The sequence below is a fragment of the Pelophylax lessonae genome (assembly GCF_965119305.1).
Source record: "Pelophylax lessonae genome assembly, chromosome: 8".
NCBI classification, from domain to species: Eukaryota; Metazoa; Chordata; class Amphibia; order Anura; family Ranidae; genus Pelophylax; species Pelophylax lessonae.
Genome location: NC_138775.1, coordinates 140,728,741 through 140,800,829, shown reverse-complemented (window position 1 = coordinate 140,800,829; position 72,089 = coordinate 140,728,741). Strand labels below are relative to the sequence as shown.

Below are 72,089 nucleotides of genomic sequence, written 5' to 3'. Positions count from 1 at the left end.
GGATGGGGGAAGGGTTTTAAAGTCCTGTTAGCTTGTGCCTGTACAAGGTGAGACCAGTCAGACCAGTTATCTGTCAGTTGTCACTGTTCAGTAGATTTATTTGAAATACTGTTACATGTTAACTCATTTCCAATTTCCTCCTTCTGTGAGTCTACCCCACAATTTCCCAGCCCCTCCCCCCTTCTTTTTAGACTTTTCTATTTTTCATATTCTCTCATTTGTGTTTTTTTTTTTTCCTTTTAACATACTTCATTGTAAACATGCTTTTAAAGTATAATTAAAGGCAAAACTTGTTTTTATTTAGTTTTTGATTGAGTGGAGAGGGATTAGAACACTTGTCAGTTTTTATTGTTGTCTGTGCCACTGTTAGTGAGATTTAGAGTCGGTTCACACTAAGGCGACACGACTCTGTACTACTTCGGGGGCGACTTGTGCATTCCCATGCACCACGACTTGCAGGGACTTCACATAGTGGAAGTCTATGCAAGTCGCTCCAAGGTCGCCCCGAAGTAGTACAGGACAGTCTTGTGTCGCTCCTATTAGAACGGGTCCTGTAGCGGTCAATGGACCACGAGGGAGCGCGACTTGTCAGGCTGACAAGTCGCCTGACAAGTTGCGCTAGTGTGAACCGGCTCTTAACCTCTCTATTTGTCCTGTTTACCATTATAGTTGAAAGTGAAAGTAAAAGAAAATCCCAAATTTTGAGTTGTCCCCAGAAAAGTAATAGAGAGGAAATCTTCCAATGGGGACACTAGTTCTGGTAAAGGAAGGAAGGAATTCCCCTAATTTATGGGGATTTCCTCTGAATTTCTGTTTGGCTGTGGGACAGGAAGTGAGGGGAAATCTCTGCAATGGGACACAGCTGGCGAAAAAAAAAAAAATCTGATAGGGGTTATAACCCTCCCTTACTCTATTCAAAATTAAAAAAAGTTTTGCCTAGCTGAGGCTCCGTGTGTGAATGGACACACAGAGCCACAAGTCGGGAGCGCGCCTGCTTGGGTGCCCCCAGAGCTAGTGGCTTGCTGTGGGGGCACCCAGCAGGGGGGTGGAGCCAGGAGCGCCGGCATGGGACCCGAGAAGAGGAGGATCCGGGCTACTCTGTGCAAAACCATTGCACAAAGCAGGTAAGTATAACATGTTTTGTTATTAGAAGAAAAAAAAATGAGACTTAAAGCGGAGTTCCACCCTGGGATTTTTTTTTTTTAATAAAAATACCCCCGGGACAGTCAGGGCTAGTACATTCCACAATGGCTAGCCTCTGATCTGTCCCGGGTTGCACTTACCTGCAAGAAGAAATACTTACCTTGAAAATGTATTGTCCAGCGCTGCCATCTCAGGTGCGGGCAGCTTGAAGCCAGCGCGATCCTCTTCTGTGTCCTCTTCCGTCTTCTTCGGTCCCACGATGCACTGCACCGGCCCCGCCATCACTTCCGGGGCTGCAGCGTCATCCCTGCACAGCTTCTGGGCATGCCCAGAAGCTGTTTAGCAAGGTATGACAGCGCCCGCACCGGAACTGACGTCGGGGCCGGTGCAGGCGCAATGATTCCTGGGAGCGATGACGTTCAGCTCCCAGGAATCATTGCAAAGCCAGGAAGTGACAAATCGCCTTGGCCGCCGAGGGGAGGAAGAGGAAGTAAGGTAAGTATATTTTCTTCTAAACCAGGTAAGTAAAAAAAAAAAATGCGATTATCCATTTGTTTTTCAGGTGACCCGGAGCGAGAAGATGGAGGTAAGTATAATTTTAGGGTGGAACTCGGCTTTAAATATCAGCCTCAGCCATCCCTTGCACACTCATATTATCAATGTGGTGCTGTTCCTTTGCTGTCCAATCACCAGGCTGCAGGTGGTGGTGGTGGGTGGGACGAAGGACGGGTGTCCATTAACTCAATAAAGTGTCACATTCCTGGCTGTGCTGTCTGTCTTACAAATCAAAGGTTTATTAATCCACAAAAGTAGGTAGACAGAAATATAAATCTATAGATCAATCGACCATATGTTCATTTTAACTGTGCACATTGTTTGCCTCCAAGGTTATGTTCACAGATCCGCAGGTGGGGAACTTTAGCAGACGGCACTGGGGCATCATTAAGTCTTAATGGCACCCCGTGCATTGGCAAAGGCAGCGTGTTTTTGCACACTTCAAATCGCATGGTGCTGCAGCACCATGCCGCTCACTGCAGGGCGATTCAGAGTAAGAAGGGCTGCAGACTTTTTTTCTGCGTTTCTGTGGGTTAGGAAGCCTATTGAAATAAATCCGCTGCTCTGCACACAGTTGCATAGGTCTGAAAAGAGATTAAAGCTGGGTATATATGAACAGAAAATCAAAACGCTGTTGGAATACAATAGCGCAGAAGGAGAGATCCCTGCATCCACATTGCTCGTATGTATGCGGGGATCTGTGAGGTTTATTCAAGCCACTTAAAGTGTTACTAAACCCACAACATAAAATCAGTCTACGTATGCAGTAGAGCTGCACGATTCTGGATTCTCGGCGTAACATCATCTTTTACATTATACAAAAAAAATTGGTCAACTTTACTATTTTAGTTTTTTCAAAATTTATCAAAGTGTATTTTTTACCCAAAAAAACTGCGTTTGAAAGACTTCTGTGCAAATACAGTGTAACATAAAAGATTGCAACCATCGCCATTTTATTCTCTAGGGTCTCTGCTAAAAAAATATCTAATGTTTGGGGGTTCTAAGTAATTTTCTAGCAAAAAATACTGATTTTAACTTGTAAGCAACAAGTGTCAGAAATGGGTTTAGTCATTAGGAGGTTAAACTGCCCTCACTTAGGCTCGGTTCACACTTCTGCGATGCGGGAAGGCTGCGAATATGCAGCGTGATCCCTCATCGCATCCGCACATCTGGCAGTTCACACTGCCATATGCGATATGCAGGGGGTGTCAATTAAATGTTAACGACACCCCCAGTTTGATTGCATATCGCAGTGCGATCTGCAAGTACTCACAGAATCGGATCGCACAAGTGTGAACCACTGTGCGATCAGATTCTGAGGTGGCTCAAAAAATGCCTCCTGTGTGTGTTTGCTGCGAATGCGCTGCAAATTCAGCCATACAAAGTGTATGGCTGAACTCGCATCCGCACATGAGATCGCATGTAATGAAGGAGCAGTGCGCTCCGAATTACATGCGATCAGCGCAATCAGCAATAATGTGAACCGGCACTTAGCCCTGGTTCACACTTATGCGAGTGCGGGGTTCGCATGTAATGTCGGAGCGCACTGCTCCTTCATTACATGCGATCAGCTGTGCGGTGCGAGTTTAGCCATACACTTTGTATGGCTAAATTCGCACCGCACCCGCAGAAAACTCGCACAGGACCCTTTTTTGCAGCCGCATCAGGATCGGATCGCACAGCGGTTCACACTTGTGCGATCCGATCCTGTGCGAACTGCAAGATCGCACTGCGATATGCGATCAAACTGGGGGTGTCGTTAAGATTACATTGACACCCCCAGCGTATCGCATATGGCAGTGTGAACTGCCTGGGGTGCGTGTGCGATGCGGGAACAGGCTGCGAATTCGCAGCCTTCCCGCATCGCATAAGTGTGAACCGCACCTGACAGACGAAAGTTCATTCCTCTGATCTAAACAAAAAGATACATTGTGTTTATAGTTATCTAGCTTGTTGATAAACATTGATTTTTTATTTATTTATTTTTTTTGACACCTGTGGGTGAGCAGAGAACCGCTTCATAAGAATAGAGGACCTGCCATTTTAAGATTGTGAGGGGGGGGGGGGGGGGGTGTATAGAGATCGTGATTTTCTTTTAACGATTAATCGTGCAGCTCTAGTATGCAGTAAAGCATGATTGTGATGCTCACTGTAGAGCCTAAGGGAATAATCCTTCGCATTGCGTAAAAAGGCTGTTTGATCCTCGCCTTCTTTTACTGTCCCCAATCCATCTGCTGATAGAACAGAGCCTTGGAGGCACTCTGCACATGCTCAATTTCTTGTGTATCGCTAGAGAGTTTTTTTTTTTTTTGGGTGGAGGGTGCATGTGATCAGCACAGGGCCAATTAGCACTGTCCAGACAGAGGGTCACGGGTCCTGCAGTCTGATAAGACAGTTGGAGGAGAATGAAAACTCCTCCTACAAGCTTTAACCAGTGCTTGGCCGGACACTGATAGAAGTCACAAGACTGCTGTATACCGATGAGAAAAGGTGTTTAGCAGTTTATATTGACTAAAATAATTGCATTTCAATGATTTGTGTAGGCATAGGCCGATTATCGGCAAGGCCGATATATCAAGGGCCAATATACACTTTCCCTGATATATTGGTATCGGCCCCGGAACTGGCCGATGTTGCCAATATTTTTGTGACGTCATTGTGCTTCTTAGGCCGCCTCCCTTGCCTTGGACAGCCTCATCTGTAGTCAAGACTAGTCTCGCAGGAGTTTATCACAGCCATACACCCACTCACAGCAGCCTGGTGCCAGCCAGCCACCCACATCCACAGGCCCTGTGCCAGCCAGCCACAGGCACTGTACCAGCGAGCGAGCCAGCCACCCACAGGCCCTGTACCAGCCAGTCACCCACCCACAGGCCCTGTACCTGCCAGCCACAGGCACTGTACCAGCCAGCCGCCCACATGCACTGTACCAGCCAGCCACAGTCCCTGTACCAGCCAACCATCCACAGCCCCTGTGCCAGCCAGCCGCCCACCACAGGGTGCCAGACAGCCAGCCACCCACAGACAGGGTGCCAGACAGCCAGCCAGCCACAGGCCCTGTACCAGCCAGCCTCAGGCCCCGTACCAGCCAGCCTCAGGCCCCGTACCAGCCAGCCTCAGGCCCCGTACCAGCCAGCCTCAGGCCCCGTACCAGCCAGCCACAGGCCCCGTACCAGCCAGCCACAGGCACTGTATCAGCCAGCCGCCCACAGGCCTTGTACCAGCCAGCCACCCACAGCCCCTGTGCCAGCCAGCCACCCAGCACAGGGTGCCAGCCAGCCACCCAGCACAGGGTGCCAGCCATCCAGCACAGGGTGCCAGCCAGCCACCCACCACAGGGTGCCAGCCAGCCACCCACCCACCACAGGATGCCAGACAGCCAGCCACCCACCCACCACAGGGTGCCAGCAAGCCAGCCATTATCATTAAACAAAAATGAACATGTTCAGTACCAGATTTGTGTCAAAAATTTTCTTTATTTTTCAAAACTTTCAACGTACAAAATATCGGCCGATAACGATACGTTGGGACCAAAATATCGGTATCGGCCCTGAAAAACCCATATCTGCCTATCCCTTGTTCTGTGTATACTGTCGGAGACCAGATATAGTGAATGCAGGGCCCTGGGTTTATTAACACGTTACACTCCACTAGAAAAGTTTCTTAGTCGTTGCTAAACACCAACTAGGTATAGTCACAGGTCATATATTCTTCACATGATTACATCCAACCAAAATTATTTGAAAGTGCTTTCCAAGTACCTTATTCTGTTATATTTGAGAATTAAAGTAGAACCATAATTCTAGTCGCATATGTGAGGTAGCCTGTCAGAAACAGCAATACCGGCCTTTCTGTTTTTCCCTGTTTTACCAGTGGAAAAATGTTGTAAATACCATTTGATCCTGCCAGTAGAACCACTGGAGAGCCACTACCTTTTTTTCTGTTCAAACTTTTTATTCAAGTTTTCAAAGTTTACATACAACAACCAGGAAGAATGGGACACGCATTTGGGAATATTGACTGTAATTGAAAAGACTAAGGGTAAGGTCTATGTGTCTAAGCCAAATGAGCATACAAGACACCTATAAACCCGTAGATCATGGGCCGATGAAAACTAGAGGATAGCGTATGCAGAAAATAAGGCGCTGAGAGCCGCTAACTCCGATGGGGTGACAACGCAGTGAAATTTCTGCAGCTTTGTCACTGCTGCTTAGATTTTGGCACAGCCGATAGCCCCTATCTGTGAATAGCTGCCCATAGTGCTGCCAACTGCCCTGTAGATTGACATTACATTGCTCAACCTGTATATACAGAATGAGAGAAATAATGGTAAAAACCCTGCTCAATCCTTTCCTCCCCCTCCTGTCTTATGTAACAAGGAGAAATCAAGCTTCCTAGCTGCATTTACTATTAAGAGGTACAATTTTAGGACATTTAACATACTAACTTGCCTTGAAAAGGAACTTTAATATAAAAACATACTGGGGAAAATCGTGTGACCTATAAATACTGTGGAAGTCATGAACATGGCATGGAAGCCATGAACATTATAGCTATACAGGTACAGATGAGAAGTATTTGCCTTGTAATTACTGAAGCAGGTGTCTCAACAAAGATTTTTTCCCATAACACCTGTTATTGTAAACAGCTAAATTTGGTCTTAAGGGAATTTATTTTTGTATATCAACTAAAATGGAATGGCTGTATCCTAGCACTATACATGTTCGAATGAAAAACTTGGATTTATGGATTTACTTTCTAGTTTGGACGTTAAAAAAGAAAAAAAAAATCCAAACTGCTGAAACTAAAGAATGGTTAAAAAAAATCTAAAGTGTACTGCAGCTTTACAATATGCAGATTGAAGCTGTGAAAGCAAAGGGAAAAAAAAAAAAAAGATATATATATATATATATACAGTGCATTGCGAAAGTATTCGGCCCCCTTGAACTTTACGACCTTTTGCCACATTTCAGGCTTCAAACATAAAGATATAAAACTGTAATTTTTTGTGAAGAATCAACAACAAGTGGGACACAATCATGAATTGGAATGAAATTTATTCGATATTTCAAACTTTTTTAACAAATAAAAACCTGAAAAATTGGGCGTGCAAAATTATTCAGCCCCCTTAAGTTAATACTTTGTAGCGCCACCTTTTACTGCGACTACAGCTGTAAGTCGCTTGGGGTATGTCTCTATCAGTTTTTCACATCGAGAGACTGAAATTTTTGCCCATTCCTCCTTTCAAAACAGCTCAAGCTCAGTGAGGTGTGATGGAGAGCGTTTGTGAACAGCAGTTTTCAGTTCTTTCCATAGATTCTCGATTGGATTCAGGTCTGGACTTTGACTTGGCCATTCTAACACCTGGATATGTTTATTTGTGAACCATTCCATTGTAGATTTTGCTTTATGTTTTGGATCATTGTCTTGTTGGAAGACAAATCTCCGTCCCAGTCTCAGGTCTTTTGCAGACTCCATCAGGTTTTCTTCCAGAATAGTCCTGTATTTGGCTCCATCCATCTTCCCATCAATTTTAACCATCTTCCCTGTCCCTGCTGAAGAAAAGCAGGTCCAAACCATGATGCTGCCACCACCATGTTTGACAGTGGGGATGGTGTGTTCAGGGTGATGACCTGTGTTGCTTTTACGCCAAACATAACGTTTTGCATTGTTGCCAAAAAGTTTGATTTTTGGTTTCATCTGACCAGAGCACCTTCTTCCACATGTTTGGTGTCTCCCAGGTGGCTTGTGGCAAACTTTAAACAACACTTCTTCTTATGGATATCTTTAAGAAATGGCTTTCTTCTTACCACTTTTCCACAAAGGCCAGATTTGTGCAGTATACGACTGATTGTTGTCCTATGGACAGAGTCTCCCACCTCAGCTGTAGATCTCTGCAGTTCATCCAGAGTGATCATGGGCCTCTTGGCTGCATCACTGATCAGTCTTCTCCTTGTATGAGCTGAAAGTTTAGAGGGACGGCCAGGTCTTCGTAGATTTGCAGTGGTCTGATACTCCTTCCATTTCAATATTATCGCTTGCACAGTGCTCCTTGGGATGTTTAAAGCTTGGGAAATCTTTTTGTATCCAAATCCGGCTTTAAAATTCTCCACAACAGTATCTCGGACCTGCCTGATGTGTTCCTTGTTCTTCATGATGCTCTCTGCGCTTTAAACGGACCTCTGAGACTATCATTTATACAGAGACTTGATTACACACAGGTGGATTCTATTTATCATCATTAGTCATTAAGGTCAACATTGGATCATTCAGAGATCCTCACTGAACTTCTGGAGAGAGTTTGCTGCACTGAAAGTAAAGGGGCTGAATAATTTTGCACGCCCAATTTTTCAGTTTTTTTATTTGTTAACAAAGTTTGAAATATCCAATAAATTTCATTCCACTTTATGATTGTGTCCCACTTGTTGTTGATTCTTCACAAAAAATTACAGTTTTATATCTATGTTTGAAGCCTGAAATGTGGCAAAAGGTTGCAAAGTTCAAGGGGACAGAATACTTTCGCAGGGCACTGTATATTTATACATTTCACGTTTTAAAAAGCGCTAAATTGAAAAAAAAAAAAACTGTCATTTGTAAATAAATTTGTAAAGCTCTATACCAGAATCATAATTTTAGTGTCATTTTAAACAGGACAAATTATAGAATAAAATGCACCTTTTTTCTGCAGTAACAGGATTTATTTTTTAACACTTCGCAACGAAAAGAAAAAGTGCGTTTTGTTTAGTTTTTTTTTTTTTGCATTTTATTGACAACTGCAAAATAAATAAATAAAATTATTTATTAATCAATAAATAAATTTGGCCCTTTTAAGGCTGTTGGGCAGAAGTGACGTTTGACGTCGCTCCGGTCCTTCAAGGGCATAGAGTCGAGTGGGGGCCATCTTGCCCTCACTCGACTTCCTGCCCATCCGGATTGGATTATTTTCCCGGCTACCGATGACTCCGGTAAGATGGGAAAGAGTGGGAGGGGGGTGGGCACCTCTCCCGCAGCCCATAAAAGGGATTATGTGGCGACTCCTCGGCTGGGACCACTTTTATGTTAAAACAGACTTCCCGCCATCTGCTGTCATAACACAGGTATTTAACGTCAAAGTAGCGGCGTAATTACACGGTGGGTGGTTCAGAAGTGGTTAAAGGTGTAAAAATATTAAAACACTTAAAAAAAAAAAAAGTTTAAATAGGTTTAAAAAAAAGTTTAAATACTGCTTTTCTTGACAGCTGAAGCTGCCGACCTTCTCTGTGTACAAAACCATGATGGCTTTGGTTAATCAAACCCAACATACCGTAGTTGTTTTACTGGAGGAAGGGTCACATGACCTCCGGCTGCTCTTCTCTCCCAATCTAAAGGCTACAGACCGCCTTGGCTGAAGTCTGAGGTGGATCCCAGGGGAAGAGAGTGGCCAGAGGTCATGTGACTGGCTAGAAAAGATCTGAGATAAGCTATTTAGAGCCATCATTTTTTACAAAAATTTACAGATAGATACAGCTAGATAGAACAGAGGGGCAGGCAGTGATTTTTTTTTTTTACTTTACAACCACTTTATTTAAAAGGCTGGCCATGCATCACACATTGATGGGATTCCCATTTTAGCGGAATTGAGTTCAGTTGTGTAGGTGGAGTTTTTATGTGAAGGACCTGGACCGACTTCCAGCACCAGAACCTGGGAGACTCAGAACCTAATGCAGTGATCATGGAGATTGGAGTGTGATCCAGTACAGAAATGTAATCTGTCTCAGCCAATTGGGCAATATACATGCCCTATTGGTGGACAAAAAAGTAATCAGTAATCAAGATGAATGTAGGTCTGATGTGGAGTAGAGTAGAATGTATAATCTCTATGATAGTTATGTAATAAGTGCCTGTCATCTGTCAGTTTTAGTATAGAGAGCCTTCTTAAAACGGTTAAGAAAGGGAAAGGCTAAGGCCCCTACACATCGGCAAGGCTCCATTGGAGTCCGCCTGTTCAGCAGGGAATCTGGCCGCTTATCCCTGCTGAACAGGTGGGTGGCTGGTCCGCTTATGCAGAGTGGATACAGACACAGACCGCTCTCTTCTAGGGCAGTCAGATGTAAACGCCATCCATCTGTTTTTAGCAGACAGGATTGGATGTCGGCGGGTGTCAAGGAACACATGTCCATTGACACTTGCCGCTCCATAGAGGAGACTCGAGGGTCCGATCAGGTCCTCCTGGAAAACAATGTAAAAGGGCCCTGAGTGTGAGGAGGGAAGTTCAACTTTAACAATGACAGCATGGAAACTTGGCTACGGAGGATATCCCATCATCGTACATTGTGAAGTTACTTCAATAAAACTACTTGAGCATAAAGTCGTTTTTGCACATGTTTTATTTTCAGGGCTGAAAAAATATATAAATGTATTTTTATATTTTTTTTTGGTCTGGTAAATATGACATGTTACATGAATATGAAATCCTTTATGGTGCGCTGGGCTTCCTTTTGTTTTTTTTGTTTTTTTATTGAGGTACACGACAGGACAAAATACTACTACATATCAATACAATCTGTGAACATCCAATAACAGTTACATGCAAAATGCATACAAACAAGACTGCAAAGCACACTAGCAATAAAATATATGAGGAAACGCCACAGGGACATGATTTGGCTAAAGTTCAAAGATCGAAATACCCACAGAAAAATTACTTTGGAGAACAATACTAACCTGTTCATACTGGAAGGTTTGTAAAACCTATGGGTATAATACCACTATAAGGCAGGGTTAGTACAATGACCCTCCTACAGTAAAGGCCACCAATCCCCAGCCCCAGAGCAGTTGTACCTTTAAAGTCCTAATTTTTAAAGACAGTTTACCGATTGGAATGGTACCAGCTGATTGAATAAAGCAATATTTAAAAAAGGGGCCAGATATATACCTGGAAACTACAAACAAGTCAGCCTAGCATCAATGGTATGTAAACTATTTGAAGTAATGATAAGGGAACATATCCAAGAATTTTCTGATGAAAATGGTATCAGTAGTAACCAACATTGTTTTATGAACATCTGTTCTTTAGGGTTTGTACGGTCATTAAATTCCTGAAAAAGTCATGGGATTTTGAAATGGCACTTTCCAGGCCTGGGAAAGTTTTTTGGAAAATGACTGAAGCTCACAAAGTTTTGGAAAAGTCATGGAATTGAGAAAGGCGCCACTGTGGAGCAGATGCTTAATAATTTTATTGACACATTTTACATGGTGTAAGCGTCTATCTGCATAAACTGAAATCTGAATAATCTGAAAAACCGCGGACCCGGAGGGACACCTACCTCCTATGCAGATAGACGCTTACACCATGTAAAATGTGTCAATAAAATTATTAAGCATCTGCTCCACAGTGGCGCCTTTCTGTCTTTTCTGCCTGTTCGTGGGACTGTGGCTTCGGCCTACAAAGGATAAGCGCTACATATTTGTGCAATCTGTGCCATCCACCAGTCCGGCTGCACCTTCATGACTGCCTGAACTGAAGCTTTATCCCCAAGAACGCCCATTAATCTTCTTTCTCTAGTAGACTAATATAAGAGTAAGCGCCGCATTTGTGCACCTGTGCCATCCATTCCAGTCCGGCTTCACCTCCATCATGACTGCCTGAACTGAAGCTTTATCCCCAAGCAGGAGCACCAATTAATCTTCTTTCTGCAGTATATTGGTCAAATTACAATAGTTAAACGTTATGGGGGTAACGCAGTTTCAGCTAATGTTAGTGTGTAGCAATGCCAGGGAAATGCAGCTTTAGGCCCCTTTCACACATTCAGGTCCGTCGGCGGACTCCGTTTATCTCAGCGGGGGATCGATCTGCCGATCCCCCCACTGAGCAGGCAGATGGCAGCTGTGTCTCCGCGCTGTGTGCGGAGACAGAGCTGTCAGGTCCCGCTGTTTTCTATGGGGGAATCGGATGGGAACGGATTGTCTGTCCGTTCTCATCCGATCCGATCCGCTGGGCGGATGGAAAATAGGGTTTCCATTCGTCCAGATTTGACGGATCGGATGTCAGTGGACACGTCTCTGCTGACTTCCGATGCCCCATAGAGATGCATGGGGCATCCGTTCAGATTCGCCAAAAAAACGGACAGGCGGATCTGAACGGTCTGCCTGTGTGAAAGGGGCCTAAAAAATGTATGGCTTCATGATGAAAAGTATGAGAGGTGGCTGGGGAAAGATCAGGACCCGGGACTTGCTAAATGTACACTGTGTCGTAAAACGTTTGACATTTCAAATATGGGAGAGGCAGCGCTGTCTAGCCACTCTGAAGGTGCAAAGCACTAGTCTGCAGCTGCATGCTCGACAGCTCCCAATCCGATCGCTGGCTTTTTCACCCATGCACCTGAAGTGACACCGGCTCCCAGCTTGCTTACTTGAAGTCATGGAATTTTATTGGTAAAAATGTGTATGAACCCTGGTTCTTGCCAGATCAACCTTTTAACATTCTATGAGAAGATGAGCTGTAATTTGGATAGAGGAAGGCCTGTGGATTTAGTGTACCTTTTGATTTTGCTAAGGGATTTGATACAGTAGTATATAAACGATTAATTTACAAATTAAGGTTTTTTGGTTTTGGTGATATTGTATGTACCTGGATAGAAAACTGGTTGCAGGAGCACATCCAGAGGGTGGTGATTAATGGCTTGTATGTGAATGGTCTGAAGTTTTGAATTGGGTACCCCAGGGCTCTGTCCCAGGACTGATTCTGTTTATCTTGTTCATAAACAATATGGAGGTTGGAATAAATAGTTAAATCTCAGTGTTTGATGATACAAAGCTAAGCAGGGCAATAACTTCCCAACAGGATACAGCAACTTTACAAGAAGGCCTAGTTAAAATAGAGGGTGGAAATCTATATGGCAGATGAGGCTTAATATTAAAAAATGTAAAGTATTGCACTTGAATGCAAAAAAAAGGGCATGCAAGTTACTGGAGGAGAACATCTGGGGGATAACTAGAAATGCATTCCTAGTTCTGTGCTGCTGAATATAAAAAGGTGTATTACAAAGGGTTTAAGAGACAATGTTTCTAATTGAAAGTATGTCTAGGACTGTCATTTTATATATTGCACTTCTATATAGGTGACTGAACAGAAAATATTTTTCAGTATTGGAATAAGGTGAAGAAATGTAGCTATATGTGACATTTATGAGGTGCTTCTGGTCTGAAATGGAAAAGATAAATGTAGAACTTGTTCTTTGAAGAATTCTGTGTAATAAGAAAATGCAGTGCATAATAACTACTGAAATTCCAATGAAAAGAGTCAGCAGCTACGAATACTGTAGATGCTGACTTTTAATATTAGGACACTTACCTGTCCTGGAATCCAATGTTTCCATCGGCTCTCGGGTGCTGCCGCTGGCATTGCCTTCACAGTCGATTCCCTACTGCGCATGCGCTGCGCTTTGTGAATGGCCCCGATGACAGGGGAAGAAGGAGAGAGGCCGAACGTCTGGGTAATCTCGCCACGACGAGATCGCCCGGAAGTGGGAGCGGGTACCTGTCAAATCCAGATGTGGCAGCGGAGGGGGAGAGGAGGCAGATAAGCAGGGCTTCCCCTTTTGGGTGGAGCTCTGCTTCAAGGACCGCCCTATAACTGATAAACGCTACAGGGCAGCCCTCCTGCAAAGATCCACGTGTATATACATTATTCTGCCTTTCCAAAAAGGGGGCATGGCGCTTCTGCTGTGATTACTCAGTGCCAGGCACTGGAAGTCCAAAGGGCACTCACCGATCATCTGATGGAGAGACAGAATAGAGCACTGCCTATGTAAACAAGGCAGAATGGAGCACTGCATATGTGCAGAGCTCTGTTCTGATGGGGGGAAGGGAATAAAGGAAATGATAAACCATCACTTCCCTTAGTAAAAGCAGCGCACACACGGAAACACTGGCTAGGCACACAGTTAAAGTGATTGTAAACGATCACCTTGTAAAACAACCCATTCAGTTTTTAAAATCGAAATGAAAGGCAAAACATTTTTGTATAAATATAAAAAAAACCTTATAAATACCTTTTTTTTTTTTTTCCCCCCTTTTTTTATAAGTGATCACATTCCCTCTTTTCTCAGCTGCATAAGAGCTGGGGGAGAAGATGTAGCAGCCCACTGAGCTTCCCAGTGAATGGCTGTGCAGTGGAGGCATGTTAGGACAAGTCTGATTATTGGAGGAGAGTAAACAGTCCCCAGCATAGCTAGAGAACTGACGACGCTGTGCTCTCCTGCTTAGTGTGGTCAGTTTTTAATAGGACAGCAAGGGGATTAGCAGGAACACCAGGGATTTCACATAAAGGAAGCAATACAAAGAGAACAAGATACTTTCTCATACAAGTACATGGTATAGCAGGCACATATCTGGAATATGAAGTGTTGGATTAACAATCGCTTTAACCCTTTGATAGCCCTAGATATTTAACCTCTTCCCAGCCAGTGTCATTAGTACAGTAACCGTGCATATTTTTAGCACTAATCACTGTATGATTGTCACTGGTTCCCACAGAGAGTTAGTTGGCGTCCGATTGTCCGCCTCAAGATCACAGTTCTGCTATAAGTTGCTGATCGCTGCCATTACTAGTAGTAAAAATAAATAAATAAAAATGCCAGTATATACAGTATCTCACAAAAGTGAGTACACCCCTCACATTTTTGTAAATATTTTATTATATCTTTTCAAGTGACAACACTGAAGAAATTACACTTTGCTACAATGTAAAGTAGTGAGTGCACAGCTTGTATAACAGTGTAAATTTGCTGTCCCCTAAAAATAACTCAATACACAGCCATTAATGTCTAAACCACTGGCAACCAAAGTGAGTACTTCCAGTGACCAGTATGAGAGAGTGAGAGCGATTACACCAAATTTAACACACCTGCTCCCCATTCACACCTGAGACCTTGTAACACTAACGAGTCACATGACACCGGGGAGGAAAAATGGCTAATTGGGACCAATTTGGACATTTCCACTTAGGGGTGTACTCACTTTTGTTGGCAGCGGTTTAGACATTAATGGCTGTGTGTGGAGTTATTTTTAGGGGACAGCAAATTTACACAATTTCCCTGGAAGCTCAGGTCCTGAATCTAGGGAAGCAGCTGGCAACACTGAGACGAATGTCCATACCGGAGGAGAGCCAGGATCGTACCAGTCAGGTGCAGACAGGGGTCTGCACAGAGGTGGGCGGAGTATTGGAGGTGCAGGCATCAGAGCAGAGTAGAGGGGTGACAGTTAGGAGGGGTAGAAGGGGACAAGGCAAGGAGGCTGATCCTGGGCTGGAGCACCCCAATAGATACGCCCCGTTGTGTGATGTTGGGGAAACCAGTCAGGGACCAGCATTGCTGGAGCAGAGTGACGCCCCTAGCTGCCAGGGGAAGAACTCCTCCAGTGAGGCCGGGAGAAAGGGAAAGGAAAGACAGGTGCTGGTGGTAGGGGACTCAATTATTAGAAGGACAGATAGTGTAATCTGTGACAAAGACCGTGTGCGCCGAACAGTCTGTTGTTTGCCGGGCGCTCGGGTTCGTCACATCGCGGATCGGGTGAACAGATTATTGGGTGGGGCTGGGGAAGACCCAGCTGTCATGGTACACGTGGGTACCAATGACATAGGCAGAGGAAGATGGAGAGTCCTAAACAATTTCAGGGACTTAGGCGCTAAGTTGAGGACTAGGACCTCCAAGGTAGTACTTTCCGAAATACTACCTGTACCTCGAGCCACACCAGAGAGGCAGCGGGAGATTAGGGAAGTTAACGAGTGGCTGAGGAGCTGGTGTAGTAAGAAGGGTTTCGGGTTCCTGGAGAACTGGGCCGACTTCTCAGTCGGTCACCGGCTCTTTGGTAGGGATGGATTGCACCTAAATGGGGAGGGGGCAGCCGTACTGGGTGAGAGGATGGCCAAAAAGTTAGAGGGGCTTTTAAACTAGGGAATGGGGGGGAGGGTACAGATGTAGAATTAGCCAGTGGAAAGCAAGATTCAGAGGGCAGAAATGGGGGCATTAGCGGTAGGATGTTCGGAGCTCCTAAACCCAGGGTGGGTACGGGGAAAAATCAAGAGAGCAGCCTAAAACATCAAATGAGGATAAATGTAACCGATCAAAATTACGAGGCTTGTATACCAATGCCAGAAGCCTGGCCAACAAGATGGGAGAGCTGGAGCTGCTGATGTTTGAGGAGGACTTAGATTTTGTGGGGATAACTGAGACTTGGTTTGACAGCTCTCATGACTGGATGGCGACCATTCAGGGGTATTCCCTTTATCGCAGAGATAGAGAAGATAAAAAAGGGGGAGGGGTATGTTTGTATATTAAGAACAGTATACAGGTAAATATGAGGGATGATATTAATAATGGAGCTATGGACAAGGCAGAATCCCTATGGGTAGAGCTTCAAAGGAAAGGCACGGTGGGGAAGGTAATATTGGGCGTATGCTATAGGCCCCCCAACCAGAGGGAGGAGGGTGAGGCGGACCTCATGTTACAGATAGGATTGGCAGCAAGGATGGGAAATGTCATTATAATGGGGGACTTTAATTATCCAGATATAGACTGGGCAGAAGGAACCGCGCATTCAGCCAAGGCTCGGCAGTTCCTAAATGTTTTGCAGGACAATTTCATGGGTCAGATGGCGAATGCACCGACAAGAAACAATGCGGTACTTGACCTACTGATTACCAACAATACAGACCTGCTCACGGATATAGAAATACGGGACAACTTAGGGAACAGTGACCATAGGTCAATTGGTTTCAGTATTAATTACAGTAATAGGAAACACAAGGGTAATATAAGGACACTGAATTTCAAAAGAGCCAATTTCCCTAAACTGCGCTCGCTGCTAGAAAATATCAAATGGGATAGAACCCTGGGAACAAAGAACACGGAGGAAAAATGGGAGTGCTTCAAGAGCATACTTAACAAGGGGGTGGGCCAGTGCATTCCACAGGGAAATAAATTTAAAAGAGCAAAACTAAACCCTGGGTGGCTAAACTCCAACATAAAAATGTATATTAGTGCTAAAGAAAAGGCCTTCAAAAAATACAAGACTGAGGGGTCATTGGCAGCATTTAAGCACTACAAAGAGTGTAATAAGAAATGTAAAGACGAAATCAGGGCAGCTAAAATAGAACACGAGAGACATATAGCGGAGGAGAGTAAAAAGAACCCCAAGAAGTTCTTTAACCACTTGTCTTCTGTGCACTTAAACACCCTTCCCATCCAGGCCAATTTTCAGCTTTCAGCGCTGTCACACTTTGACTGACAATTGCGCGGTCATGCTACACTGTACCCATATGAAATTTTTATCATTTTTTTCACACAAATAGAGCTTTCTTTTGGTGGTATTTAATCATCTCTGGGTTTTTTATTTTTTACAAAAAAAAAGAAAAAAGACAGAAAATTTTGAAAAAAAAAAAAGTTTTTCTTATTTTCTGCGAGTAAATTTTGAAAATAAAATTTTCTCCCTCACTGATGTGCGCTGATGAGGCGGCACTGATGGGCACTGATAGGCTGCACTTATGGGCACTGATAGGCTGCACTTATGGGCACTGATGAGGTGGCACTTATGGGCACTGATGAGGTGGCACTTATGGGCACTGATGAGGAGGTACTAATATGCCGCACTGATGAGCACTGATAGGCGGCACTGATAGGTGGCACTGATAGGCGGCACTGAGAGGTGGCACTGCTGGTCACTGAGACGTGGCACTGCTGGGTACTGAGAGGTGGCACTGCTGGGCACTGAGAGGTGGCACTGACGGGTGGCACTGATGGGCACTGATAGGTGGCACTGATGGACACTGACGGGTGGCACTGATGAGCACTGATGGGCGGCACTGATGAGCACTGATGGGCAGCACCATCAGTGCCCACACTCAGTGCCCATAGTGCTGCCAGTCAGTGCTCATCAGTGCCTAGATGAGCAGGCACTGATGGGCACTGACTGGCAGCACTATGGGCACTGATTGTGGGCATTGATGGGGGCACTGATGGCGGGCACTGTGGGCACTGATGGGGGGGCAATGTGTGTGTTTTTTTTACCTTCAGTAATCAGGGCACTGGTGATCAGTGCCCTGATTACATGTCTCTGTGTCCCCAGCGGCTGTCGGCTCCCCCTCCTTCCTCACACTGCAGTGTCTGTGTGAGGAAGGAGCGCCGGCGATGAGAGATGATCTCATATGTTTACATATGAGATCATCTCTCATTGGACGGCTTGATCACGTGGTGAATGGCCGCTGTGATTGGCCATTCACCACGATCTGTGATCGGCCGTGTCCAAGGGACACGGCTGACACAGATTCTCCCCGCTGCGCGCTCGCAGGAGCGCGCGGGGGGGCGTGTCACTGGAGGCCGTTTAAAAACGGGCTCCCGAAAATTCGAGTCCGCGCTGCAGCCGTATATAGGCTGTAGCGCGGATGTGAGGAGGTTAAGTATATAAACAGTAGGAAAGCGAGGCCAGAGCACATTGGCCCCATAAAATATGATAAAGGAAAAATGGCCACAGAGGACAGAGAAAACGCGGAAGTGTTAAATAATTTATTTTCTTCAGTCTTCACAAAGGAATCGGGGGGCTACACGAACCCAGCTTGTAAGGCCAAACTAAATAATACACCTCAGGAAGTGCCGCCATGGCTAACAGAGGATAGACTTAGAGCTAAACTAGAGAAACTTAACATAAATAAATCCCCGGGACCGGATGGCTTGCACCCAAGGGTTCTTAATGAGCTCAGCCAGGTGATTGCCAGACCATTATTCTTGATCTTTAAGGATAGTTTACAGACGGGTATGGTGCCAGCTGATTGGAAAAAAGCCAACGTGGTACCAATATTTAAAAAGGGGCCGAGATATATCCCGGGTAACTATAGGCCGGTCAGCCTAACATCAGTAGTCTGCAAAATTTTGGAGGGGATGATAAGGGACCACATACAAGACTTTAGTAATGAAAACGGTATTATAAGTAGTAATCAGCATGGATTCATGAAAAATCGTTCGTGCCAAACCAATCTATTAACCTTCTACGATGAAGGGAGCTGCCACCTAGATAAAGGTAAGCCTGTGGATGTGGTGTATCTGGACTTTGCAAAGGCCTTTGACACCGTTCCCCACAAACGCTTACTGTACAAACTAAGGAAGGTAGGTATGGACCATAAGGTGAGTACCTGGATAGAGAACTGGCTCCAGGGGAGAGTACAGAGGGTGGTGATTAATGGGGAGTACTCGGATTGGGCGGGTGTGGAAAGTGGGGTCCCCCAGGGTTCAGTCCTGGGACCAATCCTGTTTAATTTATTCATAAATGATCTAAAGGAGGGGATATCTAGTACAATCTCAGTATTTGCAGATGATACTAAATTAGGCTTGCCAATATCTTCTATGCAGGATGTGGAAACCTTGCAAGCAGACCTGAACAAAATAACAGGGTGGGCAACTACATGGCAGATGAGATTTAACCACTTTACCTCCGCCCACAGTAATATTACTGCGGCAGAGTGGCTCGTTATCGTCTGACGACGTAGTACTACGTCGTCAGACACTCCCCCTTCTGGCCGCCGGAGGCTCGCTCCCGCTGTTTTCGGTCACAGCGGGAGTCGGGCCAGGGGAAGAGCAGCGGCGATCGCCGCCGCTCATCCCCGATCGTCGGGGATCTAGTGTGGAGATCCGCCCGCCTGTGTAAACACAAGCGGGCGGATCTCCCAAGTGACAGGGAGTGACAGATCGGAGTGTTCAGCATAGCTGGACATCCGATCTGTCCCTGTGTCACTCAGTCACCTCCCCCTCCACACGTCAGTAAGCACCAGGCATACATTAACCCCTCCCTCTCCAATAAAATTAACCCCTTCCCTGCCAGTGTCATTTTTACAGTAACAGTGCATATATATAGCACTGATTACTGCAGTAATGTCACTGGTACCCCCAAAAGTGTCAAAAATGTCAGTCAAGGGTCCGATCTGTCCGCCGCAATGTCGCAGTACCGCAAAAAAAATCGCAGATCGCCGCCATTACGCGTTAAAAAAAAAACACCAAAAATGACAGAAATCTTTCCCTTTGTTAGTAAACGCAATAACTTTTGCGCAAACCAATCAAAATACGCTTATTGTGATTTTTTTTACCAAACATGGGTAGCAGAAAACAAATTGGCCAAAAATGTAAAAAAAAAAATAGTTTTTTACATCTTTTTTGGGGGGAATTTCATATAAAAAAATGTTAAAAATATTGTTATTTTTCAAAATAAATGCTCTTTTTTTGTTTATAGCGCAAAAAGTAAAAATCGCACAGGTTATCAAATACCACCAAAAGAAAGCTCTATTTGTGGGAAAAAAAGGACGTAAATTTCGCTTGGGTACGGCGTCGCACGACCGCGCAATTGTCAGTTAAAGTCGCACAGCGCCGAATCGCAAAAAGTGGCCTGGACGTAAGACAGCAAAATCCTCCGGTGGTAAAGTGGTTAATGTTGAAAAATGTAAAGTAATGCACTTGGGGGCCAGAAACCAGAAAGCAAGCTACTCACTAGGGGGGGAACCTCTGGGTGAGTCTAGGATGGAAAGGGACCTGGGGGTACTGGTAGACACCAGGCTTGGCAGTGGCATGCAATGCCAAGCCGCCGCAAGCAAAGCCAACAGAATACTGGGTTGTATAAAAAAGGGGATTCACTCCAGAAATAAAGAGATTATTCTTCCACTCTACAAGACTCTGGTCCGGCCACATCTGGAGTATGCTGTCCAGTTCTGGGCACCGGTCCTCAGGAAGGATGTGCTGGAACTGGAGAAAGTCCAGAGAAGGGCAACAAAAATAATTAGGGGAATGGAGGACATCAGCTATGAGGAAAGACTACAAGCACTGAACTTATTCTCTCTGGAGAAGAGACGATTGAGGGGGGATATGATATCAATGTACAAATACTGTACTGGTGACCCTAGCATAAGGAACAAACTATTCAGAGAAAGGAAATACAATAAGACACGTGGCCACTCACTAAAACTTGAGGAAAGGCGGTTTAACCTTAAAGTGCGTAAGGGGTTCTTCACTGTCAGAGCAGTAAGGATGTGGAATTCTCTTCCACAAGCAGTCGTATCAGCAGGGAGCATTGATAGTTTCAAAAAACTATTAGATGGACACCTTTAAAGACCACAACATACAGGGGTATACAATGTACGGTTAAAAGCAAACACACACACACATCATAGGTTGAACTGGATGGACTGATGTCTTTTTTCAACCTCACTAACTATGTAACACTGTTATACAAGCTGTACACTCACTACTTTACATTGTAGCAAAGTGTCATTTCTTCAGTGTTGTCACTTGAAAAGATATAATAATATATTTACAAAAATGTGAGGGGTGTACTCCCTTTCATAGTTTGTAGATGCTATAACTTTTGTGCAAACCATTAAAAATACGCTTATTGGGATTTTTTTTTTACCAAAAATATATTGCAGAATACATATCTGCCTTTTATGGAGAAATGTAATTTTTTCATTTTATTTATTTATTTTTTAATGTATAGGTTTTGTAGCAGGAAGTAAAAAATGTTTTTTCTTTCAAAATGGTTGGTCTTTTTTGTTTAAAGCACAAAAATAACCGCATTGGTGATCAAAAACAACCAAAAGAGTTCTATTTCCGGGGAAATAAACGGCATCAATTTTATTTAGGTATAGCGTTGCATGTCCACGAAACTGTCAGTTAAAATTATGCAGTGCCGCTTCGCAAAAAATGGCCTGATCATGATGGGAGGTAAATCTTCTGGAGCTTAAGTGGTTAAGAAATTTAACATTTATTATGTGTTCGATTTTTTTTTTTTTTTTTTTTTTTGTACTAAGGTTTTTTAATATTTTTTTTTTTCTCTTTGTTTTACAGCTTATAAGTCAGGTCAACCCTATTGCATTCAACGATAATTTAAAATGAATTTATCCCCAAATTCGATAAGTGAAGGCCTTGGAGATAGCCAACCAGGCAGCCCAGCCTCTCCACAGCTTGTGCCTCTAAACCCAGGAGGAGGTAAATCCACTCCTCCCAGTAAAAACGGCAAGAAAGGAGGGCGGGCAGACCGCAACAGTGAAGAATACCGTCTGCGCAGAGAGCGGAACAATATGGCGGTGAAAAAGAGCCGGTTAAAGAGCAAACAGAAAGCTCAAGACACATTGCAAAGAGTCAACCAGTTGAAAGAAGAAAATGAAAGATTGGAGGCAAAAATCAAGCTACTCACCAAAGAGTTAAGTGTACTAAAGGACTTGTTTCTGGAGCATGCACACAGCCTGGCAGAAAATGTACAGCCTGCCAGCTCCACATCAGAGCAGGATAGTGATTCAAAATAACTCAATACACCTTTGATCCATTTCAGCAGGTGAAGAAGGACAAGACAACACTGTTCGCCATTTAATGTACTTATGAACTTTGTAAAAGAAAATGCTGGCAACAGTAACTGTGTGTTCTGTTAGGTATTTTGCAGTTTTACAGAAATGCAGGTGTCAGTTTATGGTCCATGTATGAAAAGCCTCGGTTCCAGACTCTATTCTGTGGCACTTAAAGAAAACCTTTTACCAGGAAAGCATGGAGGCTAGCCTTCACTTTACCTTTGAAAACACTAGTTTTCTGACATCTTATTCAGTAGATTCAGTATATTCTAGATTAGGCTTTCTCAATGTTTTTACCCCGGAGGAGCCATTTAAATAATTTAGTAATTTCAGGTTTTTGGGGAACCCTTGCTCAAATAGAAGCTACATTAAACATGCGTGCACGTTGCTCACTTGGGGGAGAACTTCTGGGGCATCAAAGATGGAAAAGGATTTGGGAGTCCTAGAAGATCAGACTCAGCAATAGCATGCAATGCCAAGCTGCAGCAAGCAAGGCTAGCAGACTATTATCATGGATTAAAAAGGGTATTTACTCAAGAGATAAAACTAATTCTACTACTTTACAAAAACTTGGTTCGACCACATCTTGAGTATGCCATCCCATTTTGGTCACCAGTCCTCAGAAAGGATGTGCTTGAACTGAGGAGAGTCCAGAAAAAGGCAACCAAGCTAGTGAGAGGGCTAGAGAACCTCAGTTCTGAGAAACGACTATAAAATTAAACTTATTTTTCCAGGAGAATAGTTGTTAAAAAGGGGATATGATCACAATGCACAAATCTTTAAATAGTGACTCTAGCATTTGAAGGAATGTAACCTATTGTTTCTAAAGAAAACACGCAGCTACACAATAAGGTTGGATGAGAGGCGGTTAAGTATTTTGCTGCATAGAGGGTTCTTTGCTGTTAGAGCAGTAGGGGTGTGGAACTCCCCTCCACAGTTGGTGATGTCCGATAAATTTAAAAAATTACTTAGCGAACACAATGTACAGGGATTTGGAAAGTGGTAGTGACATAAAAACGTACGCACTCAAGTTGAATTAGATAGACTGGTGTCTTTATTCTACCTTGCCAATTATGTACCTGCCACTGGTAGTATGTTAACGTGATCAAGAAGTTGAACATTTTGAATAAAAGGAGAAGTAATGTGGTGTACCTACCATATTTGACACTCAGATAATTTTGTTACCAATTGTTTTCAAGAATATACTTAAAAAATAACTGAAGAAAAGAAAGGCAAAGAGTATAAATTGTTCAGTCCTCTAACATTAGCAGTAAGTGTAGAAGTGACTTCCTTACATAAGTGGTTGGTGGAAAATTGCCTCCTTGCATTGGTAGTCAATGTATGTGGAAAATCAATTCACCATTGCCCAAGAAACCCCTAGAAACCTCAGGAGGAACCCTGGTTGAGAAACAGTGCGCTAGATCGTTGACCTGGAACTCGTATGCAATCAGAGAATGCTTTGAATTCATTGAGAAAATAGAAAGCATTCTGTAAATGACACCAATGCCAACCAGGCAACCTCCTGTGTTCACAGGACCCTTAATCTAGTGTAGATCACTGTAGTAGGAAAGACTATCTTGGTGTTTTGTTTTACAGCTTTTAGAGGGATCCCACATGTATGATACATGCATAGTTAGATTGGTCAATGCTGGACCAATGTAACTGTGTAAAAATTTTTCTCACTTAGAATTCTTTAAAGTATTGCCAGAGACAGACAGGAAACTTGTATGTCCAGAATGAAGTCAGCAGTGGCAGCCTATGCACTTCTCTCAGTACAGGTTTTCATGAAAATGTACTAAATATAGCTAGCTTGAATTTCTAACAGAGTCCTGACTTAGACAAGTGTGTTAATAAAGTAGACATCCAGTGATAATCAATTTCTTATAGATCACTATGGTAAATCATGATGCATATGTTGTGGACAATGAAAGGTCATTTTAAAGCTTATACACTTTTTTGTGTTTAGTAGCACAATCTTTCTGAAAAGCAAATGTTTGAAAAAGTAAAAATAAAAAAAAATAAAAATTGGAAAGGGATACCATTTTATTTTCTTACCATAGAAACATAGGCCCTAAAACCCGATTTATTGCTTTGGACAACAGACACTTTTCATTTTTCTGGATTTAAATATCAGCACACAAAATTGTTCTATCATCCCATGTGGTGCTTCGACGCATTTCATTAAAAGCTTAATATTTGGTGGAGACCACTGCTTTCACAATACATAGGAAGTCAACTGAATTATACCCTAAAGCCCAACTTTGCCAAAATTAAAATTAAACAGAATTGATTCTAACCCACCCTCAGCTCATATTGAATCTATTGCTTGCTTGCTTTTGCAAGCAGATTGAATAACACACAGTAATAACTTAAGGTGGTTCTAAAGGCAGAAGGTTTTTTTTTTTTTTAATCTTAATGCATTCTATGCCTTAAGAAAAAAACCTTTGTGCAGCAGGCCCCCTAGAACCTGAACCCAATCTCGATCCAGCAATGTTGCACAAGAGATTTGGCTGTCTGGGACTCTCTGTCTTGATTGTCTAAGCCATTGGCTTCCGCTGCTGTCAATTAAAGTCAGTGAGAGTCAATGAGAGAGGATGGGGCAGAGCCGAGTTGTGGCTCTGTGTCTTTTTTTTTTTTTTTTTTTTAAAGGTTAACTTTATTGTACACATATAAAGAAGTACAAAACATACCATCAAATGTATTACATAGAAAAAGAACAACGAATAGTCCAGTCAGTGCATATAATACATAGTGAAAGTAAGAGATGTGGCTCCATGTCTGAATTAACACACAGAGCAAGGGGTACTCGGCAGGAGGGAAGGGGCCAGGAGTGCTGGCAGGGGACCTAAGAAGAGGAGGATCTGGGCTACTCTGTGCAAAACCACTGCACAGAGTAGGCAAGTATAACATTTGTTATTTTAAACAAACAAAAAACTAGACTTTCGTATCACTTTAAATTTTACACCCATAAACCTCTTTCCAACCACTTCCAGTTGTGATGACGATCTCCAGTTGGTCTTGTTGCCGACCCTCTCACCATTGTCATCACTTCTGCAATCTGATCAATGTAGGACTAGCAGAATCGTCATAAGGATGGGACATGGCCATTAGTGGCTGCTGCTATCATCAGATCCTTGCAGGTTAGCAGCACATGCTTCTAGATTATACACTGCTCAAAAAACTTTGAAAACACAGATCTCAATGGGGAAAAATGTCATACTGGATATCTATACTGATATGGACTGGGTAATGTGTTGGGAATGAAAGGATGCCACATTGTTTAATGGAAATGAAAATAATCAACCTACAGAGGGCTGAATTCAAAGACACCCCAAAAATCAAAGTGCAGCAGGCTAGTTCATTTTGCTGAAGTTTCATTGCAGCAACTCAAAATGGCACTCAGTAGTTTGTATGGCCCCCACGTGCTTCTATGCATGCCAACGTTGGGGCATGCTCATTTTGAGATGACAGATGATGTCCTGGGGTATTTCCTCCCACATTTGGACCAGGGCATCACTGAGCTCCTGAACAGACTGAGGTGCAACCTGGCGGAGTCAGATGGACCAAAACATAATGTCCCAGAGGTGTTCTATTGGATTTAGGTCAGGCAAGCGTGGGGGTGATTCAATGGTATAAATTCCACCATCCGCCAGGAACTGGGTTCATATTCTCGCCACATGAGGCCAGGCATTGTCATGCATCAGGAGGAACCTAGAACCCACTGCACCAGGTCTGACAATGGGTCCAAGTAGTTCATCCCAATACCTAATGGCAGTCAGGGTGCCAGTGTCCAGCCTGTAGAGGTGTGTGTGTGTCCCTCTATGGATACGTCTCCCCAGACCATCACTGACCCACCACCAAACCAGTCATGCTGAACAATGTTACAGGCAGCATAACGTTCCCCATGGCTTATCCAGACCCTTTCACATCTGTCACGTGCTCAGGTTGAACTTGCTCTCATTTGTAAAAAGCACAGAGCGCCAGTGGCAGACCTGCCAATTCTGGTGTTCAATGGCAAATGCCAATCAAGCTCCACGGTGCCAGGCAGTGAGCACAGGGCCCACCAGAGGATGTTGTGCCCTCAGGCCACCATTAAGAAGTCTGTTTCTGATTGTTTGGTTAGAGACATTCACACCAGTGGCCTGCTGGAGGTCATTTTGTACGGCTCTGGCAGTGTACACCAGTCCTGCTGATAGGTTAAGGACCTTTCACGGCCCTGTCTAGCTCTCCTAATGTAACTGCCTGTCTCCTGGAATCTCCTCCATGCTCTTGAGACTGTGGTGGGAGACACAGCCAACCTTCTGGCAATGGCATGTATTGCCATCCTGGAGGATTTGGAATGCCTGTACAACCTCTATAGGGTCCAGGTTTCGCCTCATTCTACCAGTAGTGACACTGACCCTAGCCAAATGCAAAACTAGTGAAAAGCAGTCAGAAAAGATGAGTAGGGGAAAAAAAGTAGGTGGCCTTCACCTGTAAAAGCATTCTGTTTTGGAGGTTGTCTCATTGTTGCCCATCTAGTGCCCCTGTTGTTAATTTCATGAACACCAAAGCAGCTGAAACTGATTAACAACCCCCTCTGCTACTTAACTGATCATATCAATATCCCAGGAGTTTAATTGAGTTGATGCTATACTCTGATAAAAAAAAAAGTGTTCTTTAATTCTTTTGAGCAGTGTATTTAGGCTCCATGCACACTGGGCTTAAAAAAATGCCAGTTCCTCTGGCAGAAAAAAGACGCTCCATATAGAGCATTTTTTTATACAGAGTTTAGGAGAGTTTTGCGTTTTTTTTGCTAGTAAACTCCAATCAGAAATGCAAACCAGAAGGGTTTTTTTTTTTTTTTCTTGCCTATAAATGTTGAGCTTAAAATATGCCTATAATCCTCCTCCTAATGTGCATGGACACATAAGATAACATAAAGCTGCTTCTAGAGGCAAAACTCCTGTAGAAGCAGCGATTTGTAAACCAGTGTGCATGGAGCCTTAAGCACCGCTGACTTGCTAGCCATGGAGTCCTTAACTTTTCATTTAGCATTTGCTGATAATTTAAATATATACTACTTATATTGTCCAAGTAGGGAGTGAGGGATTGTGACTGTTCAGATGCAGTTAGAATACTAATAAAGTTTGTATTTGGCCTTTTTTTTATTATTATTGTAATGACCTCAGGTAATATGAATGTTATGTTATGTAAGTAAATAATCATAAGGTGTGGCATCTGTTTAAATGCAGAATTTCATATTGTACTGAAAATGGATTCTGGACGATATTTCATTGCTGTACTATTTTATTACATTTCTTACTTCTGAATTTATGCCCTAGTTGGATGTTTCCTGAGGAATAAGTAAATGGTATTGAAAGAAAAAACAATTTTCTGTTGTATTTGCAATAAAATTTTGACTTTTATATGAATTAACGATGCTCAGTCCTTGGTGGAATTTGGCCAGATCACTGCAAGCCTCACAGAGTGGATATACCATCCCTACACATAGATACAGTCATAGGCCTTGCTTAGCATTTGTCCTGGCCCCAGCATCTGGATTCAGGTGATTTATAGAAGTGACCATGCTGAGCTTGGCTAACAAACTCCTTCTGTTATGTTTCTAATATAAAATAAAAAATAATAAAATGTAAATGAGAAGCTTAGTTGCAAAATGAAAATAATCAGTTTTTACCATTTTGTAAGTTGATTTTTTTTCCCAAGGATTTCATATAAGAGGCCCAGCGTGAGAAAAAACAAATGTAGACCTTACCAAACATCAAACACTCGCTTATTTTAATAATGTTTTAAGTTATTTTCTAAAAATACATTAAGTTAATAAATTATATTTATCCTTCTTCTTCATTGCCAGCATTTTGGCATACTTTGTAGCTGATATAATAATGGAGGTTGACCATGAAAAATTACAGCAATATTTACTATTTATATTGGTTTATTCTCTATAAATCATAAAGTACAAAACAAGTCTAAGAAGATGGCAGCAATCAACTATGCTTTGATCTCAACACAGGAGAAATTGTATAGACCAGTTTCTGATTACGCAGCAGAAACTTGAAAAATTAGAATAAACTGACTTTGTAAGGTAAGTCTGCTATTACACCAGATGCTGGTTTAAAGCTGATCTCTGAGATCCCAGATAAAAGTGTTTTTATAAGTGTCAATCCCTGCTATCATACTGTATATTTAATATTTATAATTTTACTAAGTCACAGGATGTAGCTTTCATTTTTTTCTTTAAAGAGTAACCGCACTGTTGAGAAAAAAAAAACATTCCCTCTGGGTGATATACAGTATCTCACATAGTCTACTGCAGGGCCAGCCTTTGGGGTGTGCGAGCTGTGCGGCCGCACAGGGCGCCATGGGCAACGGGGGCGCCATGCGGCCATCACAGCTCGCAGTCAGTTACTCACAGAGCGAGTCACAGCAGGCGCTGCCAGGACAAGTCCCCCTGCCTTCGGGCTGGCTGAAGATCAACTCACCGGCACCTGAAAAAAAAAAATGTCCGCGGCCGGCCTGACAAGTACGCATGCACCGCCGCTGCTCGGGAAAGCCCGTACACGCTCGGCTATTCTCGGACAGACGGTGCATGCACAGTGACGTGTTGGCATCGGGCGGCGCCATTTTTAAATTCAAGGCGCCTCACCAAACGGTAAGTGAGACCCCTCTGCATGGTACAGGAGAATCTCCATCCTGTACTATGCCCAAAGCACTGCCTCTTCTGTTCCATGCCCACAGCCCTGCATCATGCCCGCAGCCCTTGCATCTCCTGTACAATGCCCACAGCCCTGCATGTACCATGCCCACAGCCCTGCATCATGCCTGAAGCCCTGCATCTCCTACACCATGCCCGCAGCCCCTGTATCTCCTGCACCTTGCCCTGAGCCCCTGCAACATGCCCGCATTCCCTGCATCTCCTGCACCATGCCCGCAGCCCCTGCATCTCCTGCACCATGCCCACAGCCCTGCATCCCCTACACCATGCCGGGAGGGGCGTCACAAGATTAGCTCGCACAGGGCACCTGAACACCTAAGGCTGGCCCTGATCTACTGTGAACCAACATAGTATAAAATACATTTATATATACGTACAAATACAGTATCTCACAAAAAAAAGTACACCCCTCACATTTTTGTAAATATTTTATTAAATCTTTTCATGTGACAACACTGAAGAAATAACACTTTGCTACAATGTAAAGTAGTGAGTGTACAGCTTTTATAACAGTGTAAATTTCCCCTCTAATTAACTCAATACACAGCTATTAATGTCTAAACCGCTGGCAACAAAGGTGAGTACACCCCCTAAGTGAAAATGTTCAAAGTTAGCCCAATCAGCCATTTTTCCTCTGCCCCTGTCATGTGACTCGTGAAAATGTCCAAATTGGGCTCAAAGTGTCAATATTTTGTGTGGCTACCATTATTTTCCAGCACTGCCTTAACCCTCTTGGGCAGGGAGTTCACCAGAGCTTCACAGGTTGCCACTGCAATCCTCTTCCACTCCTCCATGATGACCTCACAAAGCTGGTGGATTTTAGACTTTGCGCTCCTCCACCTTCCTATTGAGGATGCCCCACATATGCTCAATAGGGTTTAGGTGTGGAGACATGCTTGGCCAGTCCATCATCTTTACCCGCAGCTTTTTTAGCAAGGCAGTGGTCGCCTTGGAGGTGTGTATGGGGTTGTTATCATGTTGGAATGCTGCTGCCAGTCTCCGAAGGGAGGGGATCATGCTCTGCTTCAGTATGTCACAGTACATGTTGGCATTCATGGTTCCCTCAATGAACTGTAGCTCCCCAGTGTCGGCAGCCCTCATGCACCCTCAGACCATGACACTCCCACCACCATGCTTGACTGTAGGCAAGACACACTTGTCTTTGTACTCCTCACCAGGTTGCCGCCACACACGCTTGACACCATCTGAACCAAATACGTTTATCTTGGTCTCATCAGACCACAGGACATGGTTCCAGTAATACATGTCCTTAGTCTGCTTGTCTTCAGCAAACTGCAGGCTTTCTTGTGCATCATTTAGAAGAGGCTTCCTTCTGGGACGGCAGCCATGCAGACCAGTTTGATGCAGGGTGAGGCCTATGGTCTGAGCATTGACAGGCTGACCCCCCCCCCCCCCACCCCTTCAACCACTGCAGCAATGCTGGCAGCACTCATATGTCTATTTCCCAAAGACAACCTATGGATATGACACTGAGCATGTGCACTCAACTTCTTTGGTCGACCATGGTGATGCCTGTTCTGAGTGGCTCCTGTCCTGTTAAACCGTTGTATGGTCTTAGCCAGCGTGCTGCAGCTCAGTTTCAGGCTCTTGGCAATCTTCTTATAGCCTAGGCCAGCGGTCACTAAATGGCGGCCCGCGGTCCATTGGCGGCCCGCGCGATGCTTCCGCCCGGACCGCCACCTGTATTCTGCCCCCTCCTCACTGCGGCTCCCGGCTCACTTGCAGCCGGTGTCCTGTCGGGCAGCAAGCCGCGAGTAGGGGCGTGACGTCACGCGCGCGCCCCGCCCCCTGCTCCTGACTGATAGACATTGCGGTGTCCTGTCGGGCCGCGAGTAGGGGCGTGACGTCACTCGCGCGCCCCGCCCCCTGCTCCTGACTGCGGCTCCCTCTCAGCAGGGCAGCGAGCTAGGGCGTGACACTATGTGCACGCCCCGCCCCCCTGTTCGCGGCTTTTGGACAGCTCCAGGTACGTGGAGCACATTTTTAGAGGGGAATATCTGCATTAAAAAAAAACCTCTCAAGCTTTAATAAGTGTGCAGACAAGTGGCATATTTTGTTGTGCTCATTAGAGTGCCCCATAAAAGAAACAAAATATGCCCATCAGAGTACTCCCTTGACATAAAATGTGCCCCATATTTTATGCTAAGGGACACGCTGATGGGCATATTTTATGTCAAGGGGCACGCTAATGGGCATATTTTATGTTAAGGGGCACGCTAATGGGCATATTTTATGTTAAGGGGCACGCTAATGGGCATATTTTATGTTGAGCGCAACGCTGATTTACACGTTTTGTTTTGCCCATCAGAATGCCCCCTAACATAAAATATGCCCATCAGAGTGCTCCCTAACATAAAATGTGCCCATCAGCTTGCCCCTTATTTTATATTAATGGTCACGCTGATGGGAATATTTTATGTTAAGGGGCACTCTGATGTGCATATTTATGCTGTGGTACACACTGATGGGCATATTTTATGTTAAGGGGCACTCTGATGGACATATTTATGCTATGGGGCACTCTGATGGGCATATTTTATGTTAAGAGCAACGCTGATTTACACGTTTTCTTTTGCCCATCAGCGATCCCACCATCATAAAATATGCCCATCAGGGTGCCCCCTAACATAAAATGTGCCCATCAGCGTGACCCTTAACATAAAATATGCCCATCAGCGTGCCCCTTATTTTATGTTAAGGGTCACGCTGATGGGCAAATGTTATGCTAAGGGGCATGCTGATGGGCATATTTTATGTTAAGGGTCACGCTGGTGGGCACATTTTGTTCTGCCCATCAGAGTTCCCCTAACATAAAATGTGCCCATCAGCGTGACCCTTAACATAAAATGTGCCCATCAGCGTGACCCTTAACATAAAATATGCCCATCAGCGTGCCCCTTATTTTATGTTAAGGGTCACGCTGATGGGCAAATGTTATGCTAAGGGGCACGCTGATGGGCACATTTTGTTCTGCCCATCAGAGTGCCCCTAACATAAAAAGTGCCCATCAGCTTGCCCCTTATTTTATGTTAAGGGTCATGCTGATGGGCATATTTTATGTTAAGGGGCATGCTGATGTGCATATTTATGCTGTAGTACACACTGATGGGCATATTTTATGTTAAGGGGCATGCTGATGTGCATATTTATGCTGTGGTACACTCTAATGGACATATTTATGCTATGGGGCACACTGATGGGCATTTTTTATGTTAAGGGGAACTCTAATGGGCATATTTTATGTTAAGAGCAACGCTTATTTACACGTTTACACCATCATAAAATATGCCCATCAGGGTGCCCCCTAACATAAAATGTGCCCATCAGAGTGCCCCCTAACATAAAATGTGCCCATCAGCGTGCCCCTTATTTTATGTTAAGGGTCACGCTGATGGGCAAATTTTATGCTAAGGGTCACGCTCTCGGACACATTTTATGTTAAGGGGCACTCAAATGGGCATATTTTATGTTAAGAACAACGCTGATGAACACGTTTTATTTTGCCCATCTTTCTGAGTCATAGCACAGACTTCAGATCCGGACCTCGGCCCAAAGAAAATTTTAGCAACCGGACCTCCTTGAATTTTAATTCATTACCCCTGGCCTAGGCCATCTTCATGTAGAGCAACAATTCTTTTTTTTTTTTTCAGATCCTCAGAGAGTTCTTTGCTATGAGGTGCCATGTTGAACTTCCAGTAATCAGTATGAGAGAGTGAGAGCGATAACACCAAATTTAACACACCTGCTGCCCATTCACACCTGAGATCTTGTAACACTAACGAGTCACATGACACCAGGGAGGGAAAATGGCTAATTGGGCCCAATTTGGACATTTTCATTTAAGGGTGTACTTACTTTTGTTACCAGCGGTTTAGACATTAATGACTGTGTTGAGTTATTTTGAGGGGACAGCAAATTTACACTGTTATACAAGCTGTACACTCACTACTTTACATTGTAGCAAATTGTCATTTCTTTAGTGTTGTCACATGAATAGATATAATAAAAAATTTACAAAAATGTGAGGGATGTACTCACTGTTGTGAGATACTGTATGTACATTGCAAGGGTTTTAACAAACTGTAAAAAAAAATCACAAAAATCACAAAAATGTATTTGCTTTTTTTTTTCCCTTAAAGTGAATTTACCTTATAGACAAACATGGGGACTGGAATCGAACCCCTTCTTAAAAAGGTAAGTTGCCTGGCTGCTTTGGTGTCCCACTGGCTTCAGTATTTTGAGTCAATTACCCATAAAAAGTATGCCTATTAGCATAATTGTTTAGGGTTACTGACTTAAACTGGACAAAAAGGAAAGTCAGCCTTGCACCCAAGCTAACTGGAATTTGGAAGAAGTCAACAGAGTTGCAGCCTCCATGTTTCTGTTAAATAATGGGTTCCCATAAAACAAGCTTTCCATTATTCAAATCTGTCTGATGATGTCGATCGGGGGATAGATAGTTACTGCTGAGTCAAAACCCAAATGTAGTGTTTGACTATTGTTGCTGTAAACAACAGCACTACACAACTGGGAGGTCACATGTTTACAGGCATGCAGTGTACATTCTCCTAATTGCTCTTTGGTTTGTTATAGTAAAAGCAATAGCAATATTTATTTGTTTAATAAGTGCAAAAAATACCAGTTGATCTTAACTTCAGTGAGCTCCTAAAGCTGGCCATAGATGGATCGAAATTCTGCCAGTTTTGCAGGGATTGGTCGAATTCTGGACATTCACTTGACAGAAGTTAATTTAACGATCAACTTTTGTCAGTTGGGCTTGTTGAAAAATTTCCTAAATTAGCGGCTGCAGCCATTTGGATAAAGCCTCTGATCAGTGTATTCTGAGAGTGGAGAGTCTCCGCTGTCGGAATACAATGTCTTAGTGGAGACTGGGGAGGATTCCTCTATCCATTTTGATTGCGTGGAGGAATCTGTTTGTTCGTCCTTTCTCTTCTAGTGTGACAACACAATTAAGCTATTGCCGCAAATCATACTTAAAACGCTTGTAAACTGCTGCACTTAAGGTCTTCCTTAAGGTTTGATGTCGCTCCCAAGCATGCACGCGGGAGCTGCCAGTCATGGCACACTACTCTAAAGAAACAGCACGGGTGGCCGTTCCTTCAGGGCGCATGCGCCAGTGACATAACTGGGTGCTAAGTCAGCAAATATTTCCTAATCGGTGCATGTTTAGGAGATATTTACACTACCTATAGGTAAGCCTTAATATAGGCTTACCTAAAGGTAAATCTTAAAGATGGACGTTTACTTCCCCTTTAACCCCCTTCATGCCTAAGCCTTTTTCTGATATTTGTTGTTTACAAGTTGAAAACAGTATTTCTCTTTCGTTCATTGACGGACACAGATTCAGATCTTCATAACCGTTGGATTATACTGCCCCCTACAGGAGTAGGACACTAGGCAGATACAAAAGGCAGGCTACGCCCATGGGCAGTCCCAGGGGTATACTCCATCTCTCTGCTATAGGCACTTTAGTCTAGGCAGTTTAGTTACAAGCAGTGTCAGAAGAATTACAATTCCACAGAGGGGTGGGTGCTGTGTCCGCCAATGAACATCAGAGAAATGGATTTTATGTTTTTTTTTTCTGCCTATTCAGGAGAAGGGACCTAGTTCCTTGCTGGGATCTTTGGTCCTGGCAGTTTTTTCTTTTTAGATAGAAATTTTTATCTCCTGGATTTTTCCTGTGAGATCTACAATCTGGGCGATGGGCTGGATAATCTAGATTTAGTGGTCACCCCAGTCTGGCCAGCGAGAGCGTGCAGACCTCAGTTCCATGCTAAGTCGGCCGCAATATAGCCCCACTAGACAGGGGCTGGCCTGTGAGTTAAACACCTTGCGAGGTCGCATGCGACCGGGTCTCGGCGCAAGTCGCCCACAGCCCCCCATTTAGATTGAGAGGGGTTTTTTTCTGAAGTGGTTCCCGGTGGTTCCTGGTATGGTGAATAGCTGTTCTCCCTCTCCCACTGGAGGGTTTTGGGGTGGGCCCCTCCTTGGGACGGTCAGACCCCCGGGTTCCCTCCTTCCCGTCAGGCACCCCCTCTTGTCATCTGTCCCCCATCCTACCCTCCCTCCCCTCCACATATGTTGGAGTTAATTGTTAATTGGGTGGTCTGATCCACCCCCTGGGGTGGAGGCAGGGCGCTATGCTGGCGAGGGGGGGTTTACCTGGTGGGGGCTCCTGCCAGGGCCCCCTGTCCTGCCTGAGTCTGTCCTTGAGGCCTAGGTTCCTTCCTGGGTCCCTGTAAGCCTCATGGTGCCACGCAGGACCACCATTTTGTTGTAGCCTGTGTGTTTCTATACACGGCGGCCATATGTGTAGTCCGGTGGCCATTTTGCAGTGGTATGCCATTGAAAATAGCGATGGCCATGACAGTGGAGCCCTGTGGGCAGCGATTTTGGTGATGAGAGCCCCTCCTCATCCCCTGGTGCTGACTCCTAGATAATTTTACTTCCTGATCGCTGCACATAAAGTTCAGATTATTCTGGCGGCTGCAGGTGCCTGTTTCTGCTGGGCGGTGAGTCTGGTAGGGTTCTCTCCCTCTCTGCTGGGGATCGCTTGGTGCTTGTGCCTGGCGGCGACTGGGTGGTGCTGCCAGCATGTTGGGGGTTTTCCCTTGCAGTGTTTTACACTTTTTGTGGGGTCCTCCTGGTGACTCATGGGAGCACATCTCCCCACCTGATCCCCTCTCTGAGGCTGCGGGCCCTCTGGGTCCTAACCATCCATCGATGCACTGACGGCGGTCCTGGTGTCCTTTGTGTCCTGAGTGGAGGTGGTCTTCAGGCGATGGGCTACCAAAAAGTGCCACCTGCCTTCCCCTGCCTCATCTGTTTCATAAGATCCTGAATCTGATTGGTCTGGATGGGTCTACAACCACGTGCCTGAATCCTCTGATAGTGAGGATGATTCCTCCATGCCTGCAACTGCGCATGAAAAGGTGCAGGTGGAAGCACTGATTGTATCCATGCGTGAGACCTTTAAGATAGAGGATGCAGCTGTGACAGAGGCTCAGGTTTCCTTTGGCACTCACAAGCCATCCAGAGCGGCAAAGGAGATTTCTTTCCCTGCCTATTTTGATAAAACTGTCGCTAAAAAGTGGGGAAAACCAAAGCGCCCCCATGGGGTCACTAAGCGTTTTTCTAGGCGTTACCCCTATGAGGAGTCCTTTCTTAAGAAGTGGACTGTTCTACCAGTGGTGGACCCTCCGGTTTTCAGATTGAACAAGGCAACCATGATTTCCGGTTGAAGAGTCCCCGGCCTTTAAGGATCCAGCTGACGGGAAGACGGAGGATGTGGCCCACAATATGTACACTCTGGTTGGTTCGGCACTGAGGCCAGTATTCACCATCTGACCAAGTGGGTTAAGCTTTTACGCTGTAACCTGGAGGGAGAACATCTCCCCCCTGCCTTTGCTGAGCCGGCGGACCAGCTGGTCCAGGGGCTGCAGTTTATCTGTGATGCCTCTTTGGATGGGGCTCCCCTAGTGTAATGTTCCGGTACCTTTGGTACCCTAAATTACTCTTTTCACAAGTGTATGCGCCCCACCATTCTCTTTTGGAAAGGTGCGCATACACCTTTAAGACTGAAGCTGTCATCACTCAGCGCCGGACTAGATGGCTATTTAAATCGCCGGTTCTCACTCACATGTGTTCGTTCAAACACCCTTACCTGGATGCTAACTTGGCTTGAAGCTTTCGTGCTTGCAAGCATACCTCGCTGACGGAACCTCGCTGCGCTGATCCCTGCATCCCGCTTCCGGATCATCCGCTCCTCCTGAACCAACCTTCGGCTGTATCGCTATTAGTGCTAAGTACCCCGCAGGGGAACCCTCTATAAACTTATACTAAGCTTACACTATCTAGCTCTGCATAGTAAAGACTATTTATCACATCTGCATATCTAGATTGCTAGCTCTTAAGACTACTGCTACTTATTCCTGCACTGGGTTGATCTCTCTTGTATCTCCACCTGCTACTCTGTCATCTGCTACCATACATGATTGCTAAACCTACCTGCATCCATCTGCTACTGTCTTACCTTCAAGTGTCTGTCACCTACCACCTCCACTCAACCTGTCTCTTAAATCTTCATCACTGTGTTACTACATACATAAAGTCACTCTAGGAACCAGCTTGTTGAGTGTGTGTATTTACTAGCTGAATTAAGACCTTCCACACATGATGAGTCATTGAGGTTGGGAATGGTATCTCAGCATCTCTCTTACATGACTACTGAAGTGGAATATTTCTGCAGCTGAAAATCCACACCATACATGAAACGCAGGAGCGTTACACCTAGTGGCTCGCCTCTCTGTTTTGGCAGTGGTCCTTCGGCGTGTCTTTTGGCTCAAATGATGGCGTGAGGACCAGACTTCTAAAAAGGCCTTGACTGATCTTCCCTTTCAAGGAGATCGCCTGTTTGGAGCTACCCTGGATGACTTTAGAAAAGGTCTCAAAGGAGGGAAGAGTACCTTTCTTCCACAGGCTACAAAGGGCAAGGAACTTCATCATAGATGTGGGCCTTAATTTTCGGTTCAGAAGTTTTTTCATCCCTCAGGGTCGACTTACAAGGGCTCGAAGCCTTTTAGGGCCTCCTCCTGGAGGATCCAAACGAACCTGGTCTGGCAAGCCAAGAGCGGGCTTCTCCAGACCAGCGAAAAGGCTCCTTCAGCATGAAGGTCCGCTCACACTCGTATCGGGGCTGAGGGGACATCTTTGCTGGTTTCCCTGGTGCAAGTGAGTCCACAAAGTCATTCAGTCCAGCTACAAGATCAAGTTTTGCTCTTGTCCCCAGGCAAGGTTCTTTCCTTTCAACTTGCGCCTGTCCCCAGACCGCTTACAGGGTCTGCTTGGGGCCATACAAGATCTGTTACATCAAGGGGTAATTGTCCCAGTTCCAACTTCGGAATGTTTTCAGGGTTTTTACTCAAACCTGTTTCCAGTTTCCAGAAAGGAAGGCAAAGTGCGTCCAATCCTGGACCTCAAGGTGCTGAACTGCTTTGTGTGGGTGCAGAAGTTCACAATGAAGTGCATTCGCACGGTGGTGGCATCCCTGCATTAGGGAGATTTCCTCACCTAGATCGACATCAAGGATGCTTACCTTCACATTCCAATATGTGCCAGTCACCAGCGCTTCCTCTGCTTTGCCGTGGGAGAGGAGCATTATCAGTTTGTGGTATTACCTTTTGGCCTCTGCTCTTCGGGTCTTCACAAAAGTATTAGCCCCCGTGCTAGTTTTGCTAAGCCAACGTGGGATCGCGGTACTGGGCCACTTTGAAGATCTCCTTTTGCGAGTGGAGTCTCCTTCTGCTCTGGTGGAAAACCTGGAGATCCCATATGAACTCTGTGGAAGTTTGGCTGGATTCTTAATTTTCAGAAGTCTGCCCTGGTTCCGTTCACAAAGCTGGACTATCTGGTCCTGACTCTGGACTTGGCCTTAGCCAGAGTGCTCCTTCCTCTGGACAAACTCCAGAAATTGAAGACTGCAATTCATCTCCTGCTGTCCAACAGATGGTCATGCCTCCTGACTTGCATGGGGGTGCTGGGCCTGATGTTGTCTACCTTCAAGGCAGTTCCCTTTGCACAGTTACATACCAGGTCTCTGCAAAGTAAGAGTCTTGTCCCATTCTGACCAAATGGGACAAGACTCTGCAGTCTCTGGACAATCAGATCTGGCTGAGTAGGGGAACGACTGAGTCCCTGATATGGTGTCCTCATTCTTCTGTGATTCTGCTGGGCAAATCCTCCCCTTGTATTGGACAGTGGTCACCACGGATGCCAGCCTGTCCAGTTGAGGAGGCGTCCTCGGCAAGCATTCTGCTCAGGGGATCTGGATGCTGGAAGAGTCCAGACTACCCATCGATGTCTTGGAACTCTGAGCGATCAGACTGTGTCTGCACCATTAGATGGATCATCTTCAGGGTTGTCCAGTGCGCATTCAATCAGACAATGCCATGGCCGTGGCTCATGACAATCACCAAGGGGGCACAAGAAGTGTCTTGGCGGCTCTGGAGGTAGCCGGCATTCCAAGGTGGGCAGAACCGCTCCAGCCCTCTCTGCCGTACATATTCCTATAGTGGAATTCTTCTGACACTGTTTGTAACTAAACTGTCTAGACTAGAGTGCCTATAGCAGAGAGAGGGAGTATAACCCCTGGGACTGCCCATGGGCGTAGCCAGACTTTTTTTTTCTTGCCTAGTGTCCTACTGCTGTAGGGGGCAGTATAACCCAATGGTTATGAAGATTTGAAGCTGTGTCCGTCAATGAACATTAGAGAAATGGATTTTATGGTAAGTCGAAAATCCCAATTCTTTTGCTTGAAAATTACTTAGAACTCCCAAACATTATATATATTTTTTAACAGAGACCCTAGGGAATAAAATGGCGATTGTTGCAATATTTTATGCCACACGGTATTTGAGCAGCAGTCTTTCAAATGCAATTTTTTATAGATGAAATACACTTTCATGAATGAAAAAAAAAACGGTAAAGTTGGCCCAATTTTTTAGTATAATGTGAAAGATGATGTTACGCCGAGTAAAAAGATACCTAACATGTCATGCTTTAAAATTGCGAACACTCGTGGAATAGCGACAAATTATGGTACCTAAAAATCTCCATTGGCAACGCTTTAAAAAAAATGTAACGGTTACTGGTTTAGAGTTAAGGAGGAGGTCTTGTGCTAGAATTATTGTTCTCGCTCTAATGATTGCGGCGTTATCGTACGTGTGGGGTTTGAACACCGCTTACATATGCAGGTGTGACATACATATGCGTTCGCTTCTTCACACGAGCACAGAGGGATGGGGTGCTTTCATTTTTTTTTATTTATTATTATTTATTTATTTTTTTTTAGTTTTACACTGTCCCTTTAAAAAAAAAAAAAATATATATATATATATATATATATATATGTGATCACTTTTATTGCTGTAACAAGGAATGTAAACCTCCCTTGTGACAGTAATAGGCAGTGAAAGGTACTCTTAATTGAGGGATCTGGGGTCTAAAAGACCCCAAATCCCTCCTCTGCACTTAAAAGCTATCAAAACGCCAAGTTTGGCTGTTTTGAATACTGTTATTTTTTTTAAATCTGACGCCTTTGGGGCTCCAGTAGCCGGAAGTGATGTTTAGCTGCAGGCATCACCCCGGTACAACCCCCTGAAGCGAGGCTGCATATTTGCGTTCCGTCGGCGTGAAGGGGTTATGGACTGGTAAGCTGCAATATACAAGCCGATTACAAAAAAGTTGGGACACTGTACAAATTGTGAATAAAAACAATGCAAGGATGTGGATGTTTCAAATTTCAATATTTTATTCAGAATACAACATAGATGACATATCAAATGTTTAAACTGAGAAAATGTATCATTTTAAGGGAAAAATAAGTTGATTTTAAATTTCATGGCATCAACACATCTCAAAAAAGTTGGGACAAGGCCATGTTTACCACTGTGTGGCACCTTCTCTTCTTTTTAGAACAGTCTGCAAATGTCTGGAGACTGAGGAGACAAGTTGCTCAAGTTTAGGAATAGGAATGTTGTCCCATTCTTGTCTAATACAGGCTTCTAGTTGCTCAACTGTCTTAGGTCTTCTTTGTCGCATCTTCCTCATTATGATGAGCCAAATGTTTTCTATGGGTGAAAGATCTGGACTGCAGGCTGGCCATTTCAATATCCGGATCCTTCTTCTACGCAGCTATGATGTTGTAATTTTTGCAATATGTGGTCTGGCATTGTCATGTTGGAAAATGCAAGGTCTTCCCTGAAAGAGACGACGTCTGGATGGGAGCAGATGTTGTTCTAGAACTTGGATATACCTTTCAGCATTGATGGTGCCTTTCCAGATATGTAAGCTGCCCATGCCACACGCACTCATGCAACCCCATACCAACAGAGATGCAGGCTTCTGAACTGAGCGCTGATAACAACTTGGGTTGTCCTTGTCCTCTTTAGTCCAGATGACATGGCGTCGCAGTTTTCCAAAAAGAACCTTAAATTTTGATTCATCTGACCACAGAACAGTTTTCCACTTTGCCTGCGCTTCTGGATGATGTTTAGATATGGCTCCTTTTTTTGCCTATAGAGTTTTAGCTGGCAACGGCGAATAGCACGGTGGATTGTGTTCACCGACAATGTTTTCTGGAAGTATTCCTGAGCCCATGTTGTGATTTCCATTACAGTAGCATTGCTGTATGTGATGCAGTGCCGTCTAAGGGCCCGAAGATGACGGGCATCCAGTATGATTTTCCGGCCTTGACCCTTACGCATAGAGATTGTTCCAGATTTTCTGAATCTTTGGATGATATTATGCACTGTAGATGATGATAACGTCAAACTCTTTGCAATTTTTCTCTGAGAAACTCCTTTCTGATATTGCTCAACTATTTTTCGCCGCAGCATTGGGGGAATTGGTGATCCTCTGCCTATCTTGACTTCCGAGAGACACTGCCCCTCTGAGAGGTTCTTTTTATACCCATTAATGTTGCCAATTGACCTAATAAGTTGCAAATTGGTCCTCCAGCTGTTCCTTATATGTACATTTAACTTTTCCGGCCTCTTATTGCTACCTGTCCCAACTTTTTTGGAATATGTAGCTCTCATGAAATCCAAAATGAGCCAATATTTGGCATGACATTTCAAAATGTCTCACTTTCAACATTTGATATGTTATCTATATTATATTGTGAATAAAATATAAGTTTATGAGATTTGTAAATTAGTCCATTCCTTTTTTACTCACAATTTGTACAGTGTCCCAACTTTTTTGGAATTGGGTTATATTATTTTTGTTCTCAGGTTTAAATGCAGCTTACCATATGTGTCTGATTGGAAAAAAGCTCTCTGAAGGAAGGGAAATCCCCTTTCAGGGCCGGAAATCACACAGTAACGCAATGTGCCTTCCTCTGTTATTCACATGCAGTTTTGTGCGGTGCAATTTTAGCCTATTCATTTTGCATACACTAATTTGGAAACTCACTACAACCAGATCACATGATCCCGTGATGGCCAACACACTGCATTTGCGACCTGCATTTGGGGTGTCATTAACTTAATATTGACACCTGCTGCAGATCGCAACTGCAGTGCGTTTTGAATGCAGTGCAGGAAACGTGCACAGAGTGCAAATTTCCTGCACCACGTTCTGGTGTAAACTGGGTATAAACGTACAGCGAAGTCTGTTAATGCCTGGTCGCCCAGAGAGCAGAGCGAGGTCTGTCCGTGTCTGCTCTGCATAAACTGAGCAGACACTAACCTGTCATCCACCATGCTCTGCTCCAATCAGCTGATCAGAACATAAGGCGCCTGTGTATAAGGGCCATAACTGAATATTAGGAGTGAGTAGAAGAAGATGCAGCATGTATCCGCTAAGCCAATAAAATTAAGTGATGGAAAGGGGTGGGAATATGAGCACTGAGCCATGTGATTGAGCAAAGTCATCATGACATTGTCCAATCAGGGCTCTGACAATGCTCTATGCCCTGTTTGGGCAAAGCCTTGCAACTGGCTAGTGGACAGGTGTAGTGATTCAGTCAATCACGGCCCTAGAATGCACTGTGCAGTGCATTGTGGGGTGCTCAGCGCATGAACATCCCGCTGAGCGCCCTGCAAATTCAGGTGCTCAGTAAACACTTGAATGGGCGCTATTCAGGGCCAAACCAATACTCGGTCCAAACAGCTCTACTGGGGGTAAACATCCAATGGGCCTGTTCACACTGGTCCGACATGCGATCCAACTTCCAGAGCACAAATCGCATGACATGTCAAAATCAATAGTTCTCTATGAGAGCCGTCCTAACTGGTCCAACTTGTGTCCAACTTTGAAAATGCTTCCTGCATTACTTTGGTCCATCACGATTTAAGGCCAATGATTTGAGTTGAAGTCGGGATCATCATCCTAATTTTCCTGACTTGTGGCATGCGACTTGTGCTCTTAGGATGTGCTCTTAGGATCCCCATGCCAAAAAAAAAAAAAAACACGGCGTGGGGTCCCCCCAAATCCACACCAGGCTCTTTGAGTCTGGTATGGAACTTGAGGGAGAACCCACACCAAAATTTAAAAAAACGGCTTGGGGTCCCCCCAAGACCATGACAAACCATTTGGTCTGGTATGGATTGTAAGGGGAACCCCACACCAAAATGGCATGGGGTCCCTTCCAAATTCCATACCAGACCCTTATCCAAGCATGGAGCTCAGCAGGTAAGGAAAGGGGGGGGCGAGCAAGCGCCCCCCCCCTGGATCATACCAGGCCACATGCCCTCAACATGGGGGGTGGGTGCCTTGGGGCAGGGTGGGGGGGCTCTGCCCACCCCAAAGCACCCTGTGGGAACCAGGGCCTCTTCCCAACAACCCTTGCCAGTGGTTGTGGGGGCCAGTGGGCAGGGGGCGTATCAGAATTTGGAAGCTACCTTTTATTCCCCCAGAGATTTTTTTTTTTAAAGGACTTTTCCAAAACTGTCTCTTGTTTTTGTAACACTACACTTTTTTTTTGGGTGAATGGGTAGGGGGAGAATGTACCCCATACTCATTCACATGGGGAGGGGGGGCGGGATCTGGGATTTAAAAATGAAGAATATCCCCCATCGTAGCTCCATGTCTTCTTCCTCTGGTCTTCTCCCTCCGCTTCTTTTCTAGGTTCTTCTCCCACTTCTTCTCCCTCCACTGATGACTTACTTCGCCGACCCGGTCTTCCTCCATTGCTGCCTCCCACTGTTATGTCAGGGTCGGTGTCTGCCATTTCTTATAGAGCCAAGGGGTGTGAGCATGTGGTGAACATTACACGGAGATCACACCCCCTTGTCACGTGAGGGGCGGGGTCTCAGTGTGACGTCCCCTGGATGGCCACGCACCATGGCTATATAAGCGATGGCAGACATAACAGTGGGAGGCAGCATTGGAGGAAGACCGGGTCGGTGGAGGGAGAAGACCGGAGGAAGAAGACATGGAGCTACGACAGGGGATATTGTTCATTTTTAAAAAAGGATTTTTCCAAAACCGTCTCTTGTTTTTTGTAACACTACACTTTTTTTGGGTGAATGGGTAGGGGTACAAGAGTTTAGAACCTGCTGTGGTTAGGGGAGCCTCTCCTGAATGCGAAAGAATCGTGTTCAGAATAGGAACGTTTTGACTGCTGGCCGCAAAACGCTGCAAGGTTTTGCATGTTTTGCGTTTTCCCGCGGCTGGCAGTCAACTCAGTCTGTGTGTACATGAAGCCTAAGTGGGAAGAGGGAGTTGAGAACTGATTTAGTTGTGTTTGATTGAAGATTGAGTTTAAAGGAGAAGTATGGGCAAAGCTCAAAGCATTATAATGCACTATAGCAGACTAACCTTAAAATGTAGCCCTCCAGTGGCATGCTGTCACTGCTGACAGAGCTACCATCTTCATTACCGGCTTCAACAAGCATCAGGTCACACCGATCTTGGCACGATCTGATGCTTTGGAGGCCATAGGAGAGCTAGAGGGGTATCCAAAAAGAGGACATGTCATGCTTTATTATCAAAAGAGATGTTTACATTCCCTGTAATAGCAACAAAAGGAATTTAAAAAAAATCTAATAAAAAAAAATAAAAAATGAAAACATTTTTTATTAACCACTTAAGCCCCGGAAGATTTTACCCCCTTCCTGACCAGGGGGTATTTTGCGATTCGGCACTGCGTGATTTTAACGGACAATTGCGCGGTCGTGCGACGCTGTACCTAAACGAATTTGACGTCCTTTTTTTCCCACAAACAGAGCTTTCTTTTGGTGGTATTTGATCACCTGTGCGATTTTTTGATCACGCGCTATAAACAAAAAAAGAGCGTCAATTTTGCAAAAATAACAATATTTTTCACATTTTTTTATATGAAATTCCCCCAAAAAAAAAAATCAAAATTTTTTAAAATTTTCGGCCAATTTGTTTTATGCTACATATGTTTGGTAAAAAAAATCGCAAAAAGCGTATTTTGATTGGTTTGCGCAAAAGTTATCGCGTTTACTAACAAAGGGAAAGATTTTTGTCATCTATGTTGTTTTTTTTTAACGCGTAATGGCGGCGATCTGCGATTTTTTTGCGGTACTGCGACATTGGGGCGGACAGATCGGACCCTTGACTGACATTTGTGACACTTTTGGGGTTACCAGTGACATTTCTACAGTAATCAGTGCTATACATATGCACTATTACTGTAAAAATACACTGGTTGTGAAGGGGTTAACTTTATTTGGGAGGGAGGGGCTGTGTGTATCCCTAGGGGCGTGCTTTCTACTGTGATTGGCTGTGGCTTGAGCTGTAAGGACACTGATCAACGGATCTACATACTAGATCCGTTTGATCAGTGTCTTTCTACACTGGTCACACGCGCGGGGTGTTCCGTGACCACGCGGGAGCGGGAGCGCGCCTCCGGGGGCGCGCGCTCGCTCCCTAGACCCTCACAAGCTAGTGACGTAGCCCTACGTCACTTTGCCTGTGAGGGGCTGACTGCCGACGTAGATCGGCGTTAGGCAGTCGGCAAGTGGTTAAAGCGGCCTGTTCCATCATGCTCATGCGCAAAGGTTAACTCATACGTATGTCCTGCACGCATATGTAAACGGCAATTGCACCACACACGTAAGGTATCAAAAATCATTTTTTTTTTTTTTTATTTATCTGTATTTTTCTTGTTATCATCATAACTTACCACCAAAGAACAACTCAAAATACATTTTCCTGCTCCTGACGATTGCAACGATACCACATATGTGTATGGTATTTGTTGTTCGTACTCGTAGTACAGCCCAGAAGCAATAGTGCACATTTTGCTATCTTTTTTTTTTTTTTTGTCCTACCTAGAACACACTGACACTAACTCTGATGCTAATTAAAAAAAAAAAATCCTGCTCAAAATATACTGACCCTGACCTTTGACCCAAACACTAACCCTGGCACTGACCTAGATCAAACCTTGATCTGGGCATTTTTCTTTATTTTTAATTTTTATATTTATTTTTAATTTTTTTTTACAGTTTTTTTTTCTTTCTGCATGGAAAGACAAAGATACAATGTATCTATTTCTCAATTCACAGTATGAAAAAAACACAGGGGCGGGCTTTACAGTGACTAATCACTGTGGTAATCAATCAGAGGCTACCACAGCGATCCGGGTCCTGATCATTAGTACGGTGAGTTCTTGGTGAGAATCCGGCCTCTGTGCTGGGGGCGTGCCCTCCCAGCTCAATGGGGAAGGCACATATACAGTATGCAGCACTAAAGAAAAAAGCCCAGTTCCGTGAGGCCGCATATCTGTGTTACGTCGTGAAGGGGTTAAAGCAGTCTGAGCAAAAAAGTAAAAAATTAAAAGTCAGTGGCTACAAATCCTGTAGCTGCTGGCTTTTTATGAAAGTACACTTACTATCCTCACCCTAGTTCTTCATTAGCTTTCGGGTTCCCGAGGCTTCCATTCTAACTTTGGGCAGCAGGCTATGCTGTTTTCAGCTTCACAGCAGGCTGCCCACTGCATATGCGTGAGCCACGCTGCGCTTTGTTAATTGTCCCGCAGTCTTCTGCGACCTGTGATGTGTCCCAGAAGACTGCAGGGAGGGAAGGGGGAGGAGCACTTCCACTCTGGTCATCTAGGCAATTTGATTGGAAGTGGCAGAGGGCGCCTGTCAAAACCAGGTACCTGCTCCCCCCCACATGCACACACATAAAAAATGTGCCAAATGTCAAAGAGGAGCAGGGAAGGAGGCTTTTATTTTAGAATCATATTTACCCAGGTGGATGCAGCATCGGTCCCCCGTCGGCTCCAACACTGAGAACGGAGCGATCTAACACCGCTGATGTCTCAGTTCTCACAGCACCCTGAGCAGAGAGCTGCTGACTGTCAGTGACTGCTGTCTGCTCTGCCCCTTCTCTCTCACTGGAGCGCTGGGCTGTGGAGGGGATGGGAACCCCTGGCTCAGGCTTTCAGGGGCTCGCACATGCAGGCATATGGGTGAATCCCGACTTAATTATCGTGATCTTGCCTGAGCCTGGACCAGCACTGTGACGTCAGCTGACAGTGGGATTTAGCCTGCTGTCAGCTGAAAACAGGTCACAGGAGTGCAGAACAAAATGCAATCCTGTGATCTACAGGAGAAATACAGCCAAACAAGCTTTGGCTGTACTTCTCCTTTAGGCTGGGTTCACACTGATGCGGTCTCTCTCATCGCATGTCATTTGTACAGGACATTAAAATTCAGTGTGGTGCAAATTGAGCCATACATTATGTATGGCTCAATTCACACTGGATCCGCACCAAAAACGTGCAGGACCCTTTTTTGGTTTGCACTGGAATCAGATTGCATGGGTGTTCAGACCCATGTAAACCATATTCACAGTTCGCTCTGCATTCTGCGAACCGATTACGGGTGTCATTAACTTTATATTGACACCCACTGCGGTTCACAGAGCACAGTGTGAACTGCCTGCGATTCTAATGCGGTGCGCAAAGTGAAGAAATGTCATCAGCACACCAAGGATTCCTCAAAAGGGTCCAAAGCTTTATTCCGTGGTCCCATTAGATATGTAGCAACGTTTTAGAGCCACGCAGGGCCCCTTCATCAGGCAAGTGACTCATCAAGCAATGTCACTTGCCTGATAAATGGGTCTGAAACATTGCTACATATCTACTATGTGACCACAGAATAAAGCTTTGGACCCTTTTGAGCAATCCTTGGTGAGCTGATGACATTTCTTATCTTTGAGAATCTGCGGTTTCCAACCTATGATCATTATAGCACCCAGCATCGCTGAACTACCAGTTATCTTGAATGTGTGCATGGGGAATATTGTGTTTCGTTCTGATGCGGTGCGGGAACCGCACAGGAATTGCTGCAGTTCCCTACTGCATCAGTGTGATCCCAGCTTTAATACGGAACTTCTCCTTTTGAGTGGAGCTCCACTTTAAGGTTCAGCAATACACTGAATTGTACATGTGACATTTTTTCCACACTTCCTTTAAAATGCAAGTAAATATAAAACACAAGTCTGTGCTTTATGAATGTGTTTTTGCTTGTTTTGGGACCCTGAAACAATTCACACCCCATTTAAATGGGAAATAAAAAAGCCAGCAGAGCCCAGTCATGTGACCTGTCCAATCTGGATGACTATGCTTCTTGAAAAGCTCATTTCCAGCTATTGGTGCTAAACCTGTGGACAGATACACCGGAACTACAAGTCCCATGAACCATTGCAAGGCAATACAATACAAACAAACATGACTGGCAGAGGCCTGGTGGGACTTGTAGGTCGCAACAACTGGGGGGGTCACAGGGAGTCTGAAGCACCTACTCTGTTCGGGGTTTAGCCGAGGAAATTTCACGTCAAGCAACCAGCCAATTAGCATAACGTTTGGTGCAATAGAGACCGCCGTAACCCACACGCAAAATGTCGGCGACAGGGAGGCCCACGAGAGCGAGCACGTAGGCAGAGAGCACCAGGATGATGCTGTACACGCACTCTTCTGCGCATGCTCTGTAGGGGCGGAACTGACTGTGACACGAGCGCTGTAAAGGCCGGGATTTTGTCGTATTGGTAATGGCTGCTGCTATGGATGTGGATGTTCCCAGCGGAACCAATAGCAGTGCAGGCAAAAAGCGGTTTGAGGTGAAAAAGGTGGGTGAACTTTTATGAAACCTCATCTTCTGGCACCGGTACTGTGACTGGGGAGGACTGGTCACCCCGGTGTGATCACTGCTCCTGTGTGAGAGATCGGCCAGGTGACATTATTGTACGCTCGTTTATACAGAGTTCGGGTTTTTCCCTTTTTCAGTAACCTAGTTGTAAGTCCAGTAGTAGTATTTTAAAACCAGCTGGAGTTGGCTACTTTAGTGCCAAACTTTACATTGTATTCCCCTATTCACATTAACTAATTTGTGCTGTGTACAGAGGGAGCCATAGATAATACCTGGTACTTATGGGTATGGTGGATCATGTGACTTACCCCAGGTGGCTGTGATGGGACAATCTATGCTGTCCCATGGTTGGAGGCCATAGTCCTGTGTACGCCACCTGCTCCGGCAGCTTCCAGTTCAGTCCCGTGTACGCCACCTGCTCCGGCAGCTTCCAGTTCAGTCCCGTGTACGCCACCGGCGGCTTCCAGTTCAGTCCCGTGTACGCCACCTGCTCCGGCAGCTTCCAGTTCAGTCCCGTGTACGCCACCTGCTCCGGCAGCTTCCAGTTCAGTCCCGTGTACGCCACCTGCTCCGGCAGCTTCCAGTTCAGTCCCGTGTACGCCACCTGCTCCGGCAGCTTCCAGTTCAGTCCTGTGTACGCCACCGGCAGCTTCCAGTTCAGTCCTGTGTACGCCACCTGTTCCGGCAGCTTCCAGTTCAGTCCTGTGTACGCCACCTGTTCCGGCAGCTTCCAGTTCAGTCCCGTGTACGCCACCTGCTCCGGCAGCTTCCAGTTCAGTCCCGTGTACGCCACCTGCTCCGGCAGCTTCCAGTTCAGTCCCGTGTACGCCACCTGTTCCGGCAGCTTCCAGTTCAGTCCCGTGTACGCCACCTGTTCCGGCAGCTTCCAGTTCAGTCCCGTGTACGCCACCTGTTCCGGCAGCTTCCAGTTCAGTCCCGTGTACGCCACCTGTTCCGGCAGCTTCCAGTTCAGGCAGGGCTTTTCTCTTCTCTACCCACTGATGCACGTAAGGTTTGTGGAGGACTATGGTAATTCATTTGCCTGAATGACCAAAGCTCAGGATCACTTTTGGAACAGACCCTCTGGGGAAAAAAATGCACTTTGTGTCCTTGCAACTCTTCATAATCTAAAGCAGCCAATGCTATATTTTAAAGTGGTTCTACAGGCAGAGGTTTTTCTTTTACCTTATTGTAGAAGGTAAAAAAACTTTCTGAGTGCAGCTACCCAGCCCCGCCCCCTTTATACTTACCTGAGCCTTGTCTTGATCCAGCAATGTGCATGAGAGCAGTGACTCTCCCAGGTCTTTCTCTCAGCTTACACAGCAGCAGGTGCCATTGGCTATTGCTGCTCTCAGTGAGCAAATGAGTGAGGTGTGAGAGCAGGTAAGTATAACCTCTTTGTATATATATAAAAAAAAAAAAAAACGGGGGGGAAAAAAAAAAACACTAACCTTTAGAATCACTTTAACTTATTTTTATTGTTATTTTAACCTGCCCATGCATCTATTGTCATCAAGGTGAGAATGGCATGTATTCCCCTCCTGAGGCCTCCTGGGATATGCACTTCACATATCCCAGCTTCCACTCTGGAGATGGGCAGACCTGGTGGCTTGCCATCTGGGTGCTGGCTGCAAGAACCAGGAATTGACAATTGGCTCCTAATGATATAAGGAAGGACCTGCTGTGCAGCAGCAGAGCAGTGGATTACAGCAGGAGGACACGTGATTTGCTGGACATTTGCAAGTATGTTTACTGTGGGGACAAAAAGTCAGTGGGGATTTAAAGAAAAAATGTTAATTCTCAAAGGGAACTTCTCGTTCAGCTACTGGAACACAATCTAATCAGGCTGAGTGAGCATTGTGCAGCTATTCACAGAGGGCTTTGTATTTTTTTGAATGAATACAAAGCTTCTTCTGATTGGCAGAGGTATGCGGATGACATCACCTCAGTCGATCAGAGAAAGCCTTGTATCCACAAGCTGATTAAAATTAGGTAAGTAAACCCAGTTTTTTTTTTTTTTTTTATAGGTTAGGCAGGAGGATAGGGAGGGAACATTTTTAAGAATAGTTTGGTTTCCTTTAAAAGTGGAAGGAAAAGCTGAAACCAATCATGAGAAAAACGTATAACTGTCATTGCGGTTGGGATCCTTTCACATGGGCTTTCTGCCTGGCAGACTCTGTTTTGCTCAGTGTTGATTGATCTGCCGATTCCCCGCTGAGCAGGCGGGGTGACAGGTTAGTCTCCACTTACTTTGCGGAGATGGAGCTGTTAGGGCCCTGCTCTCCTCTATAGGAGTTGAATGATGTATGAAAACGGACCGCCTGTCTTTCATCCGATCCTCCAGACGGATAGAAAAAAAGTTTTTGGACTTTAATTTGTGTGTTTATCCAGGGTTTGTGATTGGGGCTACATTCACAGCTAGGTGTTGCTATTTTTAGAGTTGATTTATAGGCATTTTTTTGGGTGTTTTTACAGGCATTTTTGTGCAGACGTTTTTAGGTTAAGTGGAAAAAAAACACCTGTAATCTGCCAAAAAAGAAGCTCGTATACTTTTTTTGAGCAACAGGTGTTATGCTTAAGGTGACAGAACGCTCATATGTGAACAGGGGCCATTGAAATTAATGGGATCTAGCTTGTTGGGTGTTTTTTTTTTTTTTTTTTTTTTTGAGCGGAGGCTTGGGGCTCTTTCACACGGGCGTTCTTATCAGATCCGCCTGTCAGTTTTTTAGGCAGATCTGATCGGATGCCCCATTCAGCCCTATGGAGCAGCGGATGTCAGCGGAGACACCTCTGACACCCGCTGGCATCCGATCCTGTCCGTGAAATCCGGACGGATGGAAACCCTATTTTCCGTCCGTCCTGGGGATCGGATGAGAGCGGACAGGCAGTCCGCTCTCATCCGATTTCCCATAGAGAGCAGCGGGGGCTGTGACACCTCCCTCTCCGCACTGCAAGCAGAGACGGAGCTGTCATCCGCCGGCTCAGCGGGGATCGCGGATCGATCCCCGCTGAGCAGCACGGATCTGCCTACAGAGGCGGACCGTGTGAAAGAGCCCTTAGAGCAGAAAATCGCCCAAAAACGCCTAGATGTGAATGGAGCCTGAATGAAAACCAACTTTGTGTTTCTTCCTTATGGAGTTTCCATAAAAATGACCTACATTGATGCATACAGTACATTGTTACAATGCAGTTTACACACTATCTATGACATTTCTGCCCCTCCTTTTCCAGTTACACACACTAGGGCTGAACGATAGTCGATATGTTATCGACTATCATTCTGCGGGCGTGGGCGATATTCATATCGCCGAAGACACGATATTTAGCATTAGGCAAGGGGCATGGCCGGAAGACGTGTGGGACGGATGCGGCTTGTAAGAGCTCCGATACCGCCGTACAGAATCCTCAGTAATCCTCCTAAATCTCCCCTATTCAGGGAGAAAAAACAGCTAGGGGAGACCCATCGAGGCACCAGAGACCAATACTGCCTGGAATTGCGGAGGAAAGACTCCGTTCTGAGGAGCGCGGAGTTGAGGCCTACACAGGCACAGAAGCCGCGGCCTTGCCTAGATCGGAGCGCGATTGTGGTTCCCGGTAAGGCCTACTTACTCCGCACTCATTCGGGACTTGCCTCCATCCCCCTGGTGCCCCCAAAGCCATACACAGACCTCCTAATCTTCACAAAAAGGACCCCAGTGTACTCCTATCCCTCAGCAAGCTGTGCCGACCTCCATCTTGGCTGCACAGGGGGACACAGATCCACAGCAGACTGCAACTCTCTCACCTTGTTCAGCAATCCCCCCTTGCATAGAACTCTTAGCAGCCGCTCTACAGCATTAGGCAGGGAGAAGTCGGGACTCGGGGGGGGGGGGGGGGGGGGATTCTTCTACCTCCTACCACCACTGTGAGTCCCGACTGTGCCTAATCTACACTGTCAGTGTCTTCTGCATTCCACCCAGTTAACTATCGCTGAAAAACGAATATCGCAATGTACTTTTTTTCCCAATATCGTGCAGCCTTAACACACACTCCTCCACCCCCCCAATTGCAATGCGGACACCTGCACCCGAAGGCGATTGATGAATCAGCTTGGGGTGCCGACATTGCAGGATCCCTGGAGAGCGAAGTGTCCTTTATATTAAAAGTCAGCAGCTATAGTGTTTGTAGCTGCTGATTTTTTTTTTTTTTTTTTTTTTTTTAATTTCTTTTTTTTTTTCCAGACTTTGATATAAGCCATCCTAAAAAATAAGCATGAAATTAAACTGGTTTGTTTAGGAAAGCATATATGGTATATTCCACTTGCTAGGACAATAAATGCAATGACCAAACAGTTTTTAGCCCCGGTCCACACTATATAGCGATGAAAGACATTGCATGTGATTCGGAGCGCACTGCTCTGAAAATCACATGCAATGTCTGTGCAATGCAAATTCAGCCATACAGATTGTATGGCTGAATTTGCATCTGATTCGGACTGAATACGCACAGGACCCTTTTTTGGGTCCGCGGCAGAATCGGACCAGTGCGATCCGATTCATGTCCAAACTGTCAGTTCGCACTACGATATGCGAACTGATCTGGGGGTGTCGTTAACATTGTATTGACACCCCCAGTGATTTGCATATGGCAGTGTGAACTGCCTGCCATTTAAATGTGATGCGGGAACCCGCAGTGGTTTTGCAGGGTTCCCACATCGCATATATGTGAACCGAGCCTAAGGGACATATCTGGAAACTGCTGGTCATTTAATGTGTGTCCTTGCCACAGAGTGTTAGAAAGAACTGTGTGTAGCCATTGGCAGAAGAGGCTAGCCACTTTAATACAGGGCACTTTCCTCCCTTCCTGCCCAGGCCAATTTTCCCCTTTTAGCGCTGTTGCATTTTGAATGACAATTGCGCGGTCATGCAACACTGTACCTACACCGAATTTATGTCATTTTCCCCCCACAAATAGAGCTTTCTTTTGGTGGTATTTGATCACCTCTGTTTTTTCCTTTTTGCTAAACAAATAAAAAAAGACTGAATAGTTTGAAGAAAAAAACATTTTTTTGTTTGTTTATACAATTTTGTAAATACGTTTTTTTTTTTTTCCCTGCACTGATAGGCGGCACTGGTGGGCGACACTGAAAGATGGCAATGATGGGCACTTGTGGGCAGCACTGATAGGGAGGGCACTGGCGGGCAGCACTGATGGGGAGGGCAATGGGGGGCTCCCTGAGCCTGGATTGCCATCCCTGGTGATCATATGTGGGCATCCCTGGGGTCATAGTGGGCATCCCTGGTGGTTCTAGTGGCATCCCCCCCCCCCCCCCCCGAGGGTCTGCACTGGTAATGAATGATCCGATTACCAGTGCCGACCCCCCCCCCCCCCTCTCTCAGGGGAGCCGCCGATCTGCGCTCCTTTACTCGTGCCTTTCAGGCACGAACTAAGGAAAGCCGATTGGACGCGGCTGATCACATGGTAAAGAGCTACGTCGGTAGTCTCTTTACCGAGATCGGAGATGCAGGGTGTCAGGCTGACACCTCGCATCACCGATCGCCACTCTGCGCCGCCATCATATGACGTCCAGTCAGGATAATACAACCACATTCCCACCGTCAGTCTGTTATAGGGCAGGCGGGAAGTGGCTAGCATTCCCTGTGCGGACGCTAGCATGATACTAAACTATTCTATGTTTTTTTTTCTGGTGTATTGTGGCAACCAATAATATTATTATTGTTTATTATTATTATTATTATTATTATTATTATTAATAAATTCTTCTTTTAGATATGTATTTCTTGTCCTTTACTTGTTTCTTGGTACGTAGGACTTGGAAGCGTCTTGCTCACACTAGATGTCTATAGTTATCCCAGTTGACATTTCTGTTTTTACATTATTTCCAGCAATTCCACTTGTGTGTTTTTTTTTTTTTGCTTTGTTTTTGGTTTTCAGTAACATACCAACTAATTTGGACATGTCTGCTTTTTTTCCAGTGGAATGCAGTTGCTCTTTGGGCCTGGGACATTGTAGTTGATAATTGTGCCATCTGCAGAAACCATATTATGGACTTGTGTAAGTAGCATGCTATGCTTATGTTTTCCAACTTAATTCTGAAAAAACGTAACATTAGTTGCTCACATTTACATTTTTTTACCAGTAGTAATTTTGTACACATTAAATGTTGGTCTGTGACCAGAGTTAAGTACATGTACACAAATCTGAACTTTTTTGTTTCATTGGTTTAAGGGGAAATTGTATGTGCTCCGCATTGTCTTTTAAAGCTTCACTCCAGGCTTCTGGCGAGGGGGGGGGGGGGGGGGTGTGACCAAATTGGCCTACAAGTATGACAACTATAACCCCTGACCCCACCCACGCTATAGCCAAAAGACGGGCTGCAGCACGGTTCTCCAGTTCTGGGAGGGCGTCCACAGATTTCCTCTGAAAACCGTGCATCGGGCATGCTCTATGTCTGCTTTGTCCTTTGGACACAGCTGATCACGGATCATGGTAAAGGGCCAATCATAGCATACCTTTACCATGTGATCAGCTGTGTCTAATCACAGCTGGTTACATGTAAACATACTTGCTGGTTATCGGCCTTCCTTTCCTCACATTTTCTCTGTGCGAGGAAAGGAAAGCCTAAACCGGGAAGGCTCACAGGGCACAGTGAGTACATTGTTTACACTGATAGTCAGTGTCCTGATTATCAGTGCAGCCCCATCAGTACACATGGTATGGTTTACAACCGCTTTAAACAAAGAAAAACACAAATTTTTTTGTTTAGCAAAATTAAAAAACCCAGTGGTGATTAAATATTATCTGTCTCAAAAAAAACAACAAAAACTTAATGTGGGTATAGCGTTGCATGACTGCACGATTGTCATTCAAAGTGCGAAAGCACTGAAAGCTGAAAATTGACCTGGGCAGGATGGGGGTGAAAATGCCTGGTATTGAAGTGGTTAATGAACATTTTACAAATCTGCATTTTTTTTTTTTTTTTTTTTAACCACTGGAAAAGCTGATTATGTCAAACTTGTTACAACCACCTATCCTATCTTTGTGCATGAAAGTGTTTGGCCTGATGGCTTAATCTTTTGAAGTGCTTCCCTTTGCTCAATACCATACTTGGGTTCTTCAGCATGAAAGTCTGCAAGCGGACAGTGAGCCACTGTGCAAGAAAATGTCTTGGTTCCTACTCCAGGGTGTCCTCCATGTTGTGATTGGTGCCCTCCTCTCTTCATTCAGTCAAGTTTTTACTTCTTTTCCAATGGCTGATTGTAACAAAGAATGCAAGCCTTTTTAGGTATCTTATTAGTTCAGAGCCACTGGTCCAAGGAAGTAACTTGAGTTTCTGTCAATGACTTGGAACTTCCAAGCCATCAGGCTGTCTTTTTCACTGAACGAATCTTACGGGGAATGTACAGTTGGACAATTCACTGACTATGGCATGTGAAACATCAAGGGGCACGATTACTTTTTCAGCAGTGCAAGAGATTTGCCATATGCTTATCCGAGTGGAAAGGAGGTTCATGCTTTATCCTCAGTCTACATTTTAGGAATTAACAATTGCCAGACAGATTCTCAGCTGCCATAATTTAGATCCAGGTAAATGGTGGCTATTACTTCGTCCAGACTGCATTAATAGCCTTGTCCTGTGAGTCACTCTTCTCTTTTTTCTAATTTTGCACAAGGACAAGATGGTTGAGACCTCCCTTTTCTTATGCCTTATGTGTTTCTGACTTTAATCTTAACAAGAAAATTGTGCTTCCATATTTCTCTCCTCGCCTTCCAGGACGGCCCAACATGAGAGATGATAGGCTCCTCCCTACCTGAAAACACAATCAATCAGTTTCCCTCTGCCCCTCAGTTTAGATTGTTTTTTTGTTTGTTTCTTCCTACAGCGATTGTTGTTTTCACTGACCTGCAGACTTTGGCAGTCAGATGGTCCCCCTGTGAGCCAGGTTTAGCAAATTGCCGTGAGAACTGAGCTCTACCTGCCGCCTCCTCAGGCTTCTCACAGGTCGCCCCCCATGCTTACAAGCCATCGGTCACCTGGGTTGCCCCTCTAGGCTTGTCTCCGGCGCCAGCCGCTCTACTCCACAGGAAAATTTTGAAAAGCCCGCCGGACGGGTGTCTCAAGCCTCGTCCTCAGACCGGAACTTCCAGCGCGACATCAGGACACTACCGCACGGATGCGGAAGAGGAAGAGTGTGGAGGAGACGCCGGAACCGCTGGTGAACGGTAAAGCAGACTCCCAGGCTACAGGAGCCTGGACAGCTGCAAGAAGATGAAGCCCTCCACAACTCACCCTTCGGGAAAGAAGGAGGGGCTGGTCCAGGTGTCGGCAGCCAAACCCAGGTCGGAACCGGGTAAGTGCTGGAACATATCCTTGCATGGTTGTTTTCTAAGACTTCTGGTGCTGACATAGAAAATTCCTGGAAAATCCCTTCTCCCTGACCTTAGTCGGACTTACTCGGTGTCCTTTCTATGGTCTTCATACATTTTAAGTTAGGAAGAGTGATACTTGATTTCATTTTGTATCCTTTCTTCCAGAGTTCCAGAGCGGTTCACAAGAGACCTCTAATACTACCCCAGCCTTATCAGGCTCCATTGCCTCTAAGAAGTGTGGTAATTGTGGTGATAGATTATCTAGCTCCCACACCAATCCTTTCTGCTATAAGTGTATTTACAAATTGGCGGGAAAAGAAAACCTTGGGCTTAATGAAAGACTTCTTAAAGTCTGTACAAGAAGAAATGCTGACTACAATTCAGTCAGTACGCTCTTCATTGGGAACTCCAAGAACCTCAGAGCCCAGGAAACCTTCTTTAGTGGAGGGTACCTCTTCACAGGAAAGCTCTTTATCCAGGGCAGGACCTTCGGGTCTATTACCCTCATCCCAAAACCTCCCTTCAGCCCAACCTAGGGAAAGAAGTAGATTATCAGCAGAGGAAAACCGCTCAGACTCCCAAACCAGCTCAGACCGTGAGGGGGACAGGGACTCAGAAGAACCAGATGAGGTAGAACCAACTGGAAATTTATTTGGTTTGGAAAACATGCAGGGATTCCTTCATGCCATTTATGCCTCTGAAGAGATACCCATCTGCCAAAAGAAACCTCAGCCCAGGAAAGACTCTATAAAAGACTAGGGAAGAGCCCTTCTAGAGGTTTACCTATCCACCAATCCCTAAAGGGATTAATCCTTCAGCAGTGGCAACTGCCAGAAAATAGGTTGAACAGAACAGGCTCTTGGAAAAGGAGATTTCCTTTTTTAAGGAAGAAATAGTAAGATTTCTGAAAAATCCTAAACTCTATGCCCCGCTGGCACAGGTAACAAAAAGGTCAGACCTCTCCTTTGTTGATACAGGCAGCATAAGTCAGAGTCCGTACTGAGGAAAGCCTGGGATGCCAATGCTTCAGCAATGGCCCCAGCTTTAGCTGCTTCCTGTGTGGCAAGGAATGCCTTCTCTTGGGTCGACAGATTGAACAAAAACCTGCCTCAGCCTAAAACCCAAGACTTACAAGATTCCCTTTCAGTAATAGGGAAAGCAGTCGTCTACCTAGCAGATGCGGCAGTGGAATCTGTTATAGCATCCGTCAAGACTGGGGCTCTCCTGAACTCCGCCAGAAGAGCCATTTGGCTCAGAGTGGGAAAGGGAGTTTACCTCTAAGACAAAACTCTGTGGTCTGCTTTTTGAAGGGTCCCTACTATTTGGGTCTGGGTTGGATGAAGTCCTAACCAGGTCCTCAGAGAAAGGAAAAAAATTTCCTGCAAAACCCAAAAAAAGAGGGTGCCAGAAATTTTTTTTCGTGGCCCCCTGGAACAAAGACAGCATAGGAACAAAAGAGAGCCTGCCGAAAGATGGGGTTTTCGGAAAGGAAGACAAACAGTTTGCTCTTCCCTTCCTCTCCTCTTCAGGCTTAAGGGATAACAAGTGACTCCAGGCTTAAGGGATAACGAGTGACTCCAAAGTCAAAGTGGGGGGCAGACTAAGTCAATTTCTGTCCCAATGGGAAGAAATTTCAGTCTTCCCATATATTCCCTCATAAAGGAAGGTTACCAGCTACAATTTGCCTCGATACCTCCTATAACAGTAACTCTTACTCATGTCCCAAAAAAGATTCAGATAAAAGAAGCCCTAATGCAAGGGATTCAGGAACTGGCAGAACAGTTGGTGATAATTCCGGTCCCAGAAGATCAATTCTTCCAGGGGTTTTACTCCCATGTATTTGTGGTCCCAAAACCATCAGGAAAATATCGCCTGATAATAAACTTGAAAAATCTCAACAAGTTTCTACTTTACAAAGTTTTCAATGGAGACCATTTATTCAGTACGAAAGAATCTACTGAAAGACGTTTTCATGACTACGCTAGACCTCAGAGATGCATACCTGCATGTTCCCATTCACCAGGAACATCAGCCTTTCCTGAGGTTTGCGATGGTGACAAAAGAAGGGACAACTCACTGGCAGTTCAGAGCACTACCTTTCGGACTAGCGGCCAGTCCAAGAATCTTAACAAAGATCCTGGCAGAGACGGTGGCCCATCTAGACCTTCAGGGGATAGCCCTGATTCCCTATTTAGACAACCTACTTATTTTTGGCAAATCAGCAAGTCAAGTAAAATTGGATACCCAACAGGTAATAGACTCCCTACAAAAGTTAGGATGGCTTATCAGCCTGGAAAAGTCATCCCTGAAACCTACCCAAATACAGACCTTTCTGGGGTTCCAGGTAGACTCAAGGTCTCAAACTCTTTCTACCCATAGAAAAAAAGGGAGAAAATAGTTTCCTCAGTTTTAACCCTCAAGGAGGCTCCCTCCTGTTCCAGAAGAGAAATTCTAAGAGTCCTGGGACTAATGTTGGCCAGCATCCCAGCGGTTGTGTGGGCAAAACTCCACGCAAGAGAGCTTCTTTTCTTCCATCTGTCCTCCTTGGGACAGGAAGATAGAATCTCTAGACAAATTCGTCAATCTTACTCCGCCGGTGCAGATATCTTTTGGAATGGTGGACAAACCCAAACAACCTGGGAGAAGGCAGACCCTGGGTTCAGTAGAATACCATAAAGATTACCACAGATAACCAGCACGAAGGGTTGGGGAGCTCAGTTGCAAGGGATCTGGGACAAAAGAACAGCACAGGCCTCGTCCAACTTGAGTTGAAGGCAGTGGGGGAAGCTTTAAAAGCTTTCCAAAAGTTCATTTTAAACAGAGAAGTTCTGATTCTGTCGGACAATACCTCAACTGTTGTCTATCTGAATCAACAAGGAGGGACCACTCAAGTTCCCTCTTAGCCCTGACCAAAGAGCTCCTGGGGTGGGCCGAAGGGAGGATAATTTCCCTTGTGGCCATTCACATCAAGGGAAAGAACAACTCACAAGCAGACTTCCTCAGCCGTCACCTTATAAAAGGAGAATGGGAACGAAGTCCCAAAATCTTCCAGTTAGTAGTACAAAGGTTTGGGAACCCAGAGATAGACCTGTTTGCCTCTGCTCAGAACAAGAAGGTAAAGCGGTTCTTCTCCCTCACACGGACCAGAGGCCAGATTGGATGCACTAGCCCAACCGTGGCAGTTCAATCTAGCCTATGCCCCCCCCATGCTAATTCCCAGAGTCCTACAGAAGTTGTCAGTCTCAAGACCTGCAATTGATTCTAATTGCCCCATGGTGGCCAAAAAGGCCTTGGTTTGCCATCTTGAAAGCCATGTCAATAGCTTGCCCATGGCATCTTCGTTTCCCCAGACCTGCTGTCTCAGGGACCAGTGTTGTGTCCAGACCCAGGATTCTTCCAGTTGACAGCCTGGTTACTGAGCGCCAACTCCTAATTTCAAAAGGCTGCTCAGAAAGAGTAGTGGACACTCTTGCTGAGCAGAAAGCCAGTTGCAAAAAATATTTATACGAAAGTTTGGAAAAGGTTTTGTACCTGGCGTAGGCAAAAAGATTTTGCCTCTACCTCTATTCCCACGATCCTAGAATTCTTACAAGATGGAGTAGATAAGGGTGTGGCAACTAACACCCTTAAGGTACAAATAGCGGCTCTTTCGGTATTTTTGGACACTAGTCTGGCAAGAGCTGTTAATCCAAAAGATTTTTGTTGGCTAGACAGAGGGTTACCCCTATTATAAAAGACAGGTTCCCCCCTTGGGACCTGACCAGGGTCCTAGAGGCCCTAGAGGCATTATCTAAGGATCCTTTTGAACCCTTAAAGGAAATCTCCCTTAAATTTTTGTCTTTAAAATGTAACTTCCTGCTAGCCATTACTACAGCAAAAAGAGTAGGGGACCTACAAGCTCTCTATTAAAGAACCATTTTTTGTGTTTTTTCCAGATAGGATTGTCCTAAAACCAGATCCCCTGTACTGTATCTGCCAAAGGTAGCATCTTCTTTCCACAGAACACAGGAAATCTACCATCCTTTTGTGATAACCCCAAAAATAAGGAAAAGGAATTCCATTGCATTGATGTAAGAAGAGCCCTTCTCACTTATTTAGAAAGGACCAAAAAATTCAGATCAAACCACCTTTTAGTCCTTAATTCTGGGCCCAGAAATTGACTGCAGGCCTCCAAGCCTTCAGTGTCTAGGTGGATTAGACAAGCAATTACCACCTCTTATGAGGCATCCGGTGTTCCTGCTCCAACTAAGATTAAAGCGCACTCAACAAGACCCCTAGCTACATCCTGGGCTGAGAAGGCTGGAGCTTCATGGGAACAGATCCGCAGTGCAGCCACCTGGTCCAGTCACGACACCTTCCTGAAGCATTACCGTGTAGAAGTACTGTCTCAACAAGATCTAGCCTTTGGCCGAAAGGTCTTACAGGCAGTGGTCCCACACTAAGGTAGGCCTATGGGTAATCTATTATGCTCTCATGTTGGGCCGTCCTGGAAGGCGAGGAGAGAAAACTTACCGTTGGTTAACCGGTAACGGTCTTTCTGACGAGCCTTCCAGGACGGCCGGCCTATTCCCGCCCTGTTAAAAGGGTAGGGTAACTATGTATATAACATAGGTGGTAAGTACCTATAGAATTATTGAAACCCTTCCCTCGGAAATGGTTGTGGAAGATACTTCTTTTTTTTTTTTACAACTGAGGGGCAGAGGGAAGGGTGGGGCCTTTTAACAAACTGTGATTGATCGTGTTTCCAGTAGAGAGGAGCCTATCATCTCTCAAGTTGGGCTATCCTGGAAGGCTCGTCAGAAAGACCGTTACTAACTGTAATTTTTTTTTTTTTTTTTTTTGTCCAGCTCCTTTGCACTCAAAAAAAACTTTTTTTTTTTTTTTGTGTAGGTATAGAATGTCAAGCCAATCAAGCATCTGCTACCTCTGAAGAGTGCACTGTGGCATGGGGAGTATGCAATGTAAGTACTTTTATCATGATCATTTACAGTATTACAACTAGTCTCTTGAGCTTCCACAATGCAATTTAAAAGTAGAAGTCCAGTCAAAACCTAACTAAGCTTAAATCTGCTTTCACCCTCATACTAGGCCTATATTAACTAGCCCCTAATGAAAAGATGTGTATATTTACCTTATAAGGGTGCTCTAATCTGGTCATGTGACCTCCCCTGCACCCAGATCCAGGGCAGAGGAGTAAGCAGTGACAACGGCTGCAAGGCCTGGGCGGTGACATCACCCATAGAATTACTATGGGTCATCTGTTGTCCGCTCTCCCTTTTCTTCCCTGAAACTGGTGCTGGGAGCCGATCAGGTTTCCGGACTGAAGCTCCCATAGATAGGTAAGTATACACATCTTTCCTTTACATGATAGTATAGTGTTTAAATTGGGGATGGGAGTGGGAGTAGGTTTAAGTGTAGTTGGGTTTTGACCAGTGTTTTGGGGGGGGGGGGTTGCATTCTATATTACGTTGTGGAAATCTTATCTTAGTTTCCTGTCCTTTAGCCAAAACAGGAAGTGAGATAAAATCCCTCCAAAGTGAGGGGATATCTGGGTGTCATGAGAACTAGTGCCCCATTGGAAGATTTCTCCTCTATTTTCTGGGGAAACCCAGATCCCAAAATTCTGGATTTTATTTAATTTCACCTTTTTATAATGGTAAACAGGACCTAATAGAGAGGATGAATCTCCCTAACAAGAGCAAAAACCGCAGTAAAGACTTCAGGTCTTTTAAACCTTCTGTACTCTGTCCAGAACACACAAAAAGTTTTTCCTTTTTAGCTATACTTAAGTCTGAAAAGTCAAAATTCTGTGTGTGTTTTGTAAAAGATGGATATAGATAGAGATGTATATATCTATATCTCTGTGCAAAAGTTTTGGGCAGGGGTGAAAAAATTCTGTAAATTAATAAAGTTTTATCAGTTACCAATATGAAAAGTAAATGAACAAAAGAGAAATCCAAATCAATATTTGACGTGACCTTCCTTTGCCTTCAAAACGGCACTATTTCTCCTAGGTACACTTGCACACCGTTTTTGAAGGAACTCTGCAGGTAGGTTTTGCAAAACATCTTGGAGACCTTAACAACAGTTCTTCTGGAGATGTAGGCTGCCTCAAATTCTTCTTCTGTCTTTTCCAGACAGACTTGATGGTGAGATCAGGGCTCTGTCGGGACCAAACCATCACTTCCAAGACTCCTTGTTCTTCTTTACACTGAAGATAGTTCTAAATGACATTGGCTATATGTTTGGGGTCGTTGTCCTGCTGCAGAATACATTTAGGGCCAATCTCACACCTCACTGATGGTATGGCATAATGGATAAGTATCTGCCTGTATTTCATACCAGTGATGACACCATTGATCCTGATCTTCAACTCCATTTGTAGAAATGCAGCCCCAAACTTGCAAGGATCTCCCAATATGCTTCACTGTTGCCTGCAGACACTCATTGCACCACTCTCTAGCCTTTGGAAAACAAACTGCTGTCTCCTACAGCCAAATATTTCAAATTTTGACTAATCACTCCAGAGCACCTGCTGCCTTTTTTCTGCATCCATGTCCTGTGCATAATAACATATAAACTGGGGGGGGGGGTGGCAGCAGATGCTCTGGACTGATGAGTTAAAGTTTAAAAGGATGGCTGTAGCAGAAGGCATTTTGCTCACTGAAGGACTGGAAAGCGGTACAATGAGTGTCTTCAGGCAACAGTGAAGCCTGTTGGAGGTTCCTTGCAAGTTTGGGGCTGCATTTCTGCAAATAGAGTTGGAGACTTGGTCAGGATCAATGTTGGTCTCAATGCTGGTTGACCCCCAAACATATACAACCAACGTCCTTAAGAACTATCTTCAGTGCAAAGGAGGAGCTCTGGAAGTGATAGTTTGGCCCCCACAGAGCCCTGATCTCAACATCGAGTCTGTCTGGGATTACATCAAGAAACAAAAGAATTTGAGATGGCCTACATGCACTAAAGGTCATTTCTCCAAAATGTTTAGAACAAACTACCTGCCGAGTTTCTTCAAAAACTGTGTGCCCAAGTTTACCTAGAAGTATATGTGCTACTTTGAAGGCAAAAGGTAGTCGCACCAAATATTGATTTGATTTGGATTTCTCTTCTGTTCATTTTGTTAATTGTGTGTGTGTTCTAAAATGTTTTATGCTGCAGGCTAATTCTCTGTTTCATGGTTACCATTCTGCTAGTCACCGACGCTTACAATTTATAGGCGTGTTTCACAGGTTATTAAATTTTTGTCTGTTGCAAAATAAGATGTGGGCTAAATTAGGCTCAATATGAGAAGAGCTGCAATTTTTTATATTTATCAATTCGAATAAAGTAATAACGTATCATTAAAGCGTAACTCCACTTTTGTTGAGAAAAAAAACATTCCCCTCTAAGTGATCTATGTACATTACAAGGATTTTAACAAACTTTGTTGCAGATTCCTACCTTTTGTTGTTCTGAAGAAATCATTGTGCCTCTGTGCTGAGTGGGTCAAATGGGAGTATTTTCATAATTATCAGCTGTGGCAGCTGCAGGGCTCTAATAAGGGAAAACTTCTGGGCCTGCATCCCTTTAGACGTGCTCCTATTGGGAGTATCTCACCAAAAATGACATTTTTATGTTGCGGGGAATGCCAGAAATCTGACTTGTATCTTAAGCAGACTTCTGGGAAAATCAATGAGCCAATCAACAGCTGGAAATATTTCTGGGGTGTGGTCAGTACACATTCTGTGTACTGAACACCTCCAGGTAGACATATTGCATTGCAATTTTAGAAAATTACAACAGCTGCAGATTGTGTTGCAATTGTATACACCATTGCTTTTTTTCTTTACTTGCTATAACCCCCCCCCCCCCCCCCCCCAAAAAAAAAAGTGGAGATACTAGGGGATGCACCAATCTGACTTTTTTGGACCCGATACCGATATCTGGCATTGTGAAATTGCCGATACCGATCTGGAACTACACACAAAGCATGCGGCTGCAGTGCAGAGCAAAACCGCTTCATGTGTACGGCTCCTCCATTCACAGGCGGAGTGCATCTGATATCACTCCGCCTGTGAGCTGGGACTATACAGGAAGTAGCGGCTCCCATCCCATACTACTACTACACCAAGTAAGGGATGGCTGAGCCGTTACTAAGCAAAAACCGGATCGGCCAGTGGATCGGTCAATGTTGCTGATCCCCCGATCCAGCTATAATGGCCATATCGGCGCCGATATCCGATCCGAATATCCGATCGGTGCATCCCTAGGAGATACCCTTTAAGTGTTTTGTTTATCCAATTTGGCTAGAACCTAACCATTCAGCCTAGTGTGTTTTTAACCTATTCCAAATATTTAAATTCCTGGACCCTTAAACTAAAAAAATATAAAAAATGTGCCTGTTTACATTCCATAAACATTATATCATGAATTCTGTGAAGAAAATATGCAAAATAGAAATGAATATAAAGTCCCTCGATGTGCTGAAAACACTCGTGCCAACTGTGAAGAAATCGTGGATATGATCCTCTCAGTAATCAGTGTCCCATGTGCACTATCCAGCTCTGACTCTTCCACAAACCACTCCCAATGGTTGAACTCTTACCAGAGATCATGGGCCCCCCATTTTCATGGTGAGGGTGTATGCCCTTTAAGATAACCGTAGCCGTTTGAAATTTCCTATATGAAGTGCTGGATCTTTTGACAAAACATGAGCCTGCATACATGAAATGTTTTGCCTGACATGTCATAAAGGCCATTTAAGCTGGATACACACTATACAATTTTTTTTTTTCCTTTTTAGATTTACCAAAACCATATAATATGAGGTCAAACCTAAACCCTTTCAATTTGTATGCAATCTGGCAGGCCCTTGCACTACATAGTTGAAGGTAAATCTAAAGGAAATCTAACAACAAAAGTTGTATAGTATGTACCCAGTCTTAATCCTCTTACACACGCACCGATTGTTGGCCGACCGATCTGCCGTCTTTTGTTCAGTGTTGTTGTGTTGGTTGAAATGTGCTCTAGACTGCACACGAATTTTGTCGGCCATTAACAACCAACTGCAGAAGTGATGTCATGTGCTGGTTTACTTTCTGTGTGTTTTTTCTTCTCTGAGCATGCCCAGTCTTGCTCATCTGATTTTTGTCTGACGAAATCTGTACTGACTGACGAACAATCGGCCGTTCTGTTGACGGCCAACAAAAATTTTATAGCATGCACACCAGATTTTGTTCGGCCGAAAAGTCGCAGTCGGTTGTCGGAAGCATCGTACTAACAAGCCGACAGTCGGCCGATCGGACGTTGGCCGAAAATTCACGGCCCACAATCGGTGCGTGTGTACGAGGCATTACTCCTTTAGTAGGCCTCCATCCCTAGTCCCAGCAGTTGTACTTAACCCTGCAGACCACACAGATCTCAGGCTTGGGGTTAAAAGTAAGTAAATGCTATAACATTTATTTAAAGCAATTTAACTTTAAACCTCAGGTGGCCAAGCCATTTTTGCTGTTTGTTACCCATACTATGTGCTGGAGAAGTAGATCAAGGACACGCACTCTGACCTCCTTTCTCTCCCTGACATCCAGTGCTGCACTGAAAATGAACCTGCGAGTCCTTGGGACTGAGCACTTCTGCATTCATTACAACCGTGATTGGGGGTAACACGTGAAGCCTGTTTCCTGATCTGTCCACTCAGCATCCTGACCAAGTGACCAGCAGAGGTGGCCGACTTAGGAAGCGGTTTCAAGACAGCAGCAGTAGATGCATGGAAGAGGGAGAGCAGCAACGCTTTTCTTTCTGTATAATTGAGTGGCAGGATAATTGTTCATATCACTTTTTCTGAAAGACTAGTCTTTTACATAAATTGCATAGCTCCTAAAGAGCTTGTTTTAACCCTTATGACATCATTTTGTACTAGAAGTCTTTAGCTGTCTAGGAATGGGACAGCCCTGAGATGTAGTGCATATCCTTAGCAGTCAGCTAAGTTTAAGCATAACTAATCCCAAGAACAAAACTGATTTATATTGTGGTTTACCAGTCCCTAATTTTGTCGTCTGCATTTATTTTTATTTTTTAGCCGAAGAATATTTTTAGTAGGTACTGAAAGCAATACCTGTTGATCTTGCTAAAATGTCCCTGTCCTTTCCTGAGAGATGGGCAGAAGGCAAACAATCTTATCTCTTATTTAAACTACTAATCCCATCATCCCCTACATAATGGAGATGAACAAAGGCGGATATGTTTCAAGTCATTCTAGCTGACAACCTTGGCTGCCTCCATTGATAGTGGAGGGGAGAGTGTAGCATCCCAGGGACAGGAAGTTTGTTGGGAGTACCAGCAACCTCATCCATGGGCTGCTATGTGGCAATATATTTTTGTTTTGGGGTATAAAGCAAATATGAATTGTTACTCTTATGCATTCCAGCTGAGCGGCCAGGACGAAGTATATAAAGAGGTGGGATCAGACTCTCAACCTGTTAACCTATGAAATAAGTGAATATCTGATCATTGCAGCATTCATGCTTGTACTGAGAAAGGGTCCATTATACATAAAGTATCTGTACGTAGCTGCTGATGGTGTTCGTTTGTATATGGATAAGTGTACCTATATCCAAAATTTAGATTGGGGAAAGATGAAAAACTGTTTGGTTTTAGTTTGCTCGCCTGAAACCTTTGCCATAACTTGGCCTTGTGCATTTTTTTAATCAATGCAATGAAATGGAGGGGCGAGCAACCCCTGTGTTCAGCAGTATACAGAGGAATGCCTCGGGCAAAGAACCAAGAAGAACCTAGATCTCACTGTATGTAGTGTGGACTACTACAGCGTTTTACAGCGTCCTCTCTTGCATATAGATACAAAACGTGGAGCCAAGCTGGCCAAGTGCAAGTATACAAAAATTGAACTCCTGGAATTCACCATTAACTTTTGTTTGTTGCCATGCTATGTCCTTCTTGTGTCTAGTACTGCGCTTGTACATATGTGTGTTTTGTGTACATAGCTATTTAATAGTTATTTATATATATATATATTTTTTTTTTTCCCCCCAGCATGCATTCCACTTTCATTGCATCTCCCGTTGGTTGAAGACTCGACAAGTTTGTCCACTTGATAACAGAGAATGGGAATTTCAAAAGTAAGAAATTAAACTATACTGTTTCTAATGCTACGTTCCCTAGCATAAACTTCCAAGACAGAAATGTCGCTGCAACAATGTGTTTATGCATTATAGAGTTCTTAATTGTATAGTACAGAATACTAGATCCTTTAAGTATTGGGAGTGAGCTATATGCTACTACCTCCTGGTGAGGATCCTAGGACATCCCATATAGCCTGCCCACATGCGTAGAAATCCTCCTCCTTCCTTTTTTTTCTTTTTTCTCCGGTTCACCCACTACTGCAGAATGATCTGCACAAGGGCAACCAGATAAAGTGTGTACGCCTCCAGGAGGTTTAATAAAGTGCCAGTGGTGGACCTGACTATTTCCTGCCTCAACAAATTCCTTTTGATCCACTTACCTAGTGGACAAATGGTTGAGGCCATCTAAAACTTCCCTTTTTTTTTTTTTCCCCCTGCTTATGTCAAGGTCAGCCGTAGAACTATTGGTGGTGTGTATGGCTTGTTTTTCTAAACTCTGGCAGTCTGGATCAAGGGCATCGCATGCAACTCTGGATAAATTTGGATTGATCTCTTGGTACTCCAAAAACCAGAGCTCCTCCTAGTAGCCTTGCACTACTGTTGTATGCAGGAAAGTTGCCAAGCCATATAACTTGCCTAGCACTCACATCAGTGCAGATCCGCAGGATCCTATGGCTGTAAAATTGGTCTCTGGAGACTATTTTGTAAGAAACATTTTGAAAATATTCTGTTTTGAAAATCTGAGTAACTAGACCCCTTTTTATTAAGGAAGAAATGTGAAGAAAAAGAACCCTTGCTTAGTAAAAAAGCTAATGTGCCCGCAGCAAGTCTGCTGCTACTGGGTGGTAAGCCAAGTGCTCTATTCAGTTCGGTAACCCTCTGTTACTGGGCTGGCCTGTAACATTTGTTTTGGACACTGAATCCTACATTAGGCACACACCTTGGAACTTTGTGTGTAGTTGTCTGCATGGTGCTATACAGGTCCAAGGCTGTAGTCCATTTATGTGGTTCCTAGACCCTGAAGAACCCTTCAGTGGGTATGCCCACTGTTTTGGATAAAGCCTAGTCTCCTAAAAGGCCCACATACAGGAATAAGGTAAGGCACGGTTTTCCAGTACATTGGACTATAGGCCACCTGCACACAAAATGGCTATATAGGCACAGGAATGGAGTTATTTACCTATTGTGCTACTCCCTTTTGTACTTTTTTTCTCTGTTTTATGTTCAGAAGTATGACTAGTTAATTTTTTTTTTTTTTTTTTGTGGTCTTTTCCCTTCTGGACTTAGTCTCATGATGGTGAAATTGTTGAAAAAGCCTATTGGCTGATGTACTTCCATCCGCCATAGCTGTCACAAACATGCACATCATGATTGCTGCACTTCATGCCACTTTTTGCAACAGAGACATAGTCCAGGAACATGGTCAGCATCTGGGTTATTGCAGCTACTGCATTCTGTATCCATTCCATGTGTACCCCACTGAGAACCCCCACTATTTAGCAATGGCAGATCACAGGTGCAAGGGAGTTGGGACAAAAGAGCCAAATTTACATGCATTCTGCTGATAGCTGACAAGAGACTCTCGCCGAGGTTCTCCTGCATCTCCTTCCACCAGTGGTGAATCTGTGTTCCAGTAGCTTCGATGAAAGGCATCCAAGCTATCTGTGTAGTTCTCAAGAACTATTGCAAGGTATTCATGGGGACTAAATGCACAAAGAATGTTTTTTATGCTTACTGCTATACAGTATTCAGTATGAGAACTATACATAGTGACAGTCCAACAAATTACCAATGAAATGTTGTGCTACTGATAAAACGGACCTTGCTACACCTATTACACAATATAACGGACTGCTTCACGTGTATATAACTAGACTTCAACTGCTCAGTGGTCTGTTTTTATCATTAGCATGACTATTATGTGATGTGGACATACAGTGCCTTGCGAAAGTAGTCGCCCCCCTTGAACTTTGCGACCTTTTGCTACATTTCAGGCTTCAAACATAAAGATATAAAACTGTAATTTTTTGTGAAGAATCAACAACAAGTGGGACACAATCATGAAGTGGAACGGAATTTATTGGATATTTCAATCTTTTTTAACAAATAAACAGAAAAATTGGGCGTGCAAAATTATTCAGCCCCCTTAAGTTAATACTTTGTAGCGCCACCTTTTGCTGCCATTACAGCTGTAAGTCGCTTGGGGTATGTCTCTATCAGTTTTGCACATCGAGAGACTGAAATTTTTGCCCATTCCTCAGTGCAAAACCGCTCGAGCTCAGTGAGGTTGGATGGAGAGTGTTTGTGAACAGCAGTTTTCAGTTCTTTCCACAGATTCTCGATTGGATTCAGGTCTGGACTTTGACTTGGCCATTCTAACACCTGGATATGTTTATTTGTGAACCATTCCATTGTAGATTTTGCTTTATGTTTTGGATCATTGTCTTGTTGGAAGACAAATCTCCGTCCCAGTCTCAGGCCTTTTGCAGACTCCATCAGGTTTTCTTCCAGAATGGTCCTGTATTTGGCTCCATCCATCTTCCCATCAATTTTAACCATCTTCCCTGTCCCTGCTGAAGAAAAGTAGGCCCAAACCATGATGCTGCCACCACCATGTTTGACAGTGGGGATGGTGTGTTCAGGGTGATGAGCTGTGTTGCTTTTACGCCAAACATAACGCTTTGCATTGTTGCCAAAAAGTTCGATATTGGTTTCATCTGACCAGAGCACCTTCTTCCACATGTTTGGTGTGTCTCCCAGGTGGCTTGTGGCAATCTTTAAACAACACTTTTTATTGATATCTTTAAGAAATGGCTTTCTTCTTGCCACTCTTCCATAAAGGCCAGATTTGTGCAGTATACGACTGATTGTTGTCCTATGGACCGTCTCCCCCACCTCAGCTGTAGATCTCTGCAGTTCATCCAGAGTGATCCTGGGCCTCTTGGCTGCATCTCTGATCAGTCTTCTCCTTGTATGAGCTGAAAGTTTAGAGGGACGGCCAGGTCTTCGTAGATTTGCAGTGGTCTGATACTCCTTCCATTTCAATATTATCGCTTGCACAGTGCTCCTTGGGATGTTTAAAGCTTGGGAAATCTTTTTGTATCCAAATCGGCTTTAAACCTCTCCACAACAGTATCTCGGACCTGCCTGGTGTGTTCCTTGTTCTTCATGATGCCCTCTGCACTTTAAACGGACCTCTGAGACTATCACAGTGCAGGTGCATTTATAAGGAGACTTGATTACACACAGGTGGATTCTATTTATCATCATTAGTCATTTAGGTCAACATTGGATCATTCAGAGATCCTCACTGAACTTCTGGAGAGAGTTTGCTGCACTGAAAGTAAAGGGGCTGAATAATTTTGCACGCCCAATTTTTCAGTTTTTTATTTGTTAACAAAGTTTGAAATATCCAATAAATTTCGTTCCACTTCATGATTGTCCCACTTGTTGATTCTTCACAAAAAATTACAGTTTTATATCTTTGTTTGAAGCCTGAAATGTGGCAAAAGGTCGCAAGTTCAAGGGGGCCGAATACTTTCGCAAGGCACTGTAGAACCTGGCAGCATTAACCCTTTATTTAACCTGTAAATCTTATACACAACTGCACTAGAGCTTAAAAATTGCCAATGAAATTTGCTCCTGGAGACATTGAAATTTTAAATTAATAGTACAAGTTAAGAGGCAAATTTTCATTATGATCTGCAGAAATATTTAAACTTTTTTTTTTTTTCTTCTCCCCCATTTTAGGTATGGTCATTAATGGTGTTTTCTTTGGACGAAACATGTTGGCTAATTTAAGGAAAAAGTTTAAAGTAGAAACCAGCTATGTTCCTTCTCACCGCTGGACATCTGTTTGTTTACTTTTTACCCTGTATTTTTTTTCCCTCCCTTTCTTCCTTCTTAAAAAAAAATTCAATTAAAGTTATTCCAGCTTAATAGTCAGGTCTGTTTTTTTTTTTTTTTCATCTGTTTTTTCATTTGTTTTTATCTGTGTTCATATGCTCTAATGTATTTACCATACGTCATGGGGCACAGGGGGAGATTTACAAAAACTGGTGCTCGCAGAATCTGGTGCAGCTTTTCATAGTAACCAATCATCTTCTAAGTTTTTTTTTATTGTCAAAGCTTAATTGAAGAAGCTGAAGTTAGAAGCTGGT

At 44.4% G+C, this 72,089-nt stretch overlaps 2 protein-coding genes across 3 annotated transcripts in view; both read left to right on the top strand.

Annotated features, from left to right (window-relative positions):
• Window positions 1-22,276, top strand: part of CEBPG (CCAAT enhancer binding protein gamma) — a 35,114-nt gene extending 12,838 nt beyond the window's left edge. The window contains exon 2 of the mRNA XM_082266083.1: window positions 21,558-22,276. Coding sequence (XP_082122209.1) covers window positions 21,602-22,015 — 414 coding nt within the window. The 5' untranslated portion in view covers window positions 21,558-21,601 and the 3' untranslated portion in view covers window positions 22,016-22,276. The remainder of the gene's footprint in view (window positions 1-21,557) is intronic.
• Window positions 22,277-48,261: 25,985 nt separating this feature from the next.
• Window positions 48,262-71,868, top strand: RBX1 (ring-box 1; the record flags this gene model as incomplete). 2 transcript variants are annotated; one of them, XM_082265243.1, is made up of 5 exons in its annotated part: window positions 48,262-48,419; window positions 54,415-54,493; window positions 61,700-61,770; window positions 67,841-67,926; window positions 71,680-71,868. In XM_082265243.1, exons 1-5 carry the CDS (start codon window positions 48,342-48,344, stop codon window positions 71,690-71,692), a joined length of 327 nt encoding a protein of 108 aa, XP_082121369.1. In that variant the 5' UTR covers window positions 48,262-48,341. The 2 variants fall into 2 exon arrangements, with proteins under 2 accessions (XP_082121369.1, XP_082121370.1); XM_082265244.1 differs by lacking the exon at window positions 71,680-71,868 and having other exon boundaries at window positions 67,841-67,930.
• Window positions 71,869-72,089: the final 221 nt, after the last annotated feature.